Here is a 72089-nt window from a genome sequence, read left to right as displayed (position 1 = left end):
GAAACCTTAAACCATATTTATAGCATTTTTTTCCAAGTAACATAGTAAGCATATTTGAGCTAGTTCCTAAGTTATTCAAGCCCTTAACATATGTCATGGCCAAAATTTAACAAGTATTCATTAGGGCTAAAAGCAAGCATACAAGCATGTGAACTTGAACTAACATCATGTATAAATTCATAATAAGGCATCATACAATGGGTATGGCCGAAACTTACCCTAGCCTCATTTTAGGTCATTAAACAACATATAGCATGAGAAATTGACTTTCTACTTATCATATTTCATGTAGAGTGACATGAGCATATTTAATTTTTGTTCTAGGGTTTCTAGGGCATCTATCCCTTCATGGCCGAAACATACAATGGTCCATTTAGGTCATGGAAAAATTATACAGGCATGTGACACAATCAACATATTATCATATTTCCATAAGAAGCATTTTTAACACAATTGGTTTCAATTCTAAGGCCTTTAGGTCATTTAAACCCTACTTGGCCGAGACTCATCAGTGTTTAAATTTGCTTCAAATAGCCTAAAAGCATAGGAAGTCATACAAGTTTCATAGCATGTATAAAGACAAGCATAATAAATATACATGTGAATTGTGTCTTAGGCTTCCTAGGTTTCTTTCTTTTTTTTCTTTTATTTTTCCTCATGGCCGAAACCTACCAATCTCTAAACTAGGTTTTAAAGTGGCCTAAAGCATGGAAAACCTAAGTAAGTTTCATGGCAAAAATTACTAAGAACATCATATACAAATTTGGTTCATAAACAAGCTAGGACCCTTGTGATCTTACATGTCATATATCATGTAACTAAATTCTCTATACCCTAATTAAGCATGAGAGCATTAAACAACTTTCATATCTTAATATCACAGAGGTCTTGAGCATGTTAAAATTTTGTTTAAGCTTTTCTAAGCTATCCATCTTATCATGGCCGAAAATCTTAATGAAGAGTTCATGAATTTCTAGCAATATTCAACATGCAATTCTTTAAGAGAACTCTATATTCTATCATATAAACATGGTTACTTAAATTTAAATGTCTTCCTAACCCTAAGCTCTTTTCTTGGCCGAAACATATGAGTGGATTTCTTTTGGTTTCAAGTAACTTTTAAGCAAGAAAAACCAACAAAAGACCCTTAGTAATTCATGGAGGGAATCTTGTACTAGTTTGGTTAAACAATGATTTCCCTAACCTCTTTAAAATATTTTTGGCCGAAATTCTAGGGTTAGGTACTCCTCTGACCAAGCATCATATAGGTATAAAAACATGAAGGAAAACCTTCCTACATAGCATAGAAAAATATCATGAAATGAGGACTTGTTTAAACCTTCCTAGATTTGAAAACTCTTCTTTGGCCGAATTTTTCTTAAATTCTATTCTAGGTTTTCTAATCCTCATAAAATCCGAAAAGCACATAAAACTCCTTGTACCACAGGTGAGGGGAAGCTTACATCCTTTTCGCTTGTGGATCTAAGGTGTGATGATGGAAGAAGTAGCCTCTTCTTCTAGTTCCCTTCCCTTGATTCCCTTGCTAAGTCCTCCTTGTATCTTAGGCTTTCTTAGGAGAAAGCCTTGGCTTGGGGCCGAAGATGGAGGAGAGGGGACTGAGGGTTCGGTGATGGAGAGGGAGGATGAGAGAAAATGAGAGAAAAATAAAATCTCCTCTTTACATACTCTCTTTTATGTTAAGGGGGAAGAGGTAGCAAAATTGGTTTTTGCTTTCCTTCTCCCTTTGCCCCTTTTTTTTCTATTTTCTTTTATTTATTTTATTTTCTAATTTATTCTCATCATTCATGATGAAACAAGGGGAATGAATCCCCTTAATTCTCCTCGTTAAGTCACGGCAAGAGAGGGAAAAGAGAGAGAAAGGGAGGAAGGCAAATTGCCTTTCTCTTTCTCTTTTCTTGCTTTCTCTTCTTAGATCTTTACTCCTATCTTTATCATGCATTCCCTTTCCTTGCTATCAATATCTTCTCTCTATCCCAATTGGTTTCTACTAATTAATTCTATAAATTATAATATAAGAGGTTCAAGGTTCAATCCTTGACCTCCTCTTCTTTTTATTTCATTTTATTTCTTTTTTGCTTCAACTCACTTCTTATTATTTTTCTAAGGCAAAATTCATCATTCTCTTATTTATCTTAAAAGCTTAGTGGGTGTTACATGTGCTATAGCTCCATTGTTGTCACAATAGAGCTCAATAGGGTCAGCAATGCTAGGAACCACCCCAAGTTCAGTGATGAACTTGATTCCACGCCTCCTTCTCCGACATCGCGTGCAGATATACTCGCCTCTCGAATAGAATCTTGCTTGACTCTTCCCACACACCACCACCACCATTAATGGAAAACACGAACCATGCGATCATCTATAGTCATCCTCGGTTCCGAGCTAGCATCAACGAACCCTCTACCCTTGCTCATCATTGTCTCCATATATCAAGAAATATTCTAGTCCTTCTTAGGTACTTAAGAATATTCTTGACCGATATCCTGGACTTTCACACCGGATTCACCCATATGCTCAAAGCATACGAGACATCGTGACAGTACATAGATATGCGTAGCATGATCATGATCCGCGATCCTATGCGAAGCAGGATCCGATCCACGTCTCTCCAAGAGGGACCTTGAGTGTCTTGAAGACTCACGTCATGTGACATGTGCATCAATCCCTCTTGGAGTTGATGGCAAACCAAGGAGTACCTTGTCAATATATGTACTACTAGGCCAAGCAACCTAGATCTATCTCTATAGATTTGTATCCCTAGAATGCGGGATGTCTCACCTAAGTCCTTCATTGAGAAGCAACTCCCAGCCATGTCTTGACAGATCAAGCATAGGGATGTCCTTCCTAATGAGCGATATGTCATCCACATACAATATGAGAAAATTATGTCCCCTATAACCTTCTTGTAGACACTTTCTCGTTCTTGATGAAACCAAAGTTAATTGCATCATCGAATGAAGATTCCGGCTCCAGAAGCTTGCTTTAGTATCGAATGGACCTATGCTCGATACCGCTAGTATCATTGTCGATCCTCAAGTTGTGTAGACACATCCCGTAGGTTCCAGAAATGCGGTTTTAACATCCATCCGCCATATCTCATAGTCATTGGTAGGTCGCACAAGCATGATCCGAATGGACTTAAACATCGCTCCGGAGAAAAGGTTTCATCATAGTCAATACCATGAATCTACTTGAAACCTTTAGCTACCAAGCGACCCTTATAGATAAGTCCATCCATGTCTTTCTCTTAAAGACCCACTTACACCCAATGGGTTTTACCCTTCGTGGATCAACCAAAGTCCATACTTGGTTGGTGTACATGGATTCCATTTCGATCTCATGGCCTCTAGCCATTTCTCGAAATCTGGTCTCATCACGCTTCGATGGGTGGTAGGCTCATCCTCTATGAGCACAATGTCATCATGGTCAGAAAAGAGAAATGAGTATCTCTCAGCCTGACGAGACCTGCCAAGAGGTATGTCTACTTGAATCGGTTGTTGTTCCTCAACTCCTTGTGGAACAACATCATCCACAACACTTTGTGGTTCCAGTTCAACTTCCATCGAGTGCTATTGTTCGCATCTTGAACTTCTTCAAGATCGAACCCCCACTAGTCTTTCTAGAAACAAAGTCCCTTTCTAGAAAGACCCGGTCTGCCACAACTACCTTGTGTTGACTGGGAATATAGATCCCTTAGTTTCCTTGGGATATCCAATAAAGTAGCTGTCGGATTTGGGTCCTAATTTATTCGAGACTTGGCGTCAACGTAAGCCTCACAACCCCAAATCCTAAAGAAAGACACGGGCATCTCTCCCAATCCATATCCTATATGGTGTCTTTATCACGGCCTTGGATGGAACTCGGTTGAGTAAAAACTGCCGTGTCTAGAGCATAACCCCAAAGGTATGTCGAAGATCTGTGACTCATCATAGATCGCACCATATCTAATAGGTACGATTCCTCCTTTCGATACACCATTCCACTATGGTGTTCCGGAGGAGTGAGTTGAGATAGAATCCCACACTCGACTAGGTAGTCACGAAACTCATGGCTAAGGTATTCTCCACCTCGATCAAGTATCTTAATACTCTTACCAAGATGGTTCAGATTCCATTCTTGAATTCTTTTTGAACTTTTCAGATTGGACTTTATGTCATCAAGTACACATAACCATATCTACTAAAGTCATCAGTAAATGTGATGAAGTATCTATAACCGCCTCTAGCAGCAACATTGAAAGGGCCACATACATCACTATGTATGAGTCCTAACAAATCAGTTGCTCTCTCGCTATGCCCACTAAAGGGAGTCTTGGTCATCTTGCCTCGTAGGTATGACTCGCATATCTCATATGATTCAAAATCAAATGAGTCCAACAAACCATCCTTATGGAGCTGGGATAAGCGCTTGTCATTTATATGACCTAAGCGACAGTGCCAGAGGTAGGTTTGGTTCATGTCATTTGACTTGAACCTCTTGATATTTATGTTATAGATAGGGCTCTCAAGGTCTAGAATATAGAGTCTGTTTATCAGAGGTGCACTACAATAGAACATATCGTTTAAATAGACAAAACAACATTTGTTCTTTATTGTAAACGAAAATCCTTTCTTGTCCAAATAAGAAACAGATATAATGTTCTTAGTTAAGGCAGGCACATAACAACAATCATCTAATTCTAGTACAAGCCCAAAGGGCAGAGATAGATGGTAAGTTCCTACAGCAATAGCAGCAACCTGTGCTCTATTGCCTACTCGTAGGTCTATCTCACCCTTCGTCAATGCCCTGCTATTTCTCAGCGCTTGTACATTAGTACAAATGTGCGAAGCATATCCGGTATCTAATTCCCACGATGAAGAAATAGAGAAGTTGACTTCTATAACATGTATGCCTGAAGTAGAAATCTTATTTCTCTTCTTCTTAAGATCTTCCAGGTATTATTTGGAGTTCCTCTTCCAGTGCCTTGCTTGTCCTTGATATAGGTGACAAAGATGTTCAACCATATCGTAAGCGCCCATTAACTCATGTTGCTTCTGAAGCTCAGAGTTCATGGTCGCGAGCATAAGACAGGACACATCTAATGCGTCATCTTGATGCTTCTTGTAAGCATCTTTGTCAGTTCGCGGGGCATTGGCAGGAGGAGCCTCCGGAATGGGCTGCTCCAGAACGTACAGTTTACATTCCTGAGTGAGAACTATTCTCAAGTTCCTATACCAGTCCAGGAAGTTTGCTCCGTTGAGCTTGTCCTTCTTAAGGACAGAACGCAGAGAGAAGTTGTTCGTGTTTGACGTCATGGAAATTCTACAACAAAAATAAATGCAGAAATAAATATTATATTCTTTTAATCATTTAATTAGGCCTTTAAGTAAATGATGCTCCAACTGAATTCTATAATTCATGTGGGCCAAGATCCACATCATACTAACCCTTGAGTTAGCTTTGGCTAATACGCCCAAGACTTAGTATAATCGGTAGGTAACGATTACCAATTACATCTCTATGCAACTCTTGTTTATAGGATCAAAATCCGCATTTATATTAAAACTCGAGTTAGCTTTGGCTAATACGCCCAAGAGTTAATATAAACGTGATTTTGACCTTTCTACCAACCATTGGATTATTGCCTATAGTTAAACTCGATCCAATTGAGTTAACTAGTTACTCAATCTAATTGAGTTGTACTCACCCATGCGTTGATAGGCGGGACCAAGATTGTCCCTCCGTACCCTACGAAGATAGTATGTGTTGCTCTGCTTTGGCAGATTCAACAACAACATGCGATCGAGGTAGTGGTAGGTATCACGGCATGGTAGGCATTACGAGTTGACACATTTTAGATCTAATCTAAACGATGATGTGTATCATATACTCGATAGATCTAATCTAATCGAAGGGTGCATCATGTGCACGACTTAGATCTAATCTAATCGTAAGGCACTAATTAATTACTTAATTAACTAGCATGCATCACATACACACAAAACAATTAATTAAATAATTAATCAAATAATTTTGTGATTATGTCATGGCCCTACTACGATCTTCTCAAGCCAATGAGAAGATCGGATGGTCAACCTAAGGTCAACAGCTTCTCAAGCTTCTTCGTTTGACCACCTTGTGTTGCTCGCACCCTCCTCGTAATTCCGTCTCGTGTGGACCTTCCACCACTTCAAAATTTACAATTTTGAAACTCGAGTTACATTCGAGTCTAAATCTAATTTACAACTAGAATATAAGAGAAACGCACGACGCGCAGGTCGCGAATAAAAAAAAAAAACATAGCACGCACGCAGGCCATATTATGAATTACAACACATTTATTCCAATCCAATTGGGTCTTTTGGGCCATGACTATCACAAAATTAATATACAATTCTAAATTATATATTTTTTTCATAATTTTATGTAATTTTCATAATTTTTACAATTTTATGAGTAAATTTTTCCCGGCGGTCCCGTTTAGCGTGTTCGGGCGCAATCGTGGAACGAATCCCCTTGCGGGGCTAGGGGCAGCGCCCCTACCCACAATTTAACCATCGTGAGGGTTCCTTTGCGATCTAACAGCGCCTAAGCCCACTGTCCCAAAAAATTTTGGGGCGAAACATTGCCGTTTCGGAAAATTCTTCTCGGTATTCGAAGCCTACAAGTGTCTAAACACTTGTGCTTCGCTTCTACGAGAAAAATACCAATTAAAACTATAAAAACATGAATTTACATAAAGTTTACAGATCTATATTTTTCATAAAAATACGAATCTAAACTCGTACTCGCTTCGCACGTGGCTCTGATACCACTGTTGGGTTTTTCGGGCCGTGAAAACCGCTTTTTCGCGTCGTGGAAACCCCGAAACCCCCTAGCCATTGGATCCGTGCGAAGAAAAACTTTTGAAAATATGAGTACGAGTTTCAAACGACGATCTACAGTAGATCTACAAAGGAAAATCATTTTATACCTTCGATGCGTGCCCTTCGCGTATCCCGCTCGTCCAAGGTACGCCGAATCTCGAAGTTGTCAGCGTAGACAACTCTCTAGTGATATCCACACGAACAAGATATGTTCTCTAACACACAAGGATGGAGAAGAGAGCACCACAAGTGTGCTAGCACTCTCTAGGGCTCTCGGGTAGGATTGGAAGAAGAAGAAAGGAAAAGAAGAGAACACACTCCTCTAAAATCTCTATGTGACTTTCACTAACCTTTCTTCTTGGATTAGATTCACTCTCCTTTCTTCTCCCTTGCATGAAACCCACGACCAAGACAAGAGAAGGAGCAAGAAGAGAGCTTAGGAGGAGGAAGATCACTTGAATGAGAGTTACACATGCAAAATGAAACTCTTTTCATCTAATTAAGTGGTTTGTAACCTCCATGGGATACCAAGAGTCACAACTCTTGGTAACTCCCATGAGGTGGCACTTCACTTAAGTAACCATGATGATGTAGAGCATCATCATTGGTCCACTTAATGCCAACTCACCAATGAGATGGCATAAAGTCAAGTCAAACTTGACTCTTCATCTTCCTCTCAAGTCAAGTCAAACTTGACTTAATCTCTCTCATGGTTGATCTAATCCAACTATTTAATTCAAGTCAATTTAATATAATGAATCTAATTCATTTAATTAAATTGATTCAATGAGTTATAATCTAAATTAGACTCATTAAACACATGAATCAACTTGAGTCCAACTCAATTAGCCCAATTAGGATTACTCTTAATCCAATTTGATTCATCAAATGAATCTAATCCTCTTGGTTCATCATATGAACCTAATCTCCATCCACTTGTTCTTTGTGTGTGACCCAATAGGTTCTTGTAACGTTGGCAATGCCCCTAAACTCATTTAGAAACATAAGTAATGAGCGATATCTAGCAATACATCATTACTACCCAAGTTACAAGAATGTTGAGATCCAACATCACCTTGTGACTACTAATCGTGACTCCTCACAATATATGACATTGTCCTTCTATCCTAGACATCTAGATTGATCAATGTGAGGCATAGACCGTGTCATCCTCTAATCAATCTAAATCTTGAACTCCAAGTAGACTCATTCAATCAAATGAGCTTAATATCTCATATTGACTCATTTGGGCATGGCCATGCACTTCGTGGTCTAACTCTATCAAGAATACCGATGTCGCTCCCGTCATATGGGAGGGATAGATCCCATCTACATCACTCACATCCCTCTGCATAATTCGTTATATACCCAGTAATCGCCTTTATAGTCCACCCAGTTACGGGTGACGTTTGACGAAACCAAAGTACATAACTCCTTATGTAGGGAACCATGGTGACTTCAGGTCTAAGGACTAGTAGTCATACTAATAGTCACATGAGAAAGTATATGACACTCATATAACGATCCATGATACTTTCTCATGGCGGGTCATTCAGTATACATTCTCCAATGTATACCCATGTGTCAACTTGATATCTCTATATCCATGACTTGTGAGATCAAGTCATCGAGTTGACCTACATGCTAGTCTTATTGCATTAACATTGCCCCTGAATGTTAATACTCGACTAGGAATGATTAAGAGTAGTGTTCCCTATATCATCTCACTATCGGTTCAACTAACCGATTGATATAGGTGAGAACCGTCTACTCAAGGACGTTATTATACTTAGTTTATTTGACACAAATACAAGTAAGTATAATAACCAAAAACCAAATGCCTTTATTTATATAGAATATGATACAACAAGTCCAAAATACAATCATCAAATGATTGGCTCTAGGGCTCTAGCTAACAAGAAGCACTTAGAGTGTGCTAGCACCCTTGAGAGGTCTCGGCAATGGAGGAGAAGGAGGGAAAGATCAAGAGAGGAGGAAGAAGAAGAAGCCTTGAATGCACATCTAATGTGGATGGCCACTTAATGGAGCATCTTATACCTCCATGTAATACCAAGAGTCATGACTCTTGGTCTTCCTCATGAGGTGGCATACAATGATGTAGCCTTGATGATGTGAAACATCATCATTGGTCGCCCCATGCCAAGTCATAATGAGGTGGCATTTGGTCAAGTCAAACTTGACCCTTCATCTTCCCTCTCAAGTCAAGTCAAACTTGACCTCTTATCTCCCATGGTTGATCAAATCTAACCTTTGATTCAAATCAATTTAATTTAATGAATCTCTATTCATTGGTTTAAATTGACTCAATGAATCCTAGTCTAAACTAGACTCATTCGACACATGAATCAAATTGAGTCCAACTCAATTAGTCTAATTTGGATTAATCTTAATCCAATTTTGTTCATCACATGAACCTAATCCTCTTAGTCCATCATGTGAACCTAATTTCCATCTAACAGCCTTTTGTGTGTGACCCTATAGGTTCATGTAACGTTGGCAATGCTCCTAAACCCATTTAGAAACATAAGTAATGTGCGGTATCTATCAACACATCATTACTACCCAAGTTACAAGAATGTTGAGACCCAACATCACCATTGTGACTACTAATTATGACTCTCACAATATGTGACAATGTCCTTTTATCCTTGACATCTAAATTGATCAATTGAGGCATAGACCGTGTCATCCTCTAATCAATCTATGTCTTGAACTCCAAGTAGACTTACTCTAATCAAATGATCTCAATATCTCATATTGACCTATTTGGGCATGACCATGCACTTAGTGGTCTCACTCTATTAAAAATCATGATGTCACTCCCGTTATATAGGAGGGATAGATCCCATCTACATCACTCACATCTCTCCGCATAATTTGTTACATACCCAGTAGTCGCCTTTATAGTCCACTCATTTACGGGTGACGTTTGACGAAGCTAAAGTATGCAACTCCTTATGTAGGGAACCATGGTGACTTCAAGTCCAAGGACTGATAGTCATACTAATAGTCACATGAGAAAGTATATGACACTCATATAACAATCCATGATACTTTCTCATGATGGGTAATTCAGTATATATTCTCCAATGCATACCCATGTGTCAACTTGATATCTAATATCCATTGTGAGATCAAGTCATCGAGTTGACCTACATGCTAGTCTCATCGCATTAACATTGTCCCTGAATGTTAATACTTGACTAGGAATGATTAAGAGTAGTGTTCTCTATATCATCTCATCATCAATTCAATTAATCGATTGATATAGATAAGAACCTTCTACTCAAGGACGCTATTATACTCAGTTATTTGGCACCAATACAAGTAAGTATAATAACCATAAAGAAATGCCTTTATATATATAAAAATATGATACATCGAGTCCATACAACAATCATCATATGATTGGCTCTAGGGCTCTCACTAACAATCTCCCACTAGCACTAGTGCCAATCAGGGTAGGCTCTAACACCCAATGACCTAGTGTGACCATCATGCTTTCTCTATGCCAAAGCCTTGGTCAAGAGATCAGCGACGTTAGCCTCTATGGGTACTCTGCAAATTTTCACATCTCCTCTATCGATGATCTCTCGAATGAGATGGAAGCGTCGTAGTATGTGTTTGGTCCGCTGGTGTGAGCGAGGTTCCTTAGCCTGCGCAATTGCTCCATTGTTGTCACAATAGAGCTCTATAGGATCTACTATGCTAGGAACCACCCCAAGCTCAATAATGAACTTACGGATCCAAACTGCCTCTTAGGTAGCAATATACTCACTTTTGTTGTAGAATCAAGAATCGTGTCCCGCTCGAACTCTCACCACCATTCAAGCAAAACACGAACCTAGACTACGATCTATAATCATCCTGGTCAGTTTGGAAGCTGACATCACTGTAACCCTTTACAGCTAGCTCGCCATCGCCTCCAAATATCAAGAAATATTCTTTAGTCCTTCTCAAGTACTTAAGAATATTCTTGATCGCTATCCAGTGATGTTCACCTGGATCTGACTGGTATCTTCTCATCATGCTCAAAGTATACGAAACATCAGGACAAGTACATAGCATGGCGTACATGATAGATCCTATGGCTGAAGCATAAGGGATCTTATCCATGCGGTCTCTCTCCTCTCTAGAAGAGGGACTTTGAGTCTTCAAAAGGCTCACACCATGTGACATCTGCAGAAATCCTTTCTTGGAATTCTGCATGGCAAATCGTAGTAATACCGTGTTAATATATGTACTTTGACTTAGGCCAAGTAATCTCTTAGATCTATCTCTATAGATCTTTATGCCTAGAATACAGACTGCTTCACCTAAGTCCTTCATTGAGAAACAATTCCCCAGCCAAGTCTTTACAGACTGCAGCAAAGGGATGTCATTTCTAATGAGTAGTATGTCATCCACATATAATATAAGGAAGACAACTGTGTTCCCAACAATCTTCTTGTAGACACGGGGTTCATCTTCATTCTTGATGAAACCAAACTGTTTGATCGCATTATCGAATCGAAGATTCCAGCTCCGAGAAGCTTGCTTTAGTCCATAAATGGACTTATGCAGCTTGCATACTCTACTAGTATGGAGTGGATCTACAAAACCCTCAGGTTGTGTCATGTACACATCCTCGAGCAAGTTTCCATTCAGAAACATGATTTTGACATCCATCTGCCATATCTCATAATCATGGTATGCTGCAATAACAAGTATGATCCAAATGAACTTAAACATCGCTACTGGAGAAAAAGTTTCATCATAGTCAATACCATGAATTTGCTTGAAACCTTTAGCTACCAAACGACCCATATAGGTAATAAGTCCATCCATGTCAGTCTTTCTCTTAAAGACCCACTTACACCCAATGGGTTTGACACCTTCAGGTGGATCAACCAAAGTCCATACTTGGTTGGTGTACATGGATTCCATCTTGGATCTCATGGCCTCTAGCCATTTCTCAGAATCTGGTCTCGTCACAGCTTCCTGATAGGAGGTAGGCTCATTCTCAACGAGCATAACGTTGTCATGGTCATACAAGAGAAAAGAGTATCTCTCAGGCTGACGACGTATCCTGTCAGACCTACGAAGAGGTAGGTCTACTTGAGCTGGTTGTTGTTCCTCAACTCCTTGTGCAACAATCTCATCATCCACAACATTTTGGGGTTCCAGTTCAACTTCCATCAAGGCTTTAGTGCTATGCTCCATATCTTGAACTTCTTCAAGATCGAACGTACTCCCACTAGTTTTTCTAGAAACAAAATCCTTTTCTAGAAATACCCTAGTCTTAGCTACAAACACTTTGTGGTAACTGGGAATGTAGAAGTAATATCCCTTCGTTTCCTTGGGATATCCTATAAAATAGCACTTATCGAATTTGGGTCTCAGTTTGTCCGAGACTTGACGTCGAACGTAAGCCTCACAACCCCCGAATCCTCATAAAAGATATCTGGGCATCTCTCCCAGTCCATATCCTATATGGTGTATTTATCACAGCTTTGGATGGAACACGATTAAGTGTGAAGGCTGTTGTGTCTAGAGCATATCCCCAAAAAGATATAGGAAGATCTGTGTGACTCATCATAGATTGTATCATATCTAATAGGGTACAATTCCTCCTTTTGGATACACCATTCTACTGTGGTGTTCCAGGAGGAGTGAGTTGGGATAGAATCTCACGCTCAGCTAGATAGTCACGAAACTCATGGCTAAGGTATTCACCACCTCGATCTGATCGAAGTATTTTAATACTCTTGCCTAGCTGGTTTTGTACTTCATTCTTGAATTCTTTAAATTTTTCAAAGGATTGTGACTTATGTGTCATCAGATACACATAACCATATCTACTGAAGTCATTAGTAAATATAATGAAGTACCTATAACCACCTCTTGCAATGACATTGAAAGGGCCACATACATCACTATGTATAAGTCCTAACAAGTCAGTTGCTCTTTCGCTGTGTCCACTAAAGGGAGTCTTAGTCATCTTGCCTAGTAGGCATGACTCGCATGTCTCATATGATTCAAAATCAAATGAGTCCAGCAAACCATCTTTATGGAGTTGGGATAAGAGATTCTCATTTATATGACCTAAGCGACAATGCCAGAGATAGGTTCGGTTCATTTCATTCGACTTGAACCTTTTGGTACTTATGTTATAGATGGGGTTCTCTAAGTCTAGAATGTAGAGTCTGTTCATCAGAGGTGCACTATAATAGAACATATCTTTCAAATAAATAGAACAACATTTATTCTTTATTATAAATGAAAAGCCTTTCTTGTGTAAACAAGAAACTGAAATGATGTTCTTTGTGAGAGCAAGCACATAACAACATTCATCTAATTCTAGTACAAGCCCAGAGGGCAGAGATAGAAAGTAAGTTCCTACAGCAGCAGCAGCAACCCGTGCTCCATTGCCTACTCGTAGGTCCACCTCACCCTTCGTCAATGCCCTGCTATTTCTCAGTGCTTGCACATTAGTATAAATGTGAGAAGCACATCCGGTATTTAATACCCACGATGAAGAAATAGAAAGATTGACTTCCATAATATATATACCTAAAGTAGAAATCTTATTTCTCTTCTTCTTAAGATCTTCCAAGTATCCTTTGCAGTTCCTCTTCCAGTGCTTGATCTGACCGCAGTGGAAGCAAGTAGCATCCTTGGCAACCCCTCCTTTAGGTTTCATTACCTTGCCTTTGCCCTTGGCTTGAGACTTTCCTTTACCTTTAGGCTTGCCCTTGCCTTTATGCTTTTGCACCATCAAAATGGAGTTGGGTTTTATCTTCTTAAGGTTGAGTTCAGCAGTTCGCAACATGCTTAGCAGCTCAGGCAGTGACTTATCAATTTCGTTCATATTGTAATTTATGACAAATTGACTGTAACTTTCTGGCAAGGATTACAAGATCAAGTCAGTGGCCAGTTCTTGGCCAAGTGGGAATTCCAACCTCTGTAGGTTCTCTATGTACCCAATCATCTTGAGTACATATGGACCTACGGGAGTTTCATCTTGCATCTTGCACTGAAACAGTGCCTTAGAGATCTCGAATCTCTCATGCCTTGCTTGTCCTTGATATAGTTGACGAAGATGTTCAACCATATCATAAGCAGTCATCAACTTGTGTTGCTTCTGAAGCTTAGAGTTCATGGTTGCGAGCATGAGGCATGACACATCTAATGCATCATCTTGATGCTTCTTATAAGCATCTTGGTCGCCTCGCGTGGCAGTGGTAGGAGGTGCCTCCGGAATGAGCTGCTCCAGGACGTACAGTTTTCTTTCTTGTGTGAGCGATTCTCAAATTCATGTATCAGTCCAAGAAATTAGTTCCATTGAGCTTATCCTTGTCAAGGATAGAACGCAGGGAGAAAATATTCGTGTTTGTCGACATGACAATCTACAACATAAATAATGCAGAAAGTAAATATCATATTCGGCTTATCATTTAATTAGGCCTTTAACTAAATGATGCTCCCACTGAATTATAGGGCTTTTGAAGAATCAAGTCATGGATGTGGTCAAACCACACTACTAGATTCATATCAATTAGCTATAATTCTCACGGGACAAGATCCACATCATACTATGCCTTGAGTTAGCTTTGGCTAAATCACCCAAGACTTAGTATGATCGGTAGATAAATTATCAATTACATCTTTATGCAACTCTTATTTATAGGATCAAGATAAATGTGATATTTATCCTATCCTCCCAACCGTTGGAAAATACCTATAGTTTTACCCAATCCAATTGACTTAACTAGTTATACTCAATCTAATTGAGTTTGTTCTCGCCCAAGCTTTGATAGGCGGGACCAAGATTGTCCCTCCGCATCCTACCAAGATAATATGCATTGCTCTGCTTTGGCAGATTCAACAACAACAAATGATCGAGGTAGTGATGGGTATCAAAGTTTGGTAGGCATTTCGAGTTGACTTGATTAAGATCTAATCTAATCATGAATGTGTATCATATACGCATTAAGGCACTAATTACCCCACATTAGCATGCATCACATACACATAAGCAATGCTATATATATATATATAGCCAATGAAAAGATAATCGGATGGTCAACCTAGGGTCAACGGCTTCTTTAAGCGCCTCCTTTTGACCGTCATGTGTTGACAACACCCTCCTCGTAACTCCTTCTTGAGTGGACCTTCCACCGCTTCATTTTGTACATTACAAATATGAAACTCGAGTTACATTCGAGTCTAAAATCTATTTACAACAGGAACATAATAAGGAAGGCACGACGCGCAGGTCGCATATCGTATACAACACGCACAATACAAAAAATGGCACGCAGGCTATATTATGAATTACAACACAATTTTAACCAATCACATTGGGATTTTTGGGCCATGACCATCACAATATTATACATAATTCTAAATTATGTATTTTACATAAATTTCTATAATTTTACTACTGTTTTATCAATTTTATGAGTCACAACTTCTCGGCGGTCCCGTTTAGTGATTTTCGGGCGCGATCGTGAGACAATGCCCCTTGCGGGGTTAGGGGTAGCGTCCCTTCTCGCGAAATGAATATCACGAGTGTCCCAAACTGATCTAATAGCGCCTTAAGCCGCTGTCACAAAAATAAATAATTTTATTTGGGCGAAACCTTGCCGTTTCGGAAAATTTTTCTTGGTATTTGAAGCCTACAAGTGTCCAAACACTTGTTGCTTCGCCTCTACAAGAAAAATACTCACAAAATCTATAAAAGTAGAAAAATTACAGAAACTTACAGATCTGAAATCTTTTCATAATAACAAATACAAACATGTACAAGCTTCGCACGTGGCTCTGATACCACAGTTAGACTTTCGAGCTGTAAAAATCACTTTTTGCGTTGCGGAAACCTCGAAGCTAGCCACGGATCTATGCGAAGATAAATAAAATATTCATGTACATGTTTGTCTACACTAGATCTACCTTAGATCTACATGGGAAAAGGTTTTACCCTTGTAGCGATGCCCTTCGCTTATCCCGCTCGTCCAAATGGTTGCCGGATCTCGTAGAGTGTCAAGTGTACACTCCTCTACACGTATCCACACGAACAAAAGGTGGAGAGAACCACTTAGAGTGTGCTAACACCCTTTAGAGGTCTCGGCAATGGAGGAGAAGGAGAGAAAGATCAAGAGAGGAGGAAGAAGAAGAAGCCTTGAATGCACATCTAATGTGGCCGGTCACTTAATGGAGCATCTTATACCTCCATATAATACCAAGAGTCATGGCTCTTAGTCTTCCTCATGAGGTGGCATACAATGATGTAGCCTTAATGATGTGGAACATCATCATTGGTTGGCCCATGCCAAGTCACAATGAGGTGGCATTTGGTCAAGTCAAACTTGACCCTTCATCTTCCCTCTCAAGTCAAGTCAAACTTGACCTCTTATCTCCCATGGTTGATCAAATCTAACCTTTGATTCAAATCAATTTAATTTAATGAATCTCTATTCATTGGTTTAAATTGACTCAATGAATCATAGTCTAAACTAGACTCATTCGACATATGAATCAAATTGAGTCCAACTCAATTAGTCTAATTTGGATTACTTTTAATCCAATTTGGTTCATCACATGAACCTAATCCTCTTGGTCCATCATATGAACCTAATCTCCATCTAACTGCCTTTTGTGTGTGAACCTATAGGTTCTTGTAACGTTGGCAATGCTCCTAAACCCATTTAGAAACATAAGTAATGAGCGGTATCTAGCAACACATCATTACTATCCAAGTTACAAGAATGTTGAGACCCAACATCACCATTGTGACTACTAATTATGACTCTCACAATATGTGACAATGTCCTTTTATCATTGACATCTAAATTGATCAATTGAGGCATAGACCGTATCATCCTCTAATCAATTTATGTCTTGAACTCCAAGTAGACTCACTCTAATCAAATGATCTCAATATCTCATTTTGACCTATTTGGGCATGACCATGCACTTAGTGGTCTCACTCTATCGAGAATCATGATGTCACTCCCGTTATATAGGAGGGATAGATCCCATCTACATCACTCACATCTCTCCACATAATTTGTTACATACCCAGTAGTCGCCTTTATAGTTTACCCATTTACGGGTGACGTTTAACGAAACTAAAGTATGCAACTACTTATGTAGGGAACCATGGTGACTTCAAGTCCAAGGACTGATAGTCATACTAATAGTCACATGAGAAAGTATATGACACTCATATAACGATCCATGATACTTTCTTATGACGGGTCATTCAGTATACATTCTCCAATGCATACCCATGTGTCAACTTGATATCTAATATCCATGACTTGTGAGATCAAGTCATCGAGTTGACCTACATGCTAGTCTCATCGCATTAACATTGTCCTTGAATGTTAATGCTTGACTAGGAATGATTAAGAGTAGTGTTTTCTATATCATCTCATCATCAATTCAACCAATCGATTGATATAGATAAGAACCTTCAACTTAAAGACGCTATTATACTCAGTTATTTGGCACCAATACAAGTAAGTATAATAACCATAAAGAAATACCTTTATATATATATATAGGAATATGATACATCGAATCCATATAACAATCATCATATGATTGGCTCTAGGGCTCTCACTAACACGAAATAGCCGCTGGCTACCTCCAACGGTAGCACCAGTCGACTAATGGAAGTGTCAATCGACTAGTGCCGAGATGAGTTGATTTGTTGTTCAACTCATCTCCTCTTATTTAAGGGAAGCTTTCGGGCATGAAAGATGTTACTGATTATTGTTGAATCACTCCTTTGTCATTGTCCAAAGCTTCCAAGCCATACTCTTCTTCCTACTCTTAATTTCCATCTTATAAAAGAAGAAGAGTGCTTTGTGAGAGGTTGTACTCCACTAAGAAGGAGTAATCTCTAGCCGGAGATTATCGAGGACTGATCCACCGAAGGATCAAGGGTTCGTCCACCTTATGGACATGCCATAGAGTAGGAGCAAGTAATCTCCAAACCACGTAAAGGAATCATGTTAGCATTTTTGTTCTTACTTATTGCTTTTATTATTTAAGTTTCATTTCCGCTTGCACAAACTAACCTTGTAGAGAAAAAATCGAGTTAGGGGTGACCTAGCTATTCAACCCCCTTCTAGCCGACCACCGATCCCCTACAAGTGGTATCAGAGAAAGGACACCCTTTAACAGACTAATCACCAAGAAGAGTAATTCATCAAAATGGCCGACTCAAGCATTCATCCACCTAAATTCGAAGGAGAATTCTCTTGATGGAAAAAGAGAATGAAAATATTTTTTTGAAATCAATTTTGATATTTTGCTAATCATGGAAAATGGTTTCAAAATGCCTAGGGATCGAAACAATGAGATATTAGAGAAAATAAGATGGAACAAGAAGCAAAGGGAAGAGCATCTAGCAAACTCAAAGGCCTTACATCATCTACTAAATGTCCTTCCCTAACAAGAAGTAATAAGGGTTGGAAACTACTCAAGCGCCAAGGAACTATGGGAAAAGCTAGTGGAGCTTCATGAAGGAACATCATAAGTAAAACTAGCAAGAAGGGATCTTCTCTGAACTCAACTCAACAATATCAAACTCGAAAAAGGAGAAAAGGTATCAATACCTCATGCAAGGATTAAAGAAATTTTGAATGAACAAACAAGTGTAGGTGAGAAATTTTCAAACCGAGATATCTTGATGAAAGTCATCAATGCTTTCCCAAGAACTACAACTTGGAGCTCCATTGTAGATTCATTCTACATTTCAAAGGATCTAGAGAAGAGTTCTCTAGATGGATTCTTTTCAACTATGGAGCTTCATGAGACACGAGATGAAGGGCTAGATGGAGAAACTTATAGATCAAGAGGAGTAGCCCTTTTGGCAAACAAGGGAAAGGGGAAGAAGAAGAAGAAATCTTTATCTCCACCATCTTCCAACTCCGAAGAATCAAGCACCTAAATGGATAGCGATCAAGAGGCGTATATGGTAAGAAAAATGAGAAGAGCATTTAAAATTTTTCATCTAATAAATCTCATGCTAGGAAAAGTTCAAGGGCAAGAGTAGAACTAGGAAGGTCATTTGCTACAATTACCAAGGAGAAGGACACATGAGAAATGAATGCCCCCTATTAAAGAAGAAAGAAGAAAAGAAGAAAGAAGAGAAGAAGAAGTCAAAAGAAAAAGGGAAGAAGGTCAAAAACCTAAAAGCAACATGGGATTATCCTCTTAGAGTATATACTAAAAGTCTAACTTTTTGTATAAACATTTATTTTGAAATAAGAATCACATTGGTCAAATGTATACATTTATATGCTAAATGTAGTTGTTCATTTAATTTATATTGAAGATAACATGATGTGTGGTGTCACACAGAAGATCATGTTATCAGTTCCTTATAAATTATAAATAGTTGCTTACAACCAAGATGGAATGGGGCAAACCATTGGAATGGTTGTAGTATAATTTGGTATTAGTTTATCTTGACTATAAAATTATACTAGTACACTCTGAGTGTATTGAACAGGATCATTTGAGGTTGTTCTTTTTATACTTATTGTAAAAAAGAACAAGACCTCTGTTATTATGGATGTGCGTACTCTTAATCATGATATAATAATAAGCATGTATACTTAATATTTATTTCTTTAATTTATCAAAGGGTGAGATTTAGTTCGTTAAATCAATAGGCCCGATAAGTTGGGAAATGATATTATTTATATGGTGTGTTGTTGATTAAGAATGAAACTGTGTCCTAGTGATCTAGGTTGATGATGTCCCCTTGAGGAGCTCATAAGTACTGCCATGTAAATCCTGCAGATGGACTTAGTCCAACATGACAATAAGGTTGAGTGGTACTACGAGAAAGTGCGGGAGGAGAGAGAGGGCGACGTGTGAGGGTGAGTTGTCGTTCAAGAATCATAAACTTCCACTTAAATTCCTTATTTATATTAAGGAATCAATACACCGCAACTTGATCATAAATAAAATTCCTCTCCTCTTCTTTCAGCACACCCCTGCTGGGGCCCCTTGGTTACTAAAGTCATCTATAAATTGTAGGGTCTAATAGGTTTCGGGTTTAATTCCTGCTTACGCTATTTTACGTTTTTATTTAATTTTGCTACTTCTATTATTCCAAAAATTCCATAAAAATATTCTAAAATTCCAGAAAAATAATAGAATATTTCTAAAATCAATTTGAGAATTTTCGGGCGTTACAATCCCCCATACCTTATAAAAAGTTCGTCCTTGAACTTAAAATAATTCTGGATACTTCCGTCTCATACTAGCTTCTGTCTCCCAAGTTGCCTCTTCTGTTGTGTGATTTTGCCAAATGACTTTTACTAATGGTACCTCCTTGTTCCGCAATTTCTTGACTGCTCGGTCTATTATCTGAATAGGCCGACTGTCATAGCTAAGGTCTTCGTGGACTTGTACCGACTGTGGCTCAATCACCTGGGTGGCATCTGGGATATGCTTCTTCAGCATTGAGATGTGAAATACGTTATGGATAGCTGACATCTCCTGGGGTAGCTATAGCTCATATGCTACCTTGCCAACTCTTCTAGTGATAAGGTATGGTCCCAGATATCTGGGACTTAATTTGCCCTTCTTCCCAAAACACATTACTCCCTTCATGGGAGCCACTCGGAGGAATATTGTATCCCCAACTGAAAACTCTAAGGGTCGACGCTGTGTATCAGCATAGCTTTTCTAGCGGCTCTGAGCTGTCTCTATCCTGTAGCGGATCTGCTGTATAGCTGCTGTGGTATCTGCTACTAGATCTGTCTGAAGTTCTAGTTCTTTCTGTTCACCACTTTCATACCAGCATATTGGAGATCTACACCTCCGCCTGTAGAGAGCCTTGTAGGGTGTCATACCGATAGTGGCCTGATAGCTATTGTTGTATGCAAATTCTGCTAAACTCATATATTTGCACCAACTTCCCTTGAAGTCTAGGGTACACGCTCGGAGCATATCTTCGAGTACCTGATTTACCCGCTCCGTCTGACCATCTGTCTGAGGATGGAAAGTTGTGCTAAACTTTAACCTGGTGCCCAACGCTGACTGTACACACTCCCAGTAGTGTGATGTGAATCTACTGTCTCTGTCCGAAATGATGGTCCGTGGAATTCCATGCAGTCTGACGACCTCCTTGAGATATAGCTGAGCTAGTTGTTCCATGGAGTAGGATATCCTGATAGCTAAGAAGTGGACTGATTTAGTCAATCTGTCGACTATTACCCAGATGGCATCAAAACCATTCGTGGTCCTGGGTAGTCCCACTATAAAATCCATAGAAATATCCTCCCACTTCCATTCTGGAATTTGAATAGGCTGCAGAACTCCTCCTGGTCTCTGGTGTTCTGCCTTGACCCTCTGACAGGTCAGACAGGTACTGACATATCTAGCGATGTCTCTTTTCATCCTAGGCCACCAAAAATGTTTCTTTAGGTCTCGGTACATCTTGGTGGAACCAGGATGCATCATATAAGGAGTCCTGTGAGCCTCATCTAGGATCGTCCTCCGTAGTTCCTCCTGATCCAGAACACATAGTCTATCACCAAAATACAGTACCCCACTATCAGATACTCTGAACTCTCCACTTTCTGATTCTGCTATCCCTTGCTTGATTTTCTAAATTTTAGGGTCCCGATCCTGAGCTGTCTAGATGTCACCAAGCAGGGTAGATGCTAATGTCATAGTAGAGAGTTGCCCAACTATTAGTTCGAGACCAAAATCTATAATCTCTTTTTGTAGGGGCGGTGACATGGCTGCTAGGGATAGTAAGGTGGCACTGGACTTCCTGCTAAGTGCGTCTGCCACCTTATTGACCTTTCTTGGGTGGTAGAGGATGTCTATGTCATTGTCTTTGACCAGCTCGAGTCATCTACGCTGTCGCATATTCAGATCCTTCTGAGTGAAGAAGTACTTCAGACTCTGATGATCTGTATACACTCTGCACTGAGCTCCATACAGGTAATGCCTCCAAATTTTGAGGGTGAAGATGACTGCTGCAAGCTCAAGGTCATGAGTAGGGTAGTTCCTCTCATAGTCCTTGAGTTGTCTGGAGGCGTAGGCGATCACCTTGCTATTTTGCATCAGTACTGCTCTTAGTCCCAATTTAGAGGCATCACTGTAAATATCAAAGCTGTCTGTGTTTTCTGGTAGCGTCAGAATGGGTGCACTGGTCAATCTTCTTTTGAGCTCAATGAAGCTGTTCTTACAGTCCTCTATCCACTGAAATTTTCTATTCTTCCTGGTGAGAGCTGCCAGTGGGGAGGTTATCCTGGAGAAATCCTTTACAAATTTTCTGTAATAGCCTGCTAGTCCCAGAAAGCTTCTGATTTCACTAGCGTTCTTAGGTCTTTTCCAGTTACTCACAGCCTCTATCTTACTGGGGTCTACCATAACACCATCCTTGGAGATGATATGACCCAGAAAGAATACTTGATTGAGCCAGAATTCACATTTCCTGAACTTGGCGTACAGCTGGTTCTGCTGGAGAGTCTGCGTACTATCTTCAGGTGCCCTGCATGTTCTTCCTGAGTTCTGGAATAGATAAGAATGTCGTCGATGAACATGATAACAAACTTATCTAAGTATTCTCTGAATATTCTGTTCATGAGGTCCATGAAAGTAGCTGGAGCATTCGTCACGCCAAAGGGCATGACTACGAACTCATAATGTACGTATCTAGTCCTGAAAGCTGTCTTGGGTATATCCCCTTCTTTAACTCTAACCTGGTGATATCCCGATCTTAGGTCTATTTTAGAGAACACTGCTGCTCCCTTTAGCTGATCGAACAAGTCATCTATCCTAGGCAGAGGATACATGTTCTTAATCGTGACTTGGTTTAGTGCACGGTGGTCTATACATAGGCGCATGCTCCCGTCCTTCTTTTTCACGAACAATACAGGCTCTCCCCATGGTGAGTGACTCGAGCGTATGAAGCCCTTGTCGAGCAGCTCCTGTAGTTGCTCCTGAAGTTCCTTCAGTTCTGCTGGAGCCATGCGGTAGGGTACTTTGGAGATGGGATTTGTACCAGGGATAAGTTCTATCTCAAATTCAATCTCCCTGTCTGGTGCTAGGCCTGGTAACTCCTCAGGGAAGACGGCTGGGTAGTCACATACAACTCGGACCTCCTCTAGCTTTTGGTCCTTGTCCTGACTGGTACTGACTACATGTGCTAGGAATCCCGTACATCCTGAATCAAGAGCTGAGAGAAACTTCTTAGCCTTCCTCTTTGGTTCTCCGATGTACCCAAACTGCACTCCTGCTTCGGGTTGGAATACGACTCTCTGTTTACGGCATTCTATGGAGGCACCGTACTTAATCAGAAAGTCTATTCCCAAGATGACATCGTAGTCAGCCATATCTAACACTATCAGATCACCAAAAAGCTCTCTATCCGCTATAATGACTGGCACTGTTCAGAGCCAGTGCGTGGATGCCATGATTTCTCCTGAAGGTAGTGTTGTAAAAAACTGACCACTAAGTACCTCTGGAGATATTGCTAGCTTTTCGGTGAATGCCCTGGATATATAAGAATGGGTTGCCCCAGTATCGAATAAGACAGTTGCATTTTTCTTTAAAATACTGATCTGACCTGTAACAACTATCGAGGCATTCGCTACGTCCTCTCTGGTGAGTGAGTAGATCCTCGCGTTCGTCGTGGCTGAGGAGGCTTCTAGTCTACCCTGACTGATGTGTGGATCATCTAAAGCAGCCTGCATCTGGTGTAACTGTGTTGGGTTACCTCCGTACTGCATCGGCTGTGGTGCGGGAAAGTTGATCTTATTCGGGCATTGTTTGGCCATATGCCCTTCCTGGCCACATTCGAAGCATCCTCGTGTGCCCTTGCGACAAACTCCTGGGTGGAACTTCCCACAAGTAGAACACTTGGGATAACTAGGTTGTTTACTAGCTGGTCCTCCTTTTGGGTAACTCCCTGGTTTACGTTTGTGGCTGGAGTTCCCTTTCTAGTTAGAACTATGGCCCTAGTGTTTCTGAGTACCTGAGCCTCCTTGCCCTTTTGACTTTGAGAGGGCTTGCTTCTGCTGCTTGATGTTGTTCTGGTAATGCTCGGTGATCAAAGCACTACTCACTAGTTTTTCAGTGGTTTGCAGCCTACGGACGCTACTGGCTACGTTTAGTGCTATTTACGACCTTAGCATTTTGAGCATCAACCGGACTCGTTCTCTTTCAGTGCTGACTAATTCGGGGCATAGACGAGCCAGTCTGTTGAATTTCTTCACGGCCTCCTCGATTGGAAGGTTGCCCTGGCGAAATTCAGTGAACTCGTCATAGTGGCGGTTTGTGACCTACATATGAAAGAACTCCTCGAAGAATTCTCTTTCGAAGTCGGCCCATGTCATCTGGTTCACTGGGCGCTTCGCTTTAATTTTCTCCCACCACATATGTGCGTCTCCTGCCAGGCAGAAAGAGGCGCATTTCACATTTTCATACTCTAGCCAGTCCAAAAGCTCCATCGTACTCTCCAGTGTTTTGAACCAGGCTTGGGCATCCCATGGTTCACTGGTGCCTGAGAAGTTCTCTCGCTTGATCTTCTGCCACTGGATCAAATAGGCTTCTCTTCTTGCCCCTACTGCTGGGGCTACTGGGGTTGTAGGTTGGACTGGTGGAACCTCTATCACTACCGGGGTTGCTAAGTTAGGTTCTGGAGTGGCAGTGGGAGTGTTTTGCTGATTAGCCCGTAGGGTGGCTATCTCCTGTTGTTGTTCAGCTAATTACTTCTGTAACTAGGCCACTACCTCTGTAAGGTCTGGGGGAGGCACTGAGTTGTCTGCCTCATGCTGGGGCTCAGTAGCTGGTGTCTTTCTAGTTGGGCGTCCTCGTACCATTTTCTAGAGAAATAGAGGACATACATAACTAATGCAATCATGTTTACAGAACTACTATTATCTTGTTAGATGCTATCATATATGACTATGCTTTGGTTATCTATAAACATGAAAGCAAGAAACATAAATAAAGTGAGAGATATTCTTACTTGGAAGCTGCAGGTTCAATGCTGATGTGTGTGTGGAGAAAGTATGGAACTTGCTCTGATACCACTCTGTAACGCCCTGCCTCCTACGGACTAAGCTGTAAGGCCGGGGGTTACATTGTGCTAAACTGAACTATAAAGTGCGGAAAGTTGAACTAATTAAGATCTCACTCTACTAATGACTATTAAAATTGGTAAATTATGTTCAAAATACTTTTTCATTGTCGTACATATACTAAAGAATGGAATCTAAACTCTCCGTATGGTCACGGAACTGAAATCAGAGATTTCAACCAAAATCAGGCTTTCCTAATTGATTGAGATCGGGACTCAATCGATTGGAACATACCAATCGATCCACGGATCGATCCAGCGTGCTACTGTGTACGGAAGTCCCATCTGGATCGATCGGTCGATCAATCCAGTCTGGCCAATCGATCCGATGATCGATTCAGAAGCTCTTTGTTCGTGGAAATTCAATTCCCGATCGATCGGCTGATCGATCCATGGTCGATCAATCAACTGATCGACTCATCAGCTTTCTGTACGCGGGAGATCATTTCCCAATCGATCGGCTGATCGATTGGGGACCCTCCAATCGATCGGCTGATCGATTGGAGCTCTGATTTCTGCTGCATTTTAGTAATTTCGTGTATAGCACGAATGTATCAACTAATAAACATTGTACTGTTACTAAGCATGTCATAATTCATAATTTACTGACTAACCTCAAGGTAACTAGAAGTCTAGGCATAACCTAGTGCATACTTTCACAATTCATAACATTTAGACATTTAAAAGGAGCAGAAAAAATAAGCTATAAGGAGTTCTAATCCTTTAACTTGCTAGTCTCCAAGGGTCGTTATTCGAAGTTCCTTCTCACACACATCTTGTCGCATTGCCCTCCAGCCTCTGCTAATTCATCTTCCCTTTACCTATATCTGCAGTATAAGGAAAAGGAAACTATAAGCTTGGGAGCTTAGTAAGAACCATCTACCTCACAAAAACATGTAATCGAAGGAATCATGCTTTCAAAGGATGCTATTTGAAATACATGCTGATGATCATGTTGAAGATGCTAAAACCTGGCATATTGACATATAAGTCATGACAATCAAATACTGAACATAAAGATATTTGTTATATCAATGGGAAAACTAAACTGATACATGAGCTAAGCTAAAAATTCATGTTAGGTTAACACTGAGCTGAGTTGCATTCACATAACTGATTTGTGAAGTTTTTAAAAACTATTTTCATAAATAGATAAAAATAATAATCATGCTGCTGATGGGCCCGACAATTGTACTTGCTATGCGCGCATCCTTAACTAGGCCCGAGGTAGCTAGTCCGGAATCCAATAGGGTTACTAGGTTATATAAACCCAGGGACGACTATGGGAGCCCAACCCAAGGACAACTGAGAGTCCAATACAGTGCCATTGATAAAGTAAAATACTGATTCTTAATTTAATTTATTCTGTCTTGTTCTGATTAGGTTATCTAAACCTAGAACTAGGTTATCTAAACCTAGAGGCGACTATAGGAGCCCACCCATTGGACCGTAGTCCTATATAACTGAAACAAGATTAAGCATGCTATTTAAAATGCTTCTATGGCATTTAACTGAGCTATAAAAATTCCTACTGTATCATATAGCTACACGAGTCATTTTATCGAGTATTTGGTGTGCTCTGACTCTCCTCAACTTGATAATCATGCATGTGGCTAGACTAAAAGCATAAAAACGCACGATTAACTACTTATATTGTAGGTGAGGGGTTACTTACATCCTAGCTAAGTTTTCTTACAATCCGATCGCTAGGTTTTCGGAGAAGAAGATCTTTTCAACGATCTTCTTACGTCTACGCGTTCTTCTCGCGGAGAGGAGCGTCCTTGTATCGGAGTTGTCGCCGGAAGGTGCTCCTACGACCCTAGGGATGGAACCCTTGGTTTCTTGAGGTTGGCATGCCGAGAAGGTGCGGGAGGAGAGAGAGGGCGATGTGTGAGGGTGAGTTGCCGTTCAAGAATCATAAAGTCCCACTTAAATTCCTTATTTATATTAAGGAATCAATACACCTCAACTTGATCATAAATAAAATTCCTCTCCTCTTCTTTCAGCACACCCCTGATGGGCCCCTTGGTTACTAAAGTCATCTATAAATCGTATGGTCTAATAGGTCTCGGGTTCAATTCCCGCTTAGGCTATTTTACGTTTTTATTTAATTTTGCTACTTCTGCTATTTCAAAAATTCCATAAAAATATTCTAAAATTCCAGAAAAATAATAGAATATTTCTAAAATCAATTTGAAAATTTTCGGGCGTTACAAACACATCGGTTAAACTTGGAGTAAAAATGTTAAGTATCGTTTCCAATCCAAGTTTAACTTCTGAAGGACAATTTGGATTAATAATGTTAAGCATCATTTGCAATCCAAATTTAACTTCAATAGAGCACATGGGTAGCTAGGATAGTTCTATGCTTGTACAAATTTTTGTACAGGGGAACTAGAACGGTATTCCGAGTAGCAACCAACATATCCATCTTCATCAAAGGAAGAAGAATGACATGTGCTCCATTTTGCTCTAATGGAAATTGATGATGTAGCCTCCACCTCATCCGAAAATGAAGAAGGAAAGAGCTCAAATGAAGATGAAGAAGGGAGCTCAAGTGAAGGGGGAGATCAAACATTGGATTCGGACGTCTCGGTAAGTGAGGTATACAATCTTCCTCCTTATGTTTTAATTAAGATTATTAAAAGTACAAATGGGGATTTGTTCAAGGTAAAAAGGAAAAATAAGTCTTTAAAAAATGATATTTGCATGCTTAAGGAAAAATTAGAATCCATGCCTATTAGGGATAATGATATGCATGCTTTTTCTACTAATTCGAATGATTCATGTTTAGAAGAAGATAATAGGAAATTGAGGGAAAAGGTAGAATACCTTACCAATACCCTTAGAAAATTTGAAATTGTGTCCAAAACCTGAATATGATCATTGGGAGTCAAAGCATAAGTTTTAAGAAAAATGGGTTAAGATACAATGAATCCAACAATGAAAAGACTTATCATTGTCTACTTATTAGGGGTAATCAAAAATTAAGACCATAGATAGAAAATGGATCCCTAAGGAATATTTGGTTAATTCAATTAGAAAGAATTTCTATTGGGTGCCAAAGTCAATCCTCAAGGGTTAGAGAATTTTAGGTTAGTCAACCATTGAAATTATAATTCAAATCTTTGAAAAAATAGTTGACTTGAAACCTTAAGGGGGAGCACTTAGCTTTGATAAAATTCATGATAAAGAGGGCTAAGTAGAAGTTACCTTTATTTCATCTTACAATGACTCGCATTATTTTCTAAACATAGATGTGAGATGATAGGATGATACAAATAATTCACTTATACTTATGACATTTTGATGAGTTATGAAATGTATCAATTTTTAGTGATCATAGGCCAACTATGGGAAAATCAAATGTTTAATTAATGAACATCTTGTCCATAGATCATAGTTGGATATTTTAAATATTTTGAAAACTATTCTATATTTTATTTACTATAATATAGCTAGTTTGGAGCATATGAATGCAAAACTACGTTTCAAATTGATATATAATTGCATGTTTTCAAGGTTTTTGAGTTTTGGTCAAAATTTTATAAATACATTGACTTTTCATGAAAATATATATATTTTCCTTGATAGAGGATATTATAAGAAATATGTTTTCAAAATTTTATGATTTTTAAAATTTTTAGAATTTTTTATACATTTCTGAAATTAACTTCAAAAAGCTAAAATTCGGATTTGCAGTATGCCAATCGACTGCGACAGTTGGCCGTCGACTTGTGACTGTAGTTTTTAGCAGTTTGCTTGCATTTTCGAATATTGAACTTAGGTTTAATTAGGGCAAATTTGCTGCTATTATATACATGATTGTTTTGCAATCATTTTTATGGTGTCAAAGGGGGAGAAATGGGAAGGCTTAAGTTAGAAACTTTTATTTCTCTATTTTGTGCAAAACTTGAAAATTAAGGTTGAGAGCATATGTTAAGGGGGAGCTTGGGTTTTATGCTTCATGTTTACATATTGCATGTAATTTTTAAAGTTATTATTTGTGCCTAACTTAAATATATTGCCACACATCAAAAAGGAGAAGATTGTTGGTGTAATCGACCTAAGTTTGATTGGTACGATCATGATTTTTAATATGTGTGTCAAAGAGTTTAAGTTAGACTTTCATATTATTTTGATATGTGTTTAAGTCTTGCAGGACTTGGTGAAACACATGAGAAACTTGGTGCGACCAAGTTTGGGAAGCTCATCCAAGAGCTTGGATCCTTGAGTTGGTGAAGAATGGTGGGGAAGACATCCGAGGGACTACTGGACAAGGAGCAACGGAGTGAAGCTGAAGGAAGTGGACTTCAAGATAACATGAAGGATGGCACGGAGAGGAGCTGTGGGCTCAAGTGCATCTGAGGGATGAAGGCCGAGGAAGAGAGCTTCAAGGGCCACTCCGGAGAGGATGAGTGTGAGTGTGTAACCGAAACCAATCGATTGATGGAAGTTGTAGTCGATTGGTGCAATCGACTGGGAGTGAACAGAAGCATTCTGTTCGCTCAGCTAGCAGCATCAATCGACTACCAGTCGACTGGTAAGTAGTCGTTGACAAACCATTGGCGCTGCGAAATAGTCGTTGGCTATCTCCAATGGTAGCATCAGTCGACTGATAGAAGTGCTAGTCGACTGGTGTCGAGATGAGTTGATTTGTTGCTCAACTCATCTTCTCCTATTTAAGAGAAGCTTTGGGACATGAAGGAGGTTATTGATTATTATTGAATTACTCATTTGTCATTGTCCAAAGCTTCTAAGTCATAAACTTCTTCCTACTCTTAATTTCCATCTTATAAAAGAAGAAGAGTGCTTTGTGAGAGGTTGTACTCCACCGTGAAGGAGTAAGATCTAGCCGGAGATTGCCGAAGACTGATCCATCGAAAGATCAAGGGTTTGTCCATCTCAAGGACACGCTGTGGAGTAGGAGCAAGCAATCTCCGAACAACGTAAAGGAATCATGTTAGCGTTTGTGTTCTTACTTATTGCTTTCATTGTTTTAGTTTTATTTCAGTTTGCGCAAACTAACCTTCTAGAGAAGAAATCGAGTTGGGGATGACCTAACTATTCAACTCTCCCTTCTAACCGACCACCGATCCCCTGCAAGCATGTTATACTTGTGAGCCGTATTGAAAGCTTAACAAACCATAGCCCGAAGTGGAGGACACAAACAAGAATTATTATGAAATAATAAAACTTCTTCCACTTTTTTATTTTATTTTATTTTATTTTTAGATATCACATGTATTAACTCTTAGAATTTATTAATTATCAATCTAATTTTACATCAAAATTTTATTAATCATCACGATAAATAAAAAAACGTATGAAAATTTATCCAAATGATCAATATTTTTAAATCTATTTCTCACATGATGAAAAATTTTCTATTGGACATTACTGAGACTCAAACCTCAAATACCTACTAATTATTCCTTGAAGGTCCTAATGTTTAGGGGACAATAGTAAAAAATTTAATAACCATCAAAATCTCATATTTTTTAAAGATTTTTTTAAGCTACCCCTCATAAATTTATATTGATTACATATCTTCGATCAAAAGCGAGAGATAAAATTCCTAAATATAATTCACTTTTTATCATCATATTAGTGTCACATAATATATAGATTATAAAAAATTTATTGGAGAAAACGAATCAACCTAATTGAATAGATCAACGATCGAAATTATACATTTATTCTTAAATATTAAATCAATGAGACGGTGGATGGATGGCCTAAAGTGCAAGTGTTATTTTAATAAATCTTTTATACATAAATTGCATATAAATTTAATAAAAATAATTTCCGATATTTTTTTTTATTTCCCACTTTTTTTTTTAAATTTTTTTATAACAGACCAAATTTCCTCAGCAGTTAATTTGATTATTTTACGGTTAATGGGAGGAGTTTGTGGTGGGGCCGGCAACCCGTTCTCCCATATAGATTAACTCCCGCATATATCCACCCCCTCCCCCATTGTCCCAAATTCAAATCCCCGCAACCCCAAAAATCTAGGGTTCTTAATCTTCCTCTTCCACCACCATTTCCACCCCTCTTCCTACCTAACCTACCCACCCAAGTTGCAATCTTTCTCATCCTGCCCGCCTATTCGATCCTTTCGCTTGGTTTCTCTTACCTTCAGATTCGCTTTGGTTGCTTGTCGCGGCATCTTTGGATCTGGCTTCCGGCACGATGGTCTTCGGCTGGACCTTAGTTCGGTAAGGAGGAGTATTTTAACTTCGTATGGAGATGGAACCCGGGAAGTGTAATGGGTCTGTGAAGCTGGAAGAATCGCCTAGCGATGTGCTGATCACTTACAAGAGGCGGAGGCGGAGGCGGATGCGTGGCGGGTCTAGTGCGGATTCTTCTAAGGTGGTAACTTCGGTCTTTTTTTTTTTTTTTTTTTTTTTTTTTTCTTTTTTGATTTTCTTGAGCTCATTGATGAAATGTTTTTTACCTACTTGTCTTGATGACTATTAATTCCTGGAGTATTATGGCAGCTCTAAAGATCTCTTGGGTCTCGTGGTGTCTGTGCGTCCTTTGTCTTTATCACTTCGCCTTATTTTTTATTTTGTAGAATACCGTTGTTTTTAATGTACTTTGGTATCTTCATCTGGCCTTCTTTCATAGAAAAGTATACTGGAGAGGTGGGTTTATTATTTGTGAAGAGATAAACTTGTTGCAAGAATTGGGAGATTAGTAGTTGCCGAGTCAGGGCCGTTATCATAGAAGATGATATTGTTGGATATATTATTACTTTTACGTTTTCCTAGGTAGACTGAATTGTTATAGTACTATCCTGTTAGAATGCCCATTTTCAATTTCCATATGTGCTTGTCATTGCGATGTAGAGTTTTCATGCTCCCTCAGTTTGGTGACTGCAGATGACAAAATTCATTAATGCCTGGATCTTTGAGGCCCCTCCTAACTAAAGTATTCATCTATCTTATTTAGTTGCACATGTTGCATGATTGTGATTCACTAATTAGTAAATGGATATATTAATGCAGCTAAGAATTCTCATAGTGTTTAAGGCCTTAGGTAATTATGTGTATAGTTTGTTTTGGAATGTAATTTGTGATTAAGTTATTGTAAACTTTCGATGGGACAAAACTAGGTAGCAGAGTTCATAAACTGAGAATGAATTATACGCAAACTAAAAGTAAGATTAGCATAAGTTTTGAGTTTCACGTAAAAGACTGAGTGCATATTGGCTATTTAATAAATGACATGTACGATGGAAATCATCAAGCAAGTGCTAAATAGCCTTAGTTGAATCCTCTTCTAGGATCATAGTTGCTTGGTGTTTTGCAAAATCCAATGTTTACATGCTGCTTTATTATGCCAATTTCTTGAAGGGGCTCTCAGGTATATGTTAGGCACTCAAGTATGTTACACTTTGTGTGCATGTAATTGGGTAACATTCTTCAGTTGTTTATTAGAAAAGTTAGGACCTAAATGATTCATAAGTTAGTTTACAATTGGATTGGTGTTTTGCATTCTGAAGTTTCTGATCTAAATATCATTATATTATGTAAACTTTATCATTTTTTGGAAATCTAGTTATGCTTTTATAACTCGTATAATGATGCCTGCAAACATGTGATTATGTAAACTGTTGCTGATCCTAGTATTATTGATTCATATATATAGTATTGTTCTCATACCTGTTTGATTGACAACTGATTCAGTGTTGGTATGGACTAAGGTGTTAAAGCTATGGTTTGGATTATGTTTAGATAATGTTTCTCTTTACTTTGGATACTTTATTTTCTCTAAACTCTTAGTTTCTCAGTAAAATGTTCATCTTAGTTGAGATTTCTAATTTATATTTTGCCTTTTGGTTTCAGTAGAAGCATTTCATGGTATAACATGCTGTATAATGAATTTATGTATATGATAAAATAATATGTATGCTTTGATTTAATTTCTTATTTTTATATTAAAGACCAATTGATTCTGTATGTTGATATGTAGGTTTTGGAAATGCCTTCTGGTAGAACTAGGGATATTGGGTGGGACCATGGTGAGATAGTTGATGGAAATAGGTTTCACTGGATGTGCAACTGGTGTGGCTTAATCAGATATGGTGGTGGGGTGTCTAGGCTTAAGAATCATCTTGCTGGTACTTCTCATGTTAGGAAGTGCCCAAACGTTCCTGCTGACATTTCAAAATCCATAATGAATCATCTGATTGAGAAGAGTAAACGTAGGAAGAAGAGGTCAACACCAAACTGTAGATTTGTTGGAAGCGAGCTGAGTGATTCTCATAATGTTGATGCAGTTTGCGTGGATTCCACAAAAAGATTTATGGACATGCGGGACGAAAGTGTTGGTATGTTCAACAAGGAAGCAAATGATCAATGTAAAATCACTGATATTGTTACCAAATCATCAAAGAGTGCTAATCAGCATTCAGGAGTTGCTTCCCAGTTGCCTGAGACTGAGATGACTAAGGTAATGCTTTCAACATGAATTTAGTATCTTTCTCTCTTTCCTCTATTCAAATTCTCTGTCTCATGCCTATTTAGTTTTAAATTTCTACATCTGTTTTTCTTGGGTGATGATTTCCACAAATTTTGTCCTGTAGGAAGCAAATTTTATAGAAAACATGACTGTGCAAGGTTATTATATGTTATTTCTGATCTTTAGCAATTTTTTTCCTATGATTGCAGTGTACTTCATTTGACAGGCGAACAAGTAACAACAAAAATTTTTTAATTGGAATATTACACTGGAGGGTTTGGTGGGGGGTATTTCTAGCTTTAAGATGGTTTAATATTTCTTCCTCACAAACAAAAAGGCGAAAGTGGAGAAAAGGAGGTTAGGGAGGTAACCTAGAAGAATATTGATACACAGTATAGGGATGGTAGAATGAATAGTGGTAAAAAACAAAGGTGGGGATGGTTGGCTGGGCGGTCAGCAACCTGCCCTGCTTCTTTTGACCAGGGTATAAACACTGGATATTGTGGCCTACATGCACACCCCCAACTTTGGCTAGGCTATCTATAAACAGTATGTATTGCCTAGTATGGTGGTAAATACTACTTTTTTTAGCTGTATGTGTTTTATATTGATTGATGTTTCGCATGTTGCAATAGTCAATTACTATACTAGTTGTATAGGTTAGTATATTATATGCTTATTTCAGATTTTAATAATTCTTGTAAATCTATCTCGACCCTCCCTCTAAGCTTGTGCTCCCTACAAAAGAGAGAATGTGCGAGGGAGAGAGAGTAGAGAAATGAATTTATAGGGAAAGAATAAAGACGTTTATTTCTCATTTATATTTCCTTGTAAGGAAAGAAAAGGGAATTTTCCCACTTCACTCTTGGAGGTAAAGAAAGACAAAAGGCAAACTTAAGTTTTCTAAATCAAATTTTTAACAATGTAAAATTTAAGATCAGTTAAAAAAATAAGTTATTTTCCTTTAAATCTTAGTTAAATCGTTTTGGTTAAAATTGGAAAAAATATCTCCTTAGTAGTTTCTTTCCCTTCTCTCTCCTAAAGAAGCGAAGGGAATGTTTGTGCCACCCACACTTTCCCCATCCATTTCTTTCCGCTTTTGTTGTAAGAAATATAGCCTAAATTCTTTTAATTATCTTTAATTTTTTTTTCTTTCCATTATCTTTAAATTGTCTTATATGTTGCATTGTTACTAGATTTCAACCATGCCACTTGCTAACCTTGCATGGCAACACGCTACTTAACTAGAGAAAAAACCAAGTGTAACAGATATATATCGCATTATATGATTGACATTTCATCTCATAGCTATTATGTTGAGGCTATCAAATACAACAACTAAGCTGTATCCCACTAGGTGGGGTCGGCTATATGGATCCTTTTACGCCATTGAGTTTTATCTCATACTATATTATTATCTATACTTAAATAAATTTTATCTTGTTTTATTGTTGCTAATCGAGTCTTTTTTGGTCTTCCTCTTCTTCACTTGATATGTGTGCTTGTTATAGTTTCACATCGCCTAACTGAAACATTTATTAGTCTTCTAAGTACATACTTGTACCATCTTAAATGTGTCTCATAGAGTTTTCCCTCGATAGATGCAACTTCGACTTTCTCTTTAATGCTCTCATTTTTTATTTTGTCCATTCTCATATGTCCATACATTCATCTTAACATCCCTATCTCTGTAACTCTCATCTTTTGTTTATGTGCTTGAGTCATAGTCCAACATCCGGCTCTATTCCTTTAAGTTTTAGAAGTACTTTATGGTTACATAAAATATCCGATGTTCTCTATTTCAACCATTTTGCTTATATTTTAGGTAAGACATCTCTCTCAATCTCTCCATCGTTTTATAAAAATGATCCTAAATATTTAGTACTCTCGGTTTTGGGCAACTCGTCATTTCCTATTTTAATAATTATCTCATTATGTTTAATATTGCTAAACTAAATTTTATATATTTTGTCTTTATTCTACTAAGCCGAAAATCTTTCTCTTTTAGTGTTTCCCGCTAAGATTCTAGTTTAACATTTATTTTTTCACGTGTCTCATCTACCAAAATAATATTATCTACAAATAATATGTACTACAATACTGTCTTTTGAATGTGTGCAGTGATTTCATTCATAATTAGTGTAAAAGATGGGGACTTAGAGCTGATCCTTGATGTAATCCTATCTTTGTTGAAGTTATCAAATGCTTAAAAATTTTCTTAGAAGTTTGTCAATCATACCAAAAAAAAAAATAATCAACTATCATGAGCTACCAAAGGATTCAAAGTTGTTCCATACTAGTGCTTGATTAATTAACTGATAGCCACACCAAGCAATAGTGAATGTATACTACTGAGCATTTCTCTTTCTATCTTATCGAGGCTAGTTCGAATATGATAGTTGCATTAGATTGGCTTTATTTATATGGAGTTCATTCTCAGGAGGCCTATAGTATCTTCTATTTTTCTATGATATCATGATCTTGCATCATGGAGAAGACATCTATTGTAGAACATTTTATTTTACCTACCATTAGTAGAGGAGCATTGATCATAGATCTAGTTGTCACACAACAATGGAAAATCAAAGGTCAATTGTGATTTGTATATGTTAGATGAGATTGACAAAAAAATTTATATTAGTTTCCATTCACAAAAGATTGAACATGTTCTATAAGATAATCAACATAGTCAACATATCTTTCTTTTATCACAATAAAAATTATATTTGCAAATAATGTATTTATCTAATATATATATATATATATATATATATATATATATATATTTATGTGGTTTACTAATTTTATCTATAGTTGTGAAAAGCCGCACCCGGCTGTGCATAGGCTCAAGGTGCACCATTTGCGCCTTACAGTGAACCTTAAACCCAGGTACAATACTTGAATGAAGCGCGTTTAGACACGTGCCTTTTGAGAGATTAAGGCGCGTTTAAGGCGCGATTTTTCTCGTTTTATTAAATTTTTTAAACAAATTTAAAGCCCAACCCATATGTTTAATTACCCTTTAAATTAATTAGGTTACATTAATGTGCATAGAAATGCCTAGGGAAGCAAAGTATTGAATGATTTATGAAGTTATTCAACCTGATGATTAAAATGCAAGAAATGATTGATCAAAGTAGGGTAGGTACTCTAGTCTCCCTATATAAAAACAAAGGAGATATAATATTAAGCTAATGAGTAATACTATGAAAAAAGAGTAATAGAAAAAAGCCTAAGGACGGAAATTGTGGTGATCGAAAATTAATTTAGATTAATGTTGGGAAGGTTGACAATAAAAATTATATATTTTCTTACACAACTATTAAATATCAGGAATAGAAGTAAGACTTGCATACAATGTTTAAAATCTCGACCCGTGTCGAGGTTTCGGTCTTAGACCGGAATGATACAGTTTCGATATCGTATCGTGCCGTGTCGATACGGTTTCAGTATTTTTTATTTAAATTTGAAACAATTTTCTAATAATAATAATTCAACTATCTCAATTTAGAATGATTAGAGGTGAGGTGCATAAGATTATAAGTGTTTGATTAAGAATCATAAATTTAACAGACTTTTATCAAAATTTCTTAAATAAATGACATATAATATTTCCTTGGCAGAATAGTAGAACATAAAAATATATGCTTCATATGGAAACAAGAATTCTAAAAGTAAAAAAAAACTAAATATCTTAATATTCATGGATCTAAATTTTAAAATGATTCTATATTTTTTTATAATAAGTATATAAATTAATTAAAAAATGCTACATTATGTATAATAATTATATAAATTAATTATTATTTTAAATAATAAAAAAAATCTGAATATTAATTAAATAGTAAAACAGAAAAAATATAAAATAATTAAAAATATCAAAATATTATTGATTGATTAGAATTTAAATTTTTTAGAATTTTAAAATAAAATTGAAATCAGTAAAATTATATTTTAGAATATTAGTAAATAATTTTTTAAATTTTTTTAATTTTAAATATATTTATATTTTATTAGGATAATTTAATTAGGCTTTATAAAGCCTCTTCGAAATATCACATTTAAATTAGGAAATATTTGAATTAATTAAATTAAAATATTTAATTTTTAACAGTAATGCTCACGATCTTCACGGCACGCTTGTTCGGCGACGCTGGAGAGTCTTGGGATTCCTCCGGTGCCACCAGAGAAGTCGCAAGACTCCTGCGCCTTTGGAGGCGTACCGTGACTCTTCTGGTGGCGCCTGTGAGGCTCCTGGACTGATTGCGTTGGAGGTGTCCCGCGACTCCTCCAGTGGCATTAGTCGCGATGGAATTGTGACACTCCTTTTGTCGCACGACGATGAGCGCGCACGATTCCTTTTGTCGCGCGAACGATCCCTCCTTTCGCGTGCATGTGATGACGTGACGAAATTGTTGCTAGTCTGGTGCCGATTTTGGTGCACAGGCGAAACAGTAAGTTTCGCTCGGCATGGAACGAAATTTTGAACCGTGCTTACATATGATATTTGTTGATCTAGAAAAAGTTTATGATGAGGAATTAGAAAAAAAGGGTGTTAATGTAGCGTATATTCAAATAATTAAAAATATGTATGAGGATGTTATGTAAGAGTAAAGACTTCATGCTGATCATCGAAGTGTTTCCTATATAGATAAGGTTATATTAAGGATTAACTCTCAGTCCCTATCTTTTTTACATGAATCATGGTTGAACTCACTAGACACGATATGTTATTATGATGCATATTGTTTGTAGATGATATTGTTTTAATAGATGGGACACGTAAAAGAGTAAATGCTAAACTCGAATCGTGCCAGGAAATACTAGAATTAAAAGTTTTAGGTTTAGTAGAGTAAAACTAGAATATATAGAATTTGAGTTTAATTATAATAGAGGCAATAAAATAATTATTAAGATAAGAGATGATAGTTATTTGTATAACTCTAAGTAATTAGGATTATTTTTATAAAAGGATAGAGCGGTTGAAAGATGTCTTATATATAATACAAGTAAGGTGGTTGAAATGGTGAAGTGTCACGTGTTCTATGTGATTGTAAATTACCTCTAAAATTTAAAAGGAAATTTTATGAAACGATGGTTAGATCAATTCTCGTATCATGTTAGGCGAAATGGTCGAAACATATCATTTCAATAAATCACTGAAACTCGATATCACTAGGTACGAAAATTCAAAATCTCAAGTTGTGTCATAGTTTCACTAAAAAGATACTATTCCAGTATCATGCCGACGTTGTGATGCATACTGTCAGTGATATGTTGAAAGGAGGAGATGAAACAAAGAAAGGAACATTGCCCGGTGATATTGTGATATTGATTTTCAAAAATTTACTGAAATGATATGTTCTGATTGTTTTACATGACATGATATAAGATTTAAAATCATGCTCGACATAGACAATATCTCCTTCCTATGTTTCATCTTCTTCCTTTTTCAACACTAATCCATTATCGACACGAGTTCCAATCAAAGATCGAAGCTTTGACATTACTTAAGATTTTGAAACCTTGAAACCTGATATTTATATGACGTAGAATGTTGGGCTATGACTAGAGCACATAAGTAGAAGATGAGAGTCACAGAGATTAAGATGAAAAGTGGATGTGTAAGTATATGAGGATGAATAAGATAAGAAATGAAAATGTTAGAGAGAAAGTTGGTTGTATCTATTGAAAGAAAATTCTAGGAGGCATATTTAAGATGACATGAATATGTACTTAGACGATTAATAAATGTTCTAGTTAGACAATGCGAAATTATGACAAATACGTACATTGAATGAGGAAAAGAAAAATTGGTTAATAACGATAAAATAAGATAAAATTTATTATTTAAATATAGATAATGATATAGCTAAATGATGTCAAAGGATCCATATAGTCGATCTCATTTAATGAGATAAGGTTTGGTTGTTTTCGTAACCATGCGCATTCAACTTTGATATTGGAGCAAAAGGTGATATCGCTCACCCCAAGTAGCCTCGGTCTCATTGCAAGATACAGGTAGGTAAATTACGAGTTGTCATACCAGTTTTAACATGTTTTACCATATATCATTTTCCACTAGTCATCAATTTAATTACTGGACACATCCAAGATGACCATGGTACATATTGTTTGCATATGGTATTTGTTTTAGTTGATGAGACATGTGAAGAAATAAATGCTAAGCTCGAATTTTAACGAAAAATATTAGAAGTAAAATATTTTAGGCTTAGTAGAGTAAAGATAGAATAAATAAAATTTAAGTTTAGTAGATATAGTAAGACAATTATTAAAATATGAGATCACGAGTTACTAGTAATTAAGAACTTTAAGCATTTAAATTCATTTTTGTAAAAAGATGGAGATACAAGTAGGATATTTGAATTGGAGGAGAGCATTAAATATCAATTGTAAGATATTTCTAAAGTTTAAAGGGAAGTTTTACAATGATGAGTAGACCTGCTATGTTATATAGAACTGAAAATCAAGCACACGAGTAGTAGATGAGTCGTAGAGATGAGAATGTTTAGATGGATGCGTGGACATACGAGACTAGTTTGGGAAGCTAGTTTGATAATATAATCCAAGTTTGGGAAGCTAGTTTGATGTCATATTGATGCATTAATTTTGTTTGTCAATGGACTTCCTTTGTTGTTTTTTGTAAATAATTAAGAATCTTGTAACATACGGACAATTTTTGTTGTTTGATGTTTTAGTTTCCACATATATTTCCAGTCTTTTAAACAGTTTTAGTATTCTTGCAAATAGTTTACCAATTCAATGTCACCCATTGTAGTAACCGGCAGCGATATAAATTTTCAAGTGACATTTAAAAAGTTGATCCAAGAAATGAAAGATGTCACTCAAAAATGTAGTCATATGATATGTGTTGATCGCACAACTTTTATGAGTGAAATATAGCTTGTATTGATTGATAAGTTTGGCAAACATGGTTTGAGTGACGAAATCTTTTGATGCTCGATTTCATCATACTCACATTGATCACTCTTAACTACTTAAGTTGGTTGGGCATCCTAATCTCTTGATGGATCCACTTCAGTGAGCATTTTTAACAATTTTCTATTGTGATATAATTTTCATGCTTAATATACATTTCTTAGTTTCAAATTCAGGCCACTTGGTTCTGCGTGAATCATAGAATTTTGATGATTGATCCTAAAAGCCTTGTCCTTCTGTTTATATATCACTCTTTTTATTTTTGATTCTTCTGTGATATCATATTTATCATTTACCATTTTCCTTCTGTCTGTCTTTTCTAGTGTCAAGATTGCTACTCTCCTTGTTATCTCTAGAACAAATTACTACTACATGAATGGTCATAGCCAGCACCACTCTCATTTGTTAAATGTGCATCTTCAATTCTTTGTGACATATGATGTTAACTGGTGGCAGGCTTGTTTGGATTCCCCTCAATTCTGCGCCTCCTCATGCCTTCTTCCACTTCTCTACTTTGTTTCTTTCCAATTTCTTCATTTCTTATCTCCTTTTCCATACACATGGTCTGGTCAGGATCGCTTAGGGAATTGTTGAAATGATTGGTTCTTAATTTTTAGCAAGATAATTCCTCATATTTTATCACTTAGAGAACTGTTCAAATGATTGGTTCTTAGTTTTTAGCTAGATAATTTCCTCGTATTTTGTTTGATCCCACTAGTCTCTGGTTTGATTAATTTATGAAACTATTAACTAGGTATGTTTCTGAGCAAGGAAAAAAACTAAAAAGTTATTTAAGGTGATCCAATCATGTTTGAAGTAGTCTCCTAGATGATGGTAAATTGTGGCCAGCTAAATAAGTTTAATGTGATGAATTATATATAAGATGTAAAGATACTTCATTTGAATAATCAAAGATAGGATTCCTGGCCTACCAGTGCACTGCTCAGTTCAGGGGAAATGGTGCAAATAGCCAGCTCAGTTTCTTAGAACCTAGCATCTTATGGCTCCTTGTCATCTCTGTCAGAGCCTGATCGACAATGCAAATGAGCAATGCCTCTTTTAGGAGAGAATCATGGGAGACAGGTTATATGTTCATATACTTGAATTTTGATCCTGACATTTCAAATGCCTGCTGGACTTTTCTTGATGTTCTATTTGCTGCGTATATATTTTTTGGAGCTAAATTTTTATTGAGTTTTGGCCGTGGCAATCATTTCAATTGCTTGCTGAACTATTCTCGACGATCTTTTGTGAGATTGGTATTGTCATCCCGCCATCAGGCTGAAAACTGAAATTTGTATGATTGTGGTAAGGCCTGTCATACTTTATAAATCCAACTGTTGGACAATTATCAAACAAGACAAGACGTTATTCTAACACAGATGAAAAGCACTAAGATGAATCAATGATGTAATTAGAAAAGAGAAAATTAAGAGAAGTATTGGAGATAACTAGGCGTAGCTCCAATCTATAATAATGTGAGAGAAAATATGATAAAATTTATGGAAGCTAAGTCTAGAGTTTGAAGCACCTTTTCTAGTGCACTTCCTCTTCTCCCCATGTTTTTATTTTAGGACTTGCATAACTCTTTGTGAGAGCTTTTAAGGAAAAAATGGTTTCTACCTCTTCTGTCTGGCCAAACAATGACACAATTAGTTTTTAAGATACTGTTTACTATCTATTGAGGCTCCATTAAAATGGAGGTAATAATACTTGAATGCAAGTTACTGTGCTAGTTCATCATTTTCATGTGCTTGTCTTGCATTTGTGCTTATCCTGATATTCTTTCTACAAATACTATGTCTCTATGTTACTAACTGTATATTCATTTAATATTACAATATATTTTGTATCATCATAACAAACATTTATAGATAATTGATGGTATGCAGATTCCAATGTGGTCTTTGGACATTAACTTACCTTGTTCTTTTGCAGATGCAAATAATTGACCCTGCTGAGACTGTTACATATACTGATTCTCTGTCAGACAGACATGGCAGAATATGTCGTCGATGGAAAAGTGCAATAGAATGTCAGCTTGAGCTATCCTATTTGACCACAGGTCAAGGTGTCTGGAATGTCCTCCATGATGCATTATCCTTGGGTCATTCTCAACTACCACAGAAATTGATGACAAATGATGTTATCATGGACAGCAAACAACTAAAGGTACTTCCTTGATATGTATTCTTCATTCCTTGTGCGTGTACCCTAATCTCTAATTTGGATATTTCATGGACTTCAGGACATTCAGTTAGGGAATTCAAAAGTAAAGCTTCAATGTCATAAGATTGATTCTTTGAAATCAGCTGAAGAACAAATAGTTATGGAATCAACAGCTAACCATCACAAAGAAGTTACCAACACTAGAAAGTGTGAAAAGGCTTTTCTTGAGATTTTGATTTCAGCAAAGTTTGCCCTACTGTGTGATTTTCTTTTGGGGATATTTGATGGGAACATGACCAAAACCTTTTTAGACTTTAGCCTGATTGATTCAAAATTTAAAAGTGGTGATTATGAACAGTTACCAGAGTTGTTTAACCAGGATGTCGAGCAGGTAATTATGGACTGTACACATTTTTGTTTGTGGTTTCTCACTTGTTTAAGCTTCTTATTTTGGCTCCTGTCTGAATTGTCTTGCCATTTGTAATGACCTGTATGCTTATAGAATTCTGATTAAGATTGATTTTTGTAATTTTTTTTTTGAGGCATTATTTTGATTTGTTCAATAAGTATGAATATTTGCATCAAAATAGTGAGATAGGTTACACCTGTCAAACCTCTAGTGACTTCTGAAGGGTTGCTTGGTTCTTTCTTCATTAATTACTAGAGTTTTATCATTGCTGCATCAGCTTCTCGTTTTGTTTGGTGCCAATGGATAGGTTGCTGGTTTATACTCATGTCTAACATGACTTGTTATCTGCTGTCATAGATACATTATCCTTAACTCTTAACTGTCAACTGTCCAGCAATGTTGCTTGTTTTTGTTGGATTAGTTTGTCTGATCTCATGATTCCAATGTCAACTGAACTTCTTCCCATGAGTATACTTTATCTACCTGGTTCACATTGTAATATATTTTGACAAAAAACCTATCTGGTCATTGCTTTACTTGTTCCAAACATCAATTATTTAGCTTTATGGATATGAGGTTTCCTTTAGTTGCTCTGGTGTCACCGTAAACTTGCATACACTTTGTAGTATTTTCTTACTTATCTTATCTCCCATCATATAATTAGGTTGTTACTTTAAATATTCATGCAATTCATATGCTGTAGATCCTGCATGTTTTTGCCTGTGTTCTAGATAGTGTGCTTTTTTAAGATGAGAAGTAATTTAACCTTGTTAATTTTTCCTTCCCATGAATTTTGGTATGTGGATGCTTACAAAATGTTTTTATTTATTTAATTTTATGCCAAGGTCTTGTAGGCTAATACTGCGAAGCAATTCCGACCTTTGTCTGTGAAAAAACTAAAAATCTTAAATTTTATGTGGATCTGCTGATATACTGAATATGCAATGTTCCTCATTCCTCAGATATGGAACAAACTGCAAAAATTTGGTGAAGAAATGACTACTTTAGCTTCAAACTTGTCTTGTCATAGAGAGGTAAACATTCGATTTTGTTTGATTTTTATTTCTGAAACTATTGGATTGTTAGATGGACAGTGTTGTCACTTTCTTGAATCCAAATATGCTGCCAGATTCATAATCTAGTAATGCAATTTTAGTTAATATACACCTCTGAGTTATCCTGATAGGGAAGTTGTATTACATGCTTACCTCCATGTGTTTTTTAAATTTTGTTCCTTGCAACCAAATTTACTGAACATAAAATTAGTAATCATTTGTGGAGAACTAGTTAAATGTAGTTTTTGCGTTTAAACCAGAGGTAAGTTTGTTATATAACGTTTGGTTAACTTGGTGTAATCATTTATGTATGTATAATTTGCATTCTGAAATTGTTGTTTCTGCAGTTTTTCAGCTTCATGGTTCTTTTGCAGGAGACTTGTCAACTAAGTGTTTTAGGGAAGAATTCAGTTGTAACACATGCTGTCAAACAGTTAACTGCTGGACCAGATTGTTCCACAAAACCTGATCATATGGAGTCGTCTATTCGAAATTGTACTTCTACTTGTAAGAAGTGTGAAGCTGAAGCAAATGGGGATAACAGCCTCCCATGTGATGGTTGCAAGGCAATGTACCATTTTTCCTGTATTGACTACTCTATCAAAGACATTCCCACCCGAAGCTGGTTCTGTGCTGCCTGTCGATTGCACCATAAATATTCTGCTGATCCAGTCTACACAGGTAATAAGAAACGAAGCTTTCACCGGAACTGTGTGGTATGTGATAGGCTTGAATTTCCTGAGATAGCGGAAGACCTTGATGAGAATGGAAGCACGATCAAGACAGTTACCTATTCCGGAGATACCTCAGTCTCTAGTATGGAGTCTGCAGATCCAGATGAACCATCCAAACATATTGTGGTACGCTTGTGCAAAATATGTATTGGAGAGGATAAGGGCTGAGGTCGAGGTTCTTGATATTCACAAGTTCTTTTAAGATGCTTAAGGACTAGTCAGATTGCTAGTGCTCAGCAACAGAACCGATCATGTTGGTATTGCCCATCCTGTCTATGCAGAGCTTGCCTCTGTGACAGGGATGATGACAGGATTGTCTTGTGCGATGGCTGCGACGAGGCCTACCACACTTACTGCATGAAACCACCTCGTGCAATAATACCCACGGGGAAATGGTATTGTGTCCCGTGCAATGTTGCAAGAGCAAGGGATGGAATGAGAAGATACGAGGAATGGATATTGCAGCAACACAATGGAGGTGAGCAGTCTATTGAGGCCATTCGGTCAATGGATTTACTACTTAGTGCTGCTGAAAAATTGAGCTCGGAAGAGAAATTGTCTTCTCAGAGGTAATTTTGGCTATAGTAAGAATTGCATGGGGTATCAACCTTACAAGTCGGATATGAATGGCCCTGCACATCTTAACACTGGCATAAAAGTAGCTAAGATCAGCTTCCTAATCATTTGAAGGTTACAAACACTTGCGCATAAGTGGCTCAGCAAGATCACTTGCCTAATCTTTTTTAAGATTACATTTTTTGGCCGGGTGAACATAAGAAGCTTCTCATGTCATCCCACTGCATAAAAAAAAATGTAGTTAATGAATCTGAGATTGAAAATGTTGATTTCCATGTATTCTTTTCACCAATTCCTGTAGGAATCAATCAGAAGTTCTCATTATGACTTGCTATACTCAAAAGGGACATCATCTTTTTCAAGGCAATTCACGGAAAATTCTGAGAAGAGTAGCATAAATTCTACATGACGCTTTTTGTTGTTTTCTTAGCATGGCTGATTTGCAGGTTTCAACTAAATATTTTGATACCCATGCTTGTAAAATTTCTGCCTATTTACGGCCTTGTATTGTGTTATACTTTTGTTAGTTGAACTTGTAAAGTTAACTATGTAGTTGATGAAACAGAAATTGATTGCAAGTTATCCAATCAGAGTAAAGAAAGCTTTCATTCCATCGGTGCGATTAAGAAATACGTCGTCGCACATGGTGATGATTTTTTTTTTTTTTTTTTTTTTTTTTGTTTTGGGGGGGGAAGTTATGTGGACGGGCTTGGCTCAACTAATACTAGATGCGGATGGTCTTGCGTTGGCTACTGTGAGATTTTAGAGTATAATTTATGCACACTTAACCTTTAGTATATTAGTTCCATTTGGAAAGTTAATTTAACCTTTTATTGTTAGTGTTTTACCATTCATTTTATTTTAATAACGCAGAGTAAGACTTGATGTAGATCGATTCAAAAAGCAGAGAATCCATCAACTCTCAGGGTATCTTTCATCCTATCCAAACATTAAAGATTCTGCAGCATGCAATATAGAAAATAAAAGCGTATAGGCTTTGAGTGCGCATGGATTCTTATGCCTTCCTTTGTCGCAATAGGAATTCGGATTGTTTTCTCTATTGTTCAATAATGCGTTGTTGCTTAGCCTCCCAGCCTCCGAGAATATGGTGTAGTAGTTAGGACAATTTTAATAGTTAAAATTTTACAATTTTTTTTTTATGAATTCAATGTCGCAATAGGAATTCGGATTGTTTTCTCTATTGTTCAGTAATGCGTTGTTGCTTAGCCTTCCAGCCTCCGAGAATATGGTGTAGTAGTTAGGACAATTTTAATAGTTAAAATTCTACAATTTTTTTTTTAATGAATTCAATGTCGCAATAGGAATTCGGATTGTTTTCTCTATTGTTCAATAATGCGTTGTTGCTTAGCCTCCCAGCCTCTGAGAATATGATGTAGTAGTTAGGACAATTTTAATAGTTAAAATTCTACAATATTTTTTTATGAATTCAATGTCGCAATAGGAATTCAGATTGTTTTCTCTATTGTTCAATAATGCGTTGTTGCTTAGCCTCCCAGCCTCCGAGAATATGGTGCAGTAGTTAGGACAATTTCAATAGTTAAAATTCTATAAATTTTTTTTTTACGAATTCAATGTCACATCATGCCACATCAACATTCTAAAAATCTATTGAAACATCTCTAATAGTTAGAGTGATTTTTGTGTGATCTAATTAATAACATGTAATTATATGACTATATGCATATTATATCAATTTAAGGAAAAAAAATATTTTTGAAACTTCATTACTACTCTTGAAATACAAAATTAAAACGTTGTATTCACAATAATTAGAACTTTTTTATTTTACAAATCTCTTTCAAAACCTTACATTGAAGATACCCTTAGGCTCTTCAAATGATTAACTAAATATCAAAGATTTAAATTTCAGTTGCAATATACTGTATAAATTTAAGAATGCTGATGTCTTGGATGAATTTTTGTGAGCGCTTGATAATTCATCCTAATGATCGATAGAAAATTTTTATACGATCGGATCAATTATTTTCAAAATTAATCGATTCAAAAAAATTAAAAATATAAATTACTAAAAAAAAATAATGCCTCGTTACTTGCCGCTCAGCATGATGTAGCAGCAAGTCATTTTGGAGAATTTACAGGGTATGGCATTTCAAAATTGAACAGGGCCCGAGATAGATGTTATAATAAATTTTCGATTGTGAAGGACGGTATTGGGTAAATTATCATGAGCGTGTCCGAATTTACTCAATGGACGAATTAAGTGCCGAGACACGGATAGATTTTATAGTGGATTTTCAACTTCGCAATCGGATGAATTGTACAAATATTTTTGAATTTATTGGATGAGTAAATTAGGAGAAATGATTTGTTTGTGAATTGATTGGATTGTAAAATCTGAATAACTTAATTAAATTTTCCCAAAAAAAATATTGCCTGGTCGCTGCGACAATGATGATGCTCATCTGCCTGTTCTCTTGATCAACGGATTGACACGAGTACACAAGTTGCTGGCTCTCTCGGGCCATGTGTTGCATGGCATGTGATTTAGCAGGACAGAATTCCATAATAATATCTCAAATTTCCGTAATAATATTCAAAGATTACACTTATCTGTAATTGATACCTCAACTTTTTTTTCTTTTCAATTTCAAGTTATGAAACACTATTATGTTTTGTATTTGATAAAATTCCTTTTCTATAAGGCTAAGATTTTCAATTAGGAATAGTACTTGGTTTTTAAATATTTTAATATAAAATATAGCGTTACAATTTTGGAAAATATTTAGAATTATTTTTCAAATGAAGGAAATTGATAATGATGTCTTATGGACGCTTAGATAAAAGTAAAATAACAAATGAAAACTTTGAAAATAAATTAAATCATTTAGGGCATTTTTTTTATTAATTAGTTCCATTTTGTTTTTATGGGTTCATGTTTGATTATAAGACTACTGAGTAACACTTGGATATACTAAGCAAATATAGATATCTTGTAAATATGGATACCTTTAGCCCCACGGACACGGTGCAATACTAAGATATTTCATGGAATATCATAGTTCAAAACTCTGAGGTAAAGGCAAATTTTACAGTGGATTTTTGATTGTGGAGTTCCAGTTGTTAGGGAGAATTACCACGAGTGCTTATGGATTTATCGGATGGTCTAGGATTAATTAGGTCTGTAAGGATCTAGCTACCTGAATTAAAATAAAAATATACGGATATCTTTAGAGCCTATCGATAAATTCAATTTTTGTCATAAAATAGGTATAAATTGTTAGATATGTATGAATGGAAAAGAGGTGGAAAAGGATAGAAGTTCTATTAAGAATGAAATTTTAGTCCTACATTGGGAGCTTCAAGAAATGTTGGTTAGTTTATATTGATTCACATGCATTGAGGATGTGAATAAATGTATGGGGAGAGATTCTCTCTTATGTGTGGGTGTGTAGGCGGGGTGCAAATCCATGATCTGGATTGTATTGAACTATGTTGACTCGTGTGCGGGCACGACATGCGCGCGGCGAATGCCGGACCAGTTGGGGGAAAATTTGCTCAAGTGGAATAACCAACCTTTTGATGCCATGTAACTGATGTATTAAATTCGAGATTATTGCATAATTGACCATTAACGCTACCGTTGATCTGCCCGTGATAGCATTCGGGTGCCACCAGTGCTTGGTGGGATTCTCGGTCAACGGTTGTATCCTAGGAAACAGACGATCCTAGTAAGCCTCGAAGCACAACTGGAAGTGGGGCGAATCTGTTTCAAGGAAACTGCGACTCTTGCAAGCCTCGGTCAGCTCGCCCGGTCGGCCCCTTCGCTCGACTGACCTCTCCACTCACCCGGTCGATCTCTTCATCTGCCCAATCGACTTCTTTGATCGCTCGGCCGACCTGCCTCTCGCCAAGCCTGTCTACCTGGTCGGCCTTTCTGCCCGCTCGACCGTATTGCTCGGTCGACCTTACTGCCCGCCTAATCATATTGCTCGGTCGGTCTCTCTGGTTGGATAGCTGCTCTGTCTATATTGCTTGGTCGACCTTACTGCCCGCCTGACCATACTACTCGGTCGGTCTCTCTGGTTAGATAACTGCTCTATCCAATCGGACTCTATGCTCTCGACTGCTCGGCTCGGCAACACAGACCTGCTGCTCAGTAGATCTGCCCGCTCGACGACTGAGTCTAATCTGCCGCTTTTCGGCATGTAGCAGAAACCAACTCTTACTGGCAGTCTGACATTATCCACTCAGGTCATCTCTATCATAAGTTGAATTTAAATTCTATGTAATTTTAAATTTAGCTAAGTCCCTAAAATTCTCCGGTAACAGATTATTTTTCCAACAATCTTGAAACAAATTCGCTTCTATTAAGATGGCCACAGAACGAAATGTTGAGATGCAACAGGCTCAACACATGCAGGCCCCACCGCCCCAATTGGAACTGTGCCAATCAACCACGGGGAAAAGCTAGAGAAGTTCAGTAGCAGAAGATACTCTTCTACCTGACCATGCTCAATCTGGCTCGGTTCTTGACCGAGGACCCTCCCAAGCGTGCTGAGGATGCTGATGCGCAGATCATCAGTGCAGTGGAGGCATGGACTCATTCTGAGTTCCTTTGCCGAAACTACATCCTCAATTGCCTTGTCGACTAGCTGTACGCTGTGTATAACATGAAGAGAACGACTAAGGAGCTGTGGGAGTTCCTGGACAAGAAGTACAAGACGGAGGATGCAGGGGCCAAGAAGTTCATCGTGGGCTGATTCCTGAACTACAAGATGGTTGACTCCAAGACGGTAATCAGCTAAGTCCAGGAGCTTCAGGTGATCTTGCACGAGATCCACTTAGAAGGAATGGTTCTGAGTGAAACCTTCCAGGTGGCTGCTATCATTGAGAAGCTACCTCCCGGCTGGAAGGACTTCAAGAGCTACTTGAAGTACAAGTGGAAGGAGATGAATGTGGAGCAACTCATTATTCGACTTCGCATCGAAGAAGACAATAAGAGTTTAGAGAGAAAACTATTCTCTCAGGCTACTGTGAAAGCTAACGTGGTCGAGCACGGTCAAAACTCGAAACGGAAGAACCCTAAGTCTTCCAAGATGGGACCCAGAGGAGGCATCAACAAAAAGAAGTTCTCTGAGAAGTACTTCAACTGTGACCGAGTGGGTCACAAATCTTCGGAGTGTAGGAAGCCGAAGAAGAAGCAGGAGGCCAACTTGAACGAAGAACCAGAAATGGACGACCTCTACGCTGTGGTCAATGGTTGATCGATACTGGAGCCACCAGACATGTCTGCTGCAATAAGGAGTTGCTCCACAACATTGAAGAAGTCACTGGAGACAAGCTGTTCATGGGGAACTCAGCAACCTCGAACATCATGGGCCAAGGAAAGGTGGTGCTAAAGATGACCTCGGGCAAGGACCTTACTCTGAACAATATGCTATATGTTCCGGAGATTCAGAAGAATCTAGTATCTGGATCACTATTAAGCAAGCATGACTTTCATATTATTTTTGAGTCGGACAGAGTTGTATTGTCTAAGAATGGAATATTTGTAAGAAGAGGTTATATATCTGATGTGCTATTCAAGCTCAATGTAATGACCATTAGGCCCAAGATAAATAAAAATGAAAGCTCTTCCACTTATATGCTTGAGTCTTCATATTTGTGGCATGGTAGACTAGGACATGTTAACTACGATGTGTTACGTTGATTAACAAATATACAAAGCATACCTGCATTCCACCTTGACCCAAACTACAAGTGTGAGATTTGTGTTGAAGCGAAAATGACAAGGTCATCCTTTCAACATATTGAAAGAAGTAACGAACCACTTGACCTAATCCACAATCATGTGTGCGACCTAAAAGGTACGCCAACACGTGGTGGTAATAAATACTTCATCACTTTTATAAATGATAACACAAAATACTGTTATGTGTATCTTCTCAAAAGTAAGGATGAACCTATAGAGAAATTTGCTCTCTATAAGACTGAGGTTGAAAACCAACTTAATAGAAAGATTAAGATGGTTCGAAGTGACCAAGGCGGTGAATATGTATCACCGTTTGCTGAGTTGTGTGATGAACATGGGATCAGGTACAAAACAACAGTTCCTTATACTCCTCAGCAAAATGAGTTGCTGAGCGAAAGAATCGAAGTCTAAAGGAAATGATGAATGTTCTTCTATTGAGCTCTGAATTGCCAGAGTCCATGTGAGGGGAAGTTGTGTTAACAACTAATTACCTTTTAAATAAGGTGCTCCGGAAGAAAATAGATAAGAGCCCTTATGAGTTGTGGAATGGAAGATAACTGTCCTACAAATATTTACGAATGTGGGGGTGTCTTGCCAAAGTGTTGGTGCATGATCCGAAAAGGATTAAGATAGGATCAAAGATGGTTGATTGCGTATTTATTGGATATGTACAGAATAACAGTACTTATCGGTTTGTTGTGTATGAATCACAAATACCGAAGATACACAAGAACTCGATAATAGAATTGAGAAATGCCTCATTCTTCGAGCATGTGTTTCTGTATAAGACCCGAGAGGATGCTAGCTCTTCAAAGCGGGCATATGAAACACAAGGCAAAGAAGATGATGATGAACCAGTCAAGGCTGAGCTTAGATAGAGCAAAAGAGCTCGGGTAGAAAAATCCTACGGATTAGATTTTATCACTTTTATGTTGGAAAGTGAGCCCCGAGGTTACTCAGAAGCAGTAAGCTCATCTGATGGACCTCACTGGAGAGAGACAATTGCATCTGAGATAGAGTCTATCTTGCAAAATTACACTTGGGAACTTATGGATCTTCCTCCAGGAAGTAAACCACTAAGGTGCAAGTGGATTTTCAAGAAGAAAATGAAGTTAGATGGCGCAATCGATAAGTACAAGGCCAGATTGGTAATCAAAGGATACCGACAGCTAGAAGGACTCGATTACTTTGATACGTATTCTCTAGTGTCGAGAATAACTTCCATTAGAGCATTGTTGGTTATTGTTGATACAGTCTGACCTGGATGTTGTTTTGCTGTTGACACTGATTTAAGTTTGTATCAGATATTTAACTCAGATTAATTACTAATCTAGGTTGACTTGGTTGACCTGATTCGGGAAAAAGTCCAAGTATGGAGACTTGGCACTGGAGAAGTCCAAGCAGGGAGCTTGGCACGAGTGGAAAGTCCTAACTGGGATGTTAGGCAGTTGGAAAGTCCTGGCGAGTGAAGCCAGGCAGTGGGAAAGTCCTAACTGGGATGTTAGGCAGTTGGCAAGTCCTGGTGAGTGAAGCCAGGCAAGGGAAAATCCAGATGGATCAAGGGTGATCGGACATCTGGTGTTGAAAAGTCCAAGAAGGAAGCTTGGCATGCGAAGTCAGAGAGGGCTCGGTAGCTCGTTCTCTAGGACCAGATGAAGTCGGAGAGAGCTAGGGAGCTCGTTCCTCCGGACTAGGTCAGAGAGGGCTCGACCCGGACTGAGTCAAGAAGCTGGATCGGTCGGCAGACCGATCCAGTGAAACCTTGGACACCTGGATCGGTCTGCAGACCGATCCAGTGAAACCTTTATACCTGATCGGTCTGCCGACCGATCAGGAATTGATCAGTGGCTACTGAACGTTTACTGATCGGTCTGCAGACCGATCAGAAATCGATCAGTAGCCCACTGTGATTTTACTGATCGGTCTGCGGACCGATCAGAAATCAATCAGTAGCCTACTGAGATTTTATTGATCGGTCTGCAGACCGATCAGGAGACTTTAAGCACTGGGACGAGCGACATCTGATCGGTCTGGGGACCGATCAGATTAGTTCCTGATCGGTCCGCAGACCGATCAGAGATGATCCAGAAATCATGGATCGGTCTGCAGACCGATCCACAGTATGGCTTGTTTTGCATGCGCTTTCTCTTATTGTTTCTGATTCGCAATTGCTTTTACCTATTTCGTTTCTAACCATCTGCTGTAAGCTTTTTCGAAGTTACAGGTTACAGATTACTTGATGTTGGATGAATTCAAATTGAGGATCATTAGTAGAAGGCGACGAAAAAGCTTTTGTTGTGTCTCGCTGCAGACAAACCAGTTTTGGTAGCAACGTCTCGTTTGCGATCTGCTGGCAGCCGTTTGGTCGAAATCAGCTTGACTTGTGCTGATAGGTTCAAGCTCAGAGGTACCAGTGGAAACGAGGATGCCATTGGTGGGAGCTGAGACAATCAGACAAGGAAGAAGCGTGATTGGCGACGTCGTGGACGGTTGCAGGGATTTGCAGGGATTTGCTGCAGGTTTGGCAGAGATCCGTTACAGAGCAGAGAGGCATATGAAGCTGGAGAGGAGAGACTCTCGCAACAATGCTTTTTGGTGCTCTTGCTGTGAAAAACACTGTGAAAAAAAAAAACTCTCTGGAAGATTGAAGCAGTGTGCTTGTTCTTCGCTGATTGTGGCTGTGAGCTTCTTTTTGATCATTTCACTTGAGCCACTACTGTAAGTCTTGTGCTTAATTTCTTACTGCTGTTAAAGACTTTGTGGAGAGGTTACTCCACCGAGAAGGAGAATCCTTTAGCCGGATAGCTTCCGGGGTGTGATCTACCGAAAGATCAAGAGGATTCGTCCACCTTACGGACACTCCGAGGAGTAGGGGCAAGTTATCCCCGAACCTCGTAAATCTCTGAGTTAGTGTGCTGTGCTTTCTTGTTTTAGTTTTCTAATTCCGCTGTGCTAACAAAGTTCTTGAAGTAATTTGTATTTAGTGTTTTTCAAAGAGGCTATTCACCCCCCTCTAGCCATCTAAGGTCCCAACAGTTATCACCACTCTATGGAATCTTGAAATACATCAGATGAATGTAAAGATAGCTTTTCTAAACCAGGATTTAGAAGAGAAAATCTACATGGAGCAACCTGAGGGTTTTTTGTGCTAGGATAGAAAAACAAGGTTTGTAGATTGGTGAAGTCATTATATGGCTTGAAACAAGCACCGAAGCACTGGCATGAGAAATTTGATAATGCCATGAAGGAATGTGGATTCAGGATTAATGAATGTGATCAATGTGTCTACATGAAAGTCACAGAAAGTGACTATGTCATCTTGTGCCTCTATGTAGACGACATACTTATCATTGGGAGTAATGATAAGATAATCAAATCCATTAAAGATATGTTGAACTCAAGATTTGACATAAAAGACATGGGCCTAGCTGATGTGATTTTAGGAATCAAAATTCTTAGAACCACAGGACTTGTTCTTAGTCAGTCCCATTATGTGGATAAAATTCTTGAGAAATTCACCAAGGGTGATACTACGTTGGTATGAACACCAATAGATATGAGCCAACATCTATCAAAAAATTGAGGTAAAAGTATCTCTCAGCTAGAGTACTCTTGAGTGATTGGAAGTCTGATGTACTTAATGAGTTGTACACAACCAGACTTAGCCTACGTAGTAAGTAAACTGAGTATATACACGAGTAATCCTGGTGTTGAGCATTGGAAAGGGATAACAAGAATACTGAGCTATTTAAGGTATACTCATGAATATGGTTTGCACTATATGAGATATCCTACAGTGATAGAAAGATACAACGATGCGAGTTAGCTATCTAACATAAAAGACTCCAAGTCTACGAGTCGATATGTATTCACTCTTAGCGGTGCAACCATTTCTTGGAAATCTTCTAAGCAAACCATAATAACTAGATCCATGATGAAATCTGAGTTTGTAGCTCTTGACAAATGTGGTGAAGAGGCTGAATGACTACAACAATTCTTAGAAGATATTCCATGATGGCCGAAACTTGTGCCAGTAATTCGTATACATTGCGATAGTCAATCAACAATTGGTTGGGCACAGAGCTATCTGTATAATGGTAAGTCTAGACATATACGTCGTAGACATAATACCATTAGACAACTACTCTCAACGGGAGTTATCACTATTGACTATGTGAAGTCAAAGGATAACCTAGTGGAACTGCTAACCAAAGGGTTAAATCGAGAGTTAGTTGCAAGCTCATCACGAGGAATGAGCTTGATGCCATTGTCAGCGATCAGTGCAGAAGACACCCAACCTATGCTAACTGGAGATCCCAAAAACTAGGTTCAAAGAGACAACTTATCTGCACTGACTAGACACACTATGAGGGATAGCCCAATGAAATAGTGACTAGACCAGGGTAAGTCGATGGACTTTTAATGATCAAGAAGAGTAGATGACAACTTTTGAGGGATCACCTATGTGAGAAAGAAGAGGGGCCGCTTCGAAGAGAATTGAAAGTACAATTCTTATAGCTTCTCACAGAATCAGACATGTTCATGGCCAAGAATAAACATACTCATGAGAACTGAGTTGTATTAGAGAGAGTCTTGGTGATATTTGTCACTGCTTACACAGACGACAATATAATTTAAGGACATCGTGTCTACTATCAGCCAGTAAGCAACCAAATCTTCACAAGGGAAGGTTCAAAGGGTAAAACCTACCTATCCTATACTTGACTCAACTACTGAATTCTATCACATACCCCATCTCCATTCATGTGGGGGATTGTTGAATATGTGTGAATGGAGAAGAGGTGGAAGAGGATAGAAACTCTATTGTGAATGAGATTTTAGTCCCACATTGGGAGCTTCAAAGCATGTTGGTTAGTTTATATTGATTCACATACATTGAGAATGTGAACAAATGTATGGGGAGAGGTTCTCTCTCACACGTGGGTGCGCAGGCGGGAGGTGCAAATTCAGGGTCCGGATTACACTGAACCATGTTGACTCGTGTGCGGGCCCGACCTGTGCGCGCCGAATGCCGAACCGGTCGGGGAAATTTTTTTCCAAATGGAACAACCAACATTTTACCACGTAAACCTTTTGCTGCTGTGTAACGGATGCATTAATTCGAGATTAATGCAGAATCAGAACGGTCGAGTGATAATGAGTGAAACGGTCGGCGTTACATTGCTTGGTGAGTAATGGTATTTAATCGACCATTAACACTACCGTTGATCTGAGCTCCTATATAAGGAGGTTGCGATCACAGGCAGAAGACACACAGAAAGCAACAAAAGCTCTCCACCTGTGTTACCTCCTCTGCAATCGTGCAACTCCTACTCGGCAGAGTGCCCGTGATAGCAATCGAGTGCAGGAAACAGACGATCCTAGTAAGCCTTGAAGCATAGCCGGAGGTGGGGCGAATCTGTTTCAAGGAAACTGCGACTCTTCCAAGCCTCGGTCAGCTCGCCCGGTCGGCCCCTTCGCTCGACCAACCTCTCCACTCGCCCGGTCGATCTCTTCGTCCGCTCGATCAACTTCTTTGACCACTTGGCCTGTCGCTTTGCCCAACCTGTCGCTTCGCTCGATCGGCCTGCCTCTTGCCTAATGATGTACGTAAATATTATGATAGTTTATGCATGTTTTAATGCACATTCACTTGCTTTATGCGTGTATATTCTTTGCATGCTCATCTCTTTTATCATATGCTCATCATAAATACTCTTTTATTCAGAGATCTGCTCTTTGTTTGGTTTTGTGTTGATTGGTACAACTTTCAGAGCAAAAACAACGATTGTCGACGCATCGGAACGAGGCAGAGAACACGACCGTGCAACCTCACATGACCATGTGGCCAAACAGAAGAAGGACAGTGCACGGTCATTCAACTTTTGCATGGTCGTGCGACCAAATAGAGATGGATTCGTGCATGGACGTGCAAACTTGCACGGCCGTGCCCCCCATGACCAGTAGCCAAGCAATGAATGACAGTGCAATCTTGCACGACCGTGTCCCAAGAGTAGAAGCCCCAGATCCACACGGCTGTGCCAATTGACATGGCCGTGCAGTGCGACCAGAGGCAAAAGAAGGCATGACCGTGCCACATTTGTACGGTCATGCCGTGGCACCGTGCCCTAGCCTATAAAAAGGGTTTTAACCCTTCTCCTAGGGGGGAAGTGAGCCATCAGCGGGAGAATTACCTTGGTGTCGTTCCATGCCATCCAGGACCTCTGTCCAACGATCCTTCTGTTGGTTGCTATACCTGATGACCGTTCTAGTTCTCCTGTACAAAATTTTGTACAAGCATAGAATTCCTAGCTACCCTTGTGCTCTACTGAAGTTCAACTTGGATTGCAAACAGATCTTAACATTATTAATCCAAGTTGTCCTTTAGAAGTTAAATTTGGATTGGGAACGATGCTTAACATTCTTACTCTAAATTTAACCGATGTGTTCTTCTTAAGTTAAACCATATTACAGAAGTTGATCAAATATCCATTTCAAGAATCGACTTCCAGGCCAAACGTAGCGAGGCACATGGTCTTCTTGGGTATGAGAGCATCCACCACTGCCTAAACAAAGCATTTCAAAGAAATCGGATATTTAAACTTCTTAAGTAACCTAGGTTTAACTACGAAGACCTCAATAGAAGCACAATATTGAAACATGAAATCAAAATGAAAAATTGATTACAAAAACGATAACTAAAAAACCGATAGACTCTTATGTTTGGTTTTTCAAGATCTATATAAAAGATGAATTAGTTATGATGCGGAATTAAATAACTAGTTATACCTTTTGTAGCTTATAGACCTCACGATTTTCTATTGTATTCCTCTTCTAATCCCGGACGTCGTGTGAGCGACGATCTACCAAGATGAGACTCCACCAAAACCTTCTTCTTCCTTCCAAGTTTCGACCACCAACAATCTCCTAGAGATGAAGAACTTCGGCCACCAACCAAGCTCCAAGGGGTGCTAAGAAACAATGCCTCCTATCTCTCCTTCTTCCTCTAACAAGATCCAGCCACCAACAACTCCTAGAGATGAGATGTCGCCGGCCACCAAGGAAGAAGAATAAAGGAAGAAGAGTGCCGGCCACCACCAAGGAAGCGAGGAGAGGAATAATAGATGTGTTGTTATCAGGTGAGGCACCTCTACCTTCTCTTTTATATTCCTTGGTCTTGGCAAATAAGGAAAGTTTTAAACATAATTAAAACTTCCTTATATTCTTTGTCAATGTCTAAGAAGGAAAATTTAATTAAAACTTCCTTATAAACCTTTAATGGTCGGCCCCTACCTTGTTCTCCAAACAAGGAAAGTTTTAAAAAAAAAATTAAAACTTCCTTAATTGTTTCTGGTAAGAAATTTTAATTAAAAAATTTATTTCTTTAAATCCCTTCATGGTTGGTTATAAAAGGAAAGTTTTATAAATTAAAATCTTTCTTTTAAAACATGTGGATGGTTACAAAAAGGAAAGTTTTATAAAAAATTTAAATCTTCCTTTAAACTACAAATAAGGAAAGATATCAAACCTTTCTCTTAATTCTTTGTAGAAAGCTATAAAAGGAAAGATTTATAATTTTAAAACTTTCTTTTAAAACCATGGCTTCCACATAAGGAAAGATTTAAAATTTATCAAAAAATTAAAATATTCCTTTTAACTACAAATAAGGAAAGATATCAAACCTTTCTCTTAATCCTTTGTAAAAAGTTATAAAAGGAAAGATTTATAATTTTAAAACTCTCTTTCAATGTGAATGTGGCCGGCCACCCTTGCTTGGGCTCCAAGCTAGGGCCGGCCACAACTTGAACCCATCTAAACTTGGTCTGGCCGGCCCTAGCTTGGGCTCTAAGCTTGGCTTGGCCGACCACCTTAAGGTGGGTAAGAAGTTAAGTTTGGTGGATATAAGACTTTATAAATAAGAGGCTACAATAGGGACCGAGAGGAGGAATTAGTTTTGGTCTCTCGATGAGCTTGAGCTTCCCGTGTTCACCCCAAATACCCAACTCAAGTTCATCAATAATATCTCATTCCACTAAAGAGTTATTATTGCACTACCACACCAATCCCATATTACTATATGGGCTCATTCTTATCATGAGTGTGTTAGTCTCCCTGTGTTTAAGATATCGAATGCTTATTAATTAAATGAGTTACTGACAACTCACTTAATTAATATCTAGCTCCAAGAGTAATACTACTCAACTCCATTGTCATGCCGGACTAGGTCCACCTGCAGGATTTACATGACAATCCTTATAAGCTCCTCAAGGGGACATCATCAACCTAGATTACTAGGGCATAGTTTCATTCTATAATCAATAACAAACCATATAAATAATATCATTTTCCAACTCATCGGGCCTATTGATTTAACGAGCTAAATCACACCCTTTGATAAATCAAAGAAATAAATATTAAGTATACGTGCTTGTTATTATATCTGATTAAAAATACACACTTCCATAATAACAGAGGTATTATTCTTTTATATAGTCAGTATAAAAAGATACTACCTCAAATGGTCATGCTTAATACACTCATAGTGTACTAGTGTAATTTATTAGTCAAGATAAACTAATACCTAATTACACTACAACTACTCCAATGGTTTGTCTCATTCCATCTTGGTTGTGAACAATTGTTTATAATTTATAAGGAACTGATAACATGAACTTCTGTGTGTCTCCTCACTCCAAGTTATCTTCAATATAAATTCAATGGACAACTACACTTCGCATAAATGTAGACATTTGACCAATGTGATTCTTAAATGTTTATACAAAAAGCTAGACTTTTAGTATACACTCTAACACCTTCATCACCACATCAACTCCAGAAGCAAAGGATAGGATCTGACGAGTCGTTGGATAAGCATCCTTTTCTCTTTCTCTCTTCTTGTTTGAGGATTGTATGCTTAATTACATTATATCTTCGGATTTTTCTTCGGCGTCTATGGAGTAGATTCCTTGTTCTAGGATTAGGGAGTAGTTGTGGATTGGTTTTGATGTAAGACTCATATTTATGCCTTTATTCATTGGATGATTTCGCTTGCTTTGTTTCAACTACTATGCATGAGATTTGTTGCGTATTAATTGATTGTGTAGGAATTGATAACCTCGTAAAGAGAGTATCTTAGATCATATACCTGAGGGGCTCTAGTGATAGGGGTAACCTGTTCACGGACATCTAGGGTATTTCCTCGAAAGGAGAGGCAACTTCTCCGCAAGGAAGTAAGAGACCAAACCAAGCCCTTATTTCTATTCTTAATGACACCAATTAGAGTTGCGTTCTTGTGATCTACCGAGGCGCTCTAGTGACAAGGGTTAACCATAACAGGATTTCACAGGGATCTTCTCTATTTAGTGCTTAAGGATAGTTGCTTTAGCTTCCAGTGAATGCATGTTGATGGACGATGAGTAAAGGATAGAACGTAATACATCAATACCACCACAATGAAACCGAACTCCTAGAACTCTTCATAAACCAAGTTAATTACTTTCTCTTTACTAGTTCTCGTTTCTACTTCCCAATCTCTTTTCTTTAGATAACTTACAACCATCGGTAGTTTAGCTAATCCTAAGTGAACCATTGCTAGTGCTTATAACCAGTTCTCATGGGATCGATAGTCTTTATTACTGACGATGAATCCGTGCACTTACAGATTCATAACCAGTTATTGGCGTCGTTGCTGGGGGCTACATCTATAACATTAGTGAAAATCATATTAGATTAGACTAGACTTTATTTTTTTATTTTTATTTTTCTTTATTTTCTGCATTTTTATTAAACGCCTAAAAAAATATAATATTATTCCAACTCTTTTCTTTACTTTACTTTGCTCAATTTTATACTCGAAATATTCCATATCTTGTTTTTGTATGTGAAGAGCTAATCTTTCATGACAACTTCTACTGTTCGATTCAGAGATTGATAGGACTTTCCTGAGAAGAAGAAACTTACAAAAAACATTTCAAGCCGAAAAAGAATCTTCAGAAATGGCTTACAAACTGTTGAAGGATTACGCAGCACCTTATGCACGAGGGGTTTTGTCTAGCATCACTCGAACGCTAATCGAAGCTAACAAGTTTGAAATCAAGCCTGCAGTAATCCACATGGTCTAGCAGAATCGATTTGGAGGAGGACCGCACGATGATCCAAATCATCACTTAGAGCTTTTCTACGAGATTTGTGGTACTTTGAAAGTGAATGGGGTCCCTCCAGAATTAGTAAGATTACTTCTTTTTGGATTTTCCCTGAAAGACAGAGCCAAGCAGTGGCTAAATTCTCTTCCAGCAAATAGCATAACGTCTTGGGAGCAGTGTGAGCAGAAATTTCTGGACAAATTCTACCCGCCAAGTAAAACTGCCCACATGAGGAATTTGATCGCAAGCTTCAAACAAATAGAATCAGAATCATTATTTGAAGCCTGGGACAGATTCAAAAGTATGCTGAGACAGTGCCCCCATCATGGCCTTGAGAAATGGTTGGTTCTACACACATTCTACAATGGAATCAACTATCACATGAAGGTATCCCTCGATTCTGCAGCAGGAGGAGCATTAATGAACAAGAGCCTTGATGAAGCTGAAGAGATCATAGAGAATGTGGCGTAGAACCACCATTAGTGAGCAACTGAAAGATCTGGTGGTTCTTTTTCAGGGACTCCAATAAAGGCGTCAGGAAAATTTGACTTACATGTAGTCACACTCATGTCTGCAAAGCTGGACGCTCTGACCAAGAAGCTTGAGGCCATGAGAAACAACACGACCAATGTAATAATATGTGTTTGTGAAACTTACGGAAGTACGGATTACGCTCAAGATACTTGCCCCTAGGGCCAATACAAGCACAGATAAACCAACTTGAGCAATGCGATGCGATAGTCAGTTACAATCAAAAGCAAAACAATCCGTACTCCAACGCATACAACCCTGGATGGAGGAACCACCCAAATTTTTTGTACCGAAATAATCAGGACCAAGGACCAACAAAACAAAGCTATCAACCTGGGCAATAGAGCTACCCATCTGGACAACAGACTTATCAACAACAGCAACCTTCACAACTGTCCAGAATCGGAAAGATGCTCGAAGAAGCTCTCTCAGAGTAAAAAGAGATGAAGAGTGAGATCAAGCAATTGACTCAAAGACTGGAAAGTTCTGAAAAATATCAGAAGATGCAAGACATCCAGATAGCCCAATCCTTTTCAAGAGCACAGGGAACATTTCCAAGAAAGCTTGATATAAACTCGGTGAAACACTGCATCGAGCTGAGGAGCAGACGAACTTTGGGAGACCCCCAAATCACTACTCAGAAAGGACTTGAGTCAGAGGAAGAACCCTCTCCCCTAATGGCCAATCAGATCTAGAACAGGGATAGAGAGGAGATCACCAAGAAAGTTGAAGGAACTCTTCAAATTCTCCCACAAAGTCAGAAAATTCCTTTCCCTCAAAAATTGATAACATCCCAAAAGGATGAAGAGTTCAACCGATTCCTGTAGAAGATTAAGAAAATTTACGTAGAAGTACCTCTGATAGATGCACTGCACCAAATGCTGAAGTTCATAAAATTTTTAAAGGGTATTTTATCTAACAGGAGGCAGAAGGGTGACTTCCAGACCGTAGCATTAATGAAAAATTACAGCGCTCTACTTATGAAAAATATTCCACCAAAACTTTAGGATCCAGGGATTTTTTCCATACCTTATAAAATTGGTTTTGAACTCATACAGAAAGCTTTCTGCGACTTGAGAGCCAATGTTAGCCTACTTTCGTATTCGTTATGTAAGAAGCTAGGACTCCAGAACATTAAACTGACTACTATGACATTGCAATTAGCTGACCATTCATGTAGATGATGGGAATAGTGGAAGACGTGCCAGTAGAAGTAGGTGGATGCATCATTCCCACAGATCTCATTATCCTGGATATGGAGGAGGATCCCAAGATACCAATCATCCTTGGGAGACCATTCCTTGCCACCGCTAGAGCTCTCATTGATGTGAAAAGTCACAAGTTATCCTTGGAGATCGACAAAGAAAGGTTAGAATTTGATTTATCTGATTCTTCTAACTGCGACCCCTCTTCTCAGGAAAATTCTAGCAAGATGAACATACACAAAGCTGAGGAATGTAGTTTCCAAGAGAGGTCCCCTCAAGCGAGCAATAAGAAGTACATTTATCCTGCACGAGTGAACCTAAAGGTGCAGACTGGAGCATTAACCCTAGGAGGAGAGCCGTGCTTCCATGGGTTTAGTCCACACTAACTGAAATGGGGTCGAGCTAAAGATCTAAAACAAGCGCTTCTTTGGAGGCAACCCAAGGGTTTTTCATTTTAGTTCATTACGTTTATCGTTTTATTTCTCTAGTAAGTTCAGTTGAGTACTGTTATTATTTCTTTATTTTTGGGTATTCGTTTTCAGGATGTGCATACCCTCCATGAGCTGGCAGTGAGTGTTTCATGGGCGTGGAGGCATCAGAGGAGCCAAAACAGTGAAAGGCGAGTCACCGTGCGCTTAAGGGAGTCGACCGTGTGCCGCACGACCGTGCGAAGCCAACAGGGGGGGCAAAGGCCATTGGCCGTGCAACCTTGCACGGTCATATGGCCTGTACAGAGAAGAGAAGGACACGGGCCGTGCCAATTGGCACGACCGTGCAAGACCACCAGTCAAGAAGAAGGCACGGGCCATGCCAACTGGCACGATCGTGTGATTTTGACCGAGGGGAGAAGAGAGGGGGCATGCCAATTGGCATGACCGTGTAGAATCACCAAGAGGAGGGCGTGCAACCCTATACGGCCTGACCTAAAATCCCTCCTTATTATGGCACAGGTGTGTGGAGGCTTGCACGCCCATGCCGCCACCTTCACCCCCTTCCCCATACCTCCTTTCTTTTCCTTTCCTCCTCCAACTTCCCAAGGTGCTACCACCCACTCCTCATGTTCATCTCACTCAAATCTACCTCTCTCATCATTCGTGATGTCGAACTTCGTCGAAGGGAGCTCTCGTCAAAGGAAAGGAAAAGAGTTGTTGGTTGTCTCAAACAAGGAGAATGTACGCTTCAAAGGTATATCGAATAACTTTGGCATTACTTTCTCTAATGACGAACAATTGCATCATTATCATTCTTTGTCTAAACGTTCCATTTTGAACACTAGGTTTATGGACCGAGAAACCTTAGAAGTATTAGGGTTTGGGAATGATATTGATTGGTTGCTTGATAGAATAGGTTGGACTAACGTAATGGCCATGAGGTACCCAACTTATCCTCGTATCGTTTTGGAATTTTTAGGCTCCATCATTGTTGATAATGTTCAAGGAGGAGGAAAATTAAAATTTTGTTTATTTAATGACGACTATGAATGGAGTCTTGAGGATTTTAATATATGCTATGATTTGCCTAGGGATGGAGCTTACATAATCCTACCTACTTTTGAAAATTCAAATTTATGGGAGCAAATTGGTGGAGAGTCTTGCTTTAATCCACATATTTCTAATGGTAGTAGTATCATTAACCCAATTTTTTGATATGTCCATATGATGATGAGGAACATGATATTTGGAAGGGGCGGTAAGGAAGGAATTGTAAGACTTTCAGACTTGTATTGTTTATGGGCAATGATAGAAAATGTGTCTATTAATTCTGGATATTTGTTTTTAAGGCACTTGATAACATTAAGGAAGGCTTCTTCCTCTGCCCCCATTATTTTAGGAGGATTGCTTACTCATATTGCGGTAATACTAGGTTATGATCTGAGTGGTCTTGAAATGATTGAAGATGCTTATCGAATGTATTTAAATTTTTGTTTAACCACTCGTTTGATTCGCCGAGAGGAATATGGGTATAGTCTTGTGATTAAAGATAGTTTTCCCCTTAGATTACCCAATCCGGCTTTGACCACGATCCATGTTAAGGAGAATTGGCGTTTGACTTTAGCAAGGCAACAAATTAACCCACCTCTAACCTCCCTTCCTAGAAATAAGCCTTCGGTTATTCGAGATATTTTACGATTCGATTTCCAAGAATTTCGCCCTATCATTGACTCTCTTCATCATGACTTAGAACAAAATAATGGATTGCTCACTAGAAACATTTGCATGAAAGATGAGTGATTTAAGTGTTTGCAGGAGTGTTTTAAGAGTGAGAGAGAGTTATGCACACGAATGCTTGAATTTATGGAGGCTCATAGAAAGAGAATGGTTTGGAATGAAGATTTTAGGTGGTATATGAGTAACTTTCAGAGTAATATTGATGAGTTGGTCGCATATCATAAGCAGGTAAGGGACCTGAGATGGGTAGTTGAGACTTATCCTGAGCTTCCAGATCTCTCCGATCTTCAGCCTCATCAACCATTTTGATTTCATCGGGACAATGAAAAGTTTAAGTCTGGGAGGGTGTTGTGTTTGCACAACTTGAGTCGAGTCGAGTTTTTCTTTTCTTTCTGCATATTTTATTAGTCTGCTTTGTTTATTTGCATTTTATTAGTTTCATATTTTTACTTGTATCTCATTTGCACTTTCCTTTCCTACTTTTAATTTTTCATCGTTTTTGTTTCTTTTTGAAAAAAAAAATATATATAAAAATAGTTTTGAGGCATATTTGAGAACATCAAATCTTCTACTTTTTCTGCTAACTTGTCCGATAGCAAAATGTCTAGCATTTTCTTAGTTCATGTGTTGTCAAAATAGTGTTAATATGTTTGGTGTATCTCCTTTCTCTATCTTTAGTAGCATGAAATAAGCTAAGTATTATATGGAGTTTGGTATAAGTCTTGGCTTAACCTTAAGGATCTTATTTTCACTACACTTAAGTACTTAAGCTTGAATAGTAGAAATATTTTTGAAATAGTTATGATTCATCCAAATTGTTTAGTACTTTTGTTCCCATGGTGATTTCTTATTTACATTTTGGTTACTGTATGACTTCGGATCATGGAAGCTCATTTGGAAAAATCTAAATCCCAACATATGCATCTCGCATTTGTGATTAGTGCTACACCTCTATAGAACCAAAAAAAAATTTGAATAAGGGATAAAAAAACAGTTGTCATGAGTGGAAACTAACAATTTATTCCTTTAAGACCGAGTTAGGCTACTGGAGAAATAAATGTTATGTTTCTCTTGATTCCGAGTAGTATCCTTTGAGACCTTGTGTAATTTAAGTAAAGTGAACCAAGTGTGTGGCAGGTAAGTGTCTATTGTTAGGATCCTTTGTACTCGGCTAGAGAGGGGGGTGTGAATAGCCGACCCCAATCGATCGTTTCTTTCTACAATGTCGAGTTAGCGCAGCGGAAATAAAACAATAGAAGCGACAAAGAAAGAAATCAAACCTCAAACTCGATGGATGTAACGAGGTTCGGAGATGAACTCCTACTCCTCGGCGTGTCCGTGAGGTGGACGAGCCCTATCAATCCGTCGGTGGATGAGTCCCCGGAGAACCGGCTAATAATATACTCCTTGTGGGTGGAGAAACCTCACCACAAAGTCTCTTGCAACAGCAAGATAAGTGTACAAGAAATACAGCAAGAAGCAAGAGCAATATGAATGTAAAAACAAACGCTAGCTTGCCTTCGACTGGTTTCCGTTGACGAAGCAGCAACTTCACGGAAGAGCGAGCAGCAGCAGCTGACCCAGTCGTAGAATGAAACTCACGCGAAGCTTCAGAGGAGCTCAACAAAGCTCAAGCACAGCAGCACTTAGAACAGGAAGAGAGAAGAAGAGTCATCGCGCAGCAGCAGCCCTCGACCCCTTTATACCTGCGAAGAAGACAGCGAAGAAACTAGCCGTTGCGTCGCAACGGCTAGAACCCTGATCGGTCTAAGGACCGATCAGGCCCTGTGCTGATCGGTCCCCAGACCGATCAGTTAGTGCACAGAACCTTCTGTGCGTACTCTGATCGGTCTGTGGACCGATCAGGACATAGCTGGATCGGTCCACAGACCGATCCCAGCTGGCTCTTCCTTCGCGACGTCGTCTCCTGATCGGTCCCCAGACCGATCAGGACATGGCCTGATCGGTCTGTGGACCGATCAGCCTGCCTCTCTTTGCCTCTGTTTGCTTGCTGATCGGTCACCAGACCGATCAGAGCTTCTGTTCGGTATCTGATCGGTCACCAGACCGATCAGAGCAAACAAGTATCACTGGATCGGTCTGGTGACCGATCCAGAGCTTGGGTTTGGCCCAAACCAAGTCCCAAGACTTCCAAACCAATATCCGGTCAACCTTGACCTATTGGTACTTCATCCCTAGCATCTGGTCACTCCCTTGACCTGCTAGAACTCCACCAAGTGTCCGGTCAATCCTTTGACCTACTTGGACTTTCCTCAACACCGGATGTCCGATCATCCCGATCCATCCGGATTTTCCTGCCGGCTTCACTTACGGGACTTTCACCGGCTTCACTCACCGAGTTTCCACACCGCCAACATCCCGCTTAGGACTTTCCCACCGGCTTCACTCACGGGACTTTCACCGCTTCACTCACCAGGACTTTCCCTTTCACCTAGCTTCACTCACTAGGATTTTCACCGGCTTCACTCACCAGGATTTCCACCGCCTAGCTTCACTCACTAGGTCTTTCCCACTGGCTACTCACCGGGACTTTCTCCAACCGCCTGGCTTCACTCACGGGACTTTCACTGCTGGCTTCACTCACGGGACTTTCTCCTGCCAAACTCCTGTTTGGACTTTCCCGTGCCAAGTCTCCATACTTGGACTTTCCGCGTGTCAAGCTACCTTGGACTTTTCCCCGTGCCAAGTCTCCGTACTTGGACTTTTCCAGTGCCAAGTCTCCATACTTGGACTTTTCGCGTGCCAAGCTCCCTGCTTGGACTTTTCCGTTTGCCAAGTCTCCATACTTGGACTTTTCAGGTCAACCAGGTCAACCTTGACCTAGGGTTGCACCAATAATCTCCCAACCATCTATTCTTGTCTCACATCAAGAATACAACTCTTCCACGAGTGTCAAACATCAACATGCAACTCAACTAGGTCAATCTTGACCTAAGGTTGCATCAACAATCTTCCCAAGTCAAACATCAAAATACAACTCGAGTCAAGTCAACTCGAGTCGGGTCAACCTTGACCTAAGGTTGCACCAACAATCTCCCCCTTTTTGATGTTTGACAAAATCATAATCAAGTTAGGTTAACCCGATAACCTAACTTAGGTTTTCCAACCATCTTCCAATGTCCAATGTTCTTTCCTTGAACATTCTCTGGACATTTTCCCCTTAGGTTAACCCGATAACCTAACTTGGGTTCTCCAATAATTCTCCCCCTTTTTGACACACATCAAAAGGTATTCCAATGTTCTTCCTCGAACATTCCTTGACATTCTTTCCCTAGCTTAGGTTAAACCGATAACCTAACTTGGGTTCTCTAATAATTCTCCAATGAACACTCTCCCCTTTTTGACACACATCAAAAAGAAAAAGGAGAGTATCAAGGTCAAGAGTTTCTTCCTAATGAAAGTCCCATACCTTTCATTGAAACTCTTATTTTCCCTTTGATACTAAGCTCAACAATCCACTTAATGATAATCCCATATCACTAATCCTCAAGGAGTAAAAACTCCCCCTAAAAGCCAACTCCCCCTTGACCATTGCACCAACAATGTCTTGGAGAGTTTCAAACCTTTATAAATCCAAAAAAAACCAACTGTCAGCCGAAATTTCAGACATGCAGTCGAATTTCAGCACATTGGCACGCTATCAGACCTCACTGGATCGGTCACCAGACCGATCCACAGCACTCTGGATCGGTCCAGTGTCCGATCAGCTTCCTGGATCGGTCCAAAGACCGATCCAGACTCGATCAGGCAGATTTCTGATTTTTCCTTCCCGAAATTCGAAACCCTAATAAATTCCAGAAAATTCGAAAAATTGTGAAATTTTGAGGATACATTCCTCATAACATACATTATCATGGAAAAATAGTTTTCTATGAAAATAGTTTCCATTTTCAAATCTTGATACAAAATTCGAAAACTTTGAAATAGTTCAAAGTTAAGTCATCTTTGTATCATCTTGCTCAATGAAGAATGCTATCACTAGGAAAGCTTCATCAAGGTTTTTCAAATCAATTTTAAAATGCTTTTAAAACCATTTGAATTTAGGACCATAATCTTAGGGCTAAATGTACATGACTTGTACACAAGCTTTCCCTATGATCCCTATTTTCTTGAATTAGGCTCATCTAGGTACAAAACCTATGCACCTTGATCCTAACTCATGATCCTAATATCTCACACACATCTAAAGTGTATCAAACACATCCAAGTCAATTTTGATGTGAGATATGGGTTAAGGTCAACTTAGGCTAAGTTCTCATGCATTTTCTAAACACCAATTTGATCTCAATATCAAATTATATGTTTGTCCTTAAATCAATTCAATTGATTATTAATGCAAGAGATGATGACATGGCATAAAATGGTATCATAAATGAAAACATGTGCCAATGTCATGATGTCATGGCATAAAGTTTGAAACTAAACTAACACATGACATATAGATAACCTAAGCATTATCATGACATTTCAAATGATAATAAGATAAATATGATGTCATGGCATGCCATATGGCAACCAATCATGGTAAGTTAGCATAGATAAATATACCTAGATTACCTATCTAAGTATCCTTAACCACTTTGCTAACTTAAAATCTAACCCTAGATTGCCCAAAGTGCTCCAAGAAAATGTCAAAACCCAAATTGGCATTTCTTGATCTCTTGTTTGATTTATACCATTTAAGATTTTACAAGAGTAGCACTTCTAAGTTAAGGCCCGGACCTAAGAAAATATCAAAATCCCAATTCGATATTTCTCTAGGTTTTTCCAAATTGTGTCAATTTAAAGTAAGATTAATATATTCTTACTTTGGCACAACTTACTCTTCCAAGGAGTGAATGATAAATATTATTCCATTTCATTTTCAAAGGTTCCCAAAAACCTTGAAAATGCTCCTTGAGTGTCAATTTCCTCAAAGTTGGGTTAACTACCCTTCTAATTGGAGTTGACACTCTCTAACCCATCTATGGGATAGAGAAGATGCTCCTAGGAACCCAATACCTATTAGAGCTCATTGGGTTCACTAAATATTCACTAGGGATAACTTCCCTAGCAACCCTCCTAATGACCCTCTTAGGCTTTGAAGCCTTGGTCATTTGGGTCTCATCAAGGTCAACTATAGGGGTGACTCCCCTTGTAACCTTGGTAATGGTCTTCCTAGCCCTAGGTTTTGTTCCATAATCGAATGGAACATTATGATAGGTGGGCTTGACCATTTGGGACTTAGGTTTGTGACCCAAACCTTTCTTGTCCTTGGACTTGGGTTTTTGACCCCTAGACCCTAGAGTCAAATCCTTAAAAGCCTTTTCTAGAGAGTCAAGTCTTGACCTCAAGACTTGATTTTCTTTCTCTAATACCTCAAGTTTTGGTTTGTCATTCTTTCTTGAGGTGTTCCTAGGCATGTGTCTAGTTGATTTAGGGTTTCTACCTAGGTTTTCCTTAACCTTAGAAGTGTTAAACCTAGGGTTAGCATTCCTAGTAGTATCCCTATCTAGGTTGACATGTTTAGCACCTAAGCACATGTGTTGGTTCCTAAAGTTAACATGCTTATCATTATTAACAATTGCAACAAAACTACTAGCATGAGTTTTATTAGAATTGCAATAATGAACCTTAGAGGTTACCTTAGGGTTTGCCTTAGCTCCCCCTATCGTTGTGCCCGGTCTCTTGCCCTTGTGAGGTTGCCTCCCCCTCGGACAATGGCTCCTATAGTGTCCCCTTTGCTTGCATTGGAAGCACACGATGTGCTCCTTGCCCTTGCGTTTCGGGACTCCGGCTTCCTTGACCTTTGGCGCCGGTGGAGTCTTTCTTACCCTCTTTGGACACTTACTCTTGTAATGCCCATGTTCCCTACACTCAAAGCACACAATGTGTAATTTAATTGAACTTAAATTGCTTGAGTTACCTAGGGTTGAGGGTGGAGATGAGCTTTCTTCTTCAACCCTTCCGGAGGTGGAAACTTCTTCTTCTTGCTCCGAACTTGAACAAGAGGAACTCTCCTCCTCTTTTTCCTTGGATGTTGAGTAGCCCTCAACTCCCAATTCGCTCCCTCCATGATGTGAGCTACTTGGCTCACTAGGCTCCTCTTCATGGCTTGAGGTGGAGCTCTCCTCATGGTACTTGGCCAAGTTATCCCACAACTCCTTGGCATTGTTGTATTTACCTATCTTACACAAAATATTAGTAGGTAATGAAAATTCAATTGTTTTAGTTACCTCATTGTTGATCTCGGATTTGTGAAGTTGTTCTCTTGTCCACTCCTTCTTCTCAAGTGGCTCTCCTTCTTTATCCATTGGAGGAGAAAACCCTTCTTGTACACAAAACCAGTTCAACATATTAGTCCTAAGAAAATACATCATCCTTACCTTCCAATATGCGAAGTTGTCGTTGTAGAAGGGTGGAATGGTGATGTCTTCTCCAAATTGATCCATCTCTAGCTTGTGCTCCCACGGGTGTGAATCCGATGAAGAGCGGCCTCGCTCTGATACCACTTGTTAGGATCCTTTGTACTCGGCTAGAGAGGGGGGTGTGAATAGCCGACCCCAATCGATCGTTTCTTTCTACAATGTCGAGTTAGCGCAGCGGAAATAAAACAATAGAAGCGACAAAGAAAGAAATCAAACCTCAAACTCGATGGATGTAACGAGGTTCGGAGATGAACTCCTACTCCTCGGCGTGTCCGTGAGGTGGACGAGCCCTATCAATCCGTCGGTGGATGAGTCCCCGGAGAACCGGCTAATAATATACTCCTTGTGGGTGGAGAAACCTCACCACAAAGTCTCTTGCAACAGCAAGATAAGTGTACAAGAAATACAGCAAGAAGCAAGAGCAATATGAATGTAAAAACAAACGCTAGCTTGCCTTCGACTGGTTTCCGTTGACGAAGCAGCAACTTCACGGAAGAGCGAGCAGCAGCAGCTGAC

At 38.6% G+C, this 72089-nt stretch overlaps 1 protein-coding gene and 1 non-coding gene across 2 annotated transcripts; one reads left to right on the top strand and one right to left on the bottom strand.

Annotated features, from left to right (window-relative positions):
* The first annotated feature begins 30973 nt into the window (after positions 1 to 30973).
* LOC121980543 (PHD finger protein EHD3-like) lies at positions 30974 to 45955 on the top strand. Its single transcript, XM_042532626.1, is given in 6 exon segments — positions 30974 to 31368; positions 32974 to 33453; positions 42361 to 42594; positions 42671 to 42982; positions 43963 to 44034; positions 44403 to 45955. Coding segments are annotated over 6 exon segments (2187 nt in total). The 5' UTR covers positions 30974 to 31239; the 3' UTR covers positions 45363 to 45955.
* A 15512-nt stretch (positions 45956 to 61467) lies between these two features.
* LOC121983567 lies at positions 61468 to 61573 on the bottom strand. Its single transcript, XR_006112604.1, has one exon. It is a non-coding gene; the product is annotated as a small nucleolar RNA R71 (small nucleolar RNA).
* Between the last annotated feature and the right edge of the window lie 10516 nt (positions 61574 to 72089).

The sequence above is a fragment of the Zingiber officinale genome, chromosome 5A, assembly GCF_018446385.1.
Source record: "Zingiber officinale cultivar Zhangliang chromosome 5A, Zo_v1.1, whole genome shotgun sequence".
NCBI classification, from domain to species: Eukaryota; Viridiplantae; Streptophyta; class Magnoliopsida; order Zingiberales; family Zingiberaceae; genus Zingiber; species Zingiber officinale.
The sequence above is the reverse complement of the archived record's forward strand: the minus strand, read 5'-3'. Positions and strand labels throughout refer to the sequence as shown.